The sequence below is a fragment of the Lactuca sativa genome, chromosome 8, assembly GCF_002870075.4.
Source record: "Lactuca sativa cultivar Salinas chromosome 8, Lsat_Salinas_v11, whole genome shotgun sequence".
Taxonomy (NCBI): domain Eukaryota; kingdom Viridiplantae; phylum Streptophyta; class Magnoliopsida; order Asterales; family Asteraceae; genus Lactuca; species Lactuca sativa.
The window spans coordinates 73,696,944-73,769,032 of record NC_056630.2 but is presented as its reverse complement, the minus strand read 5'-3'; the positions used below and the strand labels follow the sequence as shown (position 1 = coordinate 73,769,032).

At 37.6% G+C, this 72,089-nt stretch overlaps 1 protein-coding gene, 1 long non-coding RNA gene and 1 other non-coding gene across 3 annotated transcripts; 1 reads left to right on the top strand and 2 right to left on the bottom strand.

Moving 5' to 3' along the window:
• Window positions 1-18,357: 18,357 nt before the first annotated feature.
• LOC111900610 (small nucleolar RNA R71) lies at window positions 18,358-18,464 on the bottom strand. Its single transcript, XR_002853253.1, has one exon. It is a non-coding gene; the product is annotated as a small nucleolar RNA R71 (small nucleolar RNA).
• A 14,671-nt stretch (window positions 18,465-33,135) lies between these two features.
• Window positions 33,136-51,371, bottom strand: LOC111900595 (disease resistance protein Roq1). The gene is made up of 5 exons (XM_023896477.3): window positions 50,683-51,371; window positions 49,048-50,131; window positions 48,569-48,844; window positions 34,105-34,878; window positions 33,136-34,017 (listed from the first exon to the last, which is right to left on the bottom strand). The coding sequence occupies exons 1-5, from the start codon at window positions 51,180-51,182 to the stop codon at window positions 33,445-33,447; spliced, it is 3,207 nt and encodes a 1,068-aa protein (XP_023752245.1). The 5' UTR covers window positions 51,183-51,371; the 3' UTR covers window positions 33,136-33,444.
• On the top strand, window positions 35,809-37,355 carry LOC122195663 (uncharacterized). The gene is made up of 2 exons (XR_006186138.1): window positions 35,809-36,678; window positions 37,054-37,355. It is a non-coding gene; the product is annotated as an uncharacterized LOC122195663 (long non-coding RNA).
• Window positions 51,372-72,089: the final 20,718 nt, after the last annotated feature.

Below are 72,089 nucleotides of genomic sequence, written 5' to 3'. Positions count from 1 at the left end.
CTCGTGAAACAATTTGCGGATCTCCTCATCACTAACACCACTCCTCTCAGGTGTGTGGCGTTTCCCAACCATGATGTCTATGAAATTCAACACAAAAGGAATTAGAGACTCGCTCGAGTATAGTTGCACTCGATACTCAACCCTACATGCTCTTTGGTACCCTAGGGATTCTTACTTAGAGTGCGCACTGCTCCGGTGTCTTCAGTAGTATGGGCCCAATACTACCATCCACACTGCATCAGTATTCACCCTAAGTCCTCCTCCTTGGATCCTAGATCACAAGTACTCTATATCTCACCGGCATATGCTACCCTTCGGTAGACCCCTCCTCAGCTCCTCACTTCTACCTACTCGCTCTCAAGCATCACATAGTAGCAAAATACTTCCTAGGCTAAGGCATCACAAAATCAGGCCACTCTATTCCTAATATGAATACCTAGCCAACTCTAGCAAGCATATCATAACATATCTCATAACACATAATGTAAGGGTATTTTGGGAAATCACCATTCGGGCGCTGGGTGATCGTACACACTGCTCTGCTCTGCTCTTTCAAAACTTTTTACTCATTAATAAAACTTTGTCAATTTTATTTTGAAAATCTCTCAAATCCTCAGTTTGAGTTCAGTTACGCCCGAAGGTGCACCCGAATCCCTCAAACCAAGGCTCTGATACCAACTTGTAACGACGTAAATTTTCAAAATAATTTTTCATTTTCAAAACATATTTTCATTCACCATATATAAAAATCTCAATGTATCACATAACACTCCATAAAACATATCCCAAGATCATATATATATATATATATATATATATATATATATATATATATATATATATATATATATATATATATAAAGCTCCTCATGTGTGTACTGATCATGTCGGCGCCTTCCCGCAATCCTCGCTAGTACCTGAAACACATCACACAACAACTATAAGCATAAATGCTTAGTGAGTTTCCCAAAATACCACATACAACACATACGCCACTCGAGGCTATAATACGACCCTCCGGTCGATGTGTCTCAGCGGAACCCTCCAGTCCCGTAGCTCGTTGGATCCTCTTATCCGGTCATAGCTCGTTGGACCCTTCGGTCCGGTCTGTATCATTGGACACTTCGGTCCGGTCTATATCGTTGGACCCTCCGGTCCGGTCTATACAACACATATCATACATATATCACAATGCACATAATCTCATACATACACATAACAAACAAGAACCTCCGGTCTACACATAAATACCACTCTAGGTAATATATAGTGAGAAGACTCACCTCGGGTATTGATGTATGTAAAACCAACTAGTTTTAATCCTACTAACTTAAACACAAAGACAAACACACGAAAGGCAGTGTACCTATCGATTAGCAGTTTAGTTCAGGCAAGTAGGGTATCGAACACAGGGAACGGTAAACAATTAAAAGAAATGCTAATATTATCTAAATAAAACAAGTAATAGAAAGGGGGTTTCTCTAGTTTTGTAAGACTAGAAACTTAAACTAAGAAACTAAGAGCAAAGCAAATAAAAATCAACTAAATTCAATAATAAAGAGGACTTCTGTTTAGATTCGACTCATTTGTTCCCATGGATGATTTCAATGTATCGGATTAATTCTTCATTGGCTACCGACTAAGATGATTAGTTTCACGTTCGCTATTACTAATCCTTAGGAAACAAATTAACTCAAGCAGTGGCCAATTGTCTAAATTAACAGATTTCCTAGTTGTTGATTCGGGTTAAATAAGACTTGTAATGGTTAATTAAATTGGCCCTTCAATTAACCTCTTGCTGATGTTCTCAAACAAGCTCACACATTAACTTACCTATTCTCTAGTTAATTCTAGTTTCACATTCGCTATTCCTAGACATACAACTATGTGGTCACAATAAATCATATGAAATTAATAACTAAGAGATGTTCATACAACTTAATTACTGATTTATTAACAAAAGAATAGTTATTTTTAACACATAAGGTTCTTTAACAAGCTTAATAAGACATAATCACCAATTAAAATTAATCCTAATCAAATAATCAATCCATGTTCACAAATTCATCTACCTAAACAGAAGTTATGAGTTATAGCTCATGATTACAACAGAAACAAGCTCAAAAACGAAATCAATTGGTAAAAAAATAGTTCAAACAAGAGATTAGGTAAGAGTAAACTTGATTTTGACTTGATTCTCCTTAAAATTGAATGTAGGGTTGATTCCTTAGCTTCCCACGCTCCAACAGCACATTTAGTCGACAATTGGCCTCCAAGGGTTCATCTATATGCTAGGGTATCGATCTGAAAGTCCCTTTATATAGATTTTCACAAAACAGAGGTGACTCGTCGAGTCCAGTGACCTACTCGGCGAGTTCGTCACTTAAAACCCGTGTACGGCAAGTCAGCACGTCCATAATCGCGAAAGTTTGAAGTGACTCGTCGAGTTTATGGCCTACTCATCGAGTCCGTTTGGAATCAGCATTTTCTCAAAACATGAAAGTCGTCCGAAATTGTGTCTAATTTTCAGAACATTTTCAATCTCCTTAATCAGAGTTACAGTTCATGAGATATGGCCAAAACAATGACGACGGGTCAAGCTGTCCAGCAACATCCTTCTTTCTTCAAAATCCAAGATCCAAGCTTCCAATCGCTAGTTCCGCTTCCTTTTCCATCCGAGCATGTCATTGTTGCTGAAAAATGAAATTATAAACTAATTAAGCACTTTTTGTTCATTAAATGAGACAAAAACAACATAAAGTATTAAGATAATGCATGAATTTTATAACTAAATATGCCCATATCAGGTATCTCGGATGATCTCGCACACGAATCTACTGATCTAGCTGATGGGTTTTGAGCATTCTAACACTTCCTAAGTGTATATGCAACCCTAATAAACCTTGGATCTATGTTTGTCTAAGATACATGCAAATAATTATTTTTCCAAGGTTCATATCCTAACTAGCATGGCATGGGGAACATGAATCAAATAAAGCTAGTATAAATACTTACCTTGTAGTTGTAGTTGATTGCTTGGAGTTTTAGAGCCTAGCACCAATAGTGTGGATGCCTCAAATGGAAATCACAAATCACCACAAACTTGGAACTTTGAGAGAATAGTCACTACTATCTTGAAATCGGCCCTCTTACCTTACTCACCTCAACTAGTATGATTTCAAGAACTAAAGCCTCCTTTATATAGTGTGGTGGATTAGGGTTACATCCATGTAAACCCTAATACCCATGTCTCTTCATTTCCATGAGATCCATGGGTTAAAGCTCCATGGAGTATCCATGGACTTTCCATGCAAGCCTAGCCCATTCCAAATAAGCATTAGCCCACACTATAAAAATATAGAAGCCCATATTTAATTAGTAATACTTTTGATCTCTAAATTAATCCTAGATTAATTATAGATCAATACTAAATAAATAATATGATCTTATATTAATATATTAGAACTTATAATATATTAATACATCATAACTTTTACTATTCTCAAAAGATTATCCATAAATTGTTCAGGTGAAGTGCAACCCAAATGCACCATGTCGGGTCGGGTCAAGTACATACCAAATATAGTTATGGACTTAGACACTATATCCAACAGTCTCCCACTTGGATAAGTCTAATAACTATAGTTGCAAGTATGACTTCAGGAACCGATCTGCAATCGTAGCTCTTTAAACTCTGTTGAACTAGAACGCGCCATTTTAGATAAGTGATCATATAATCCTCTGTTCTAGATATCAGCCGGACAAATACATGGAACATGGTCTTACTTATTATCCAACATTTGTTTCCCGATTTCCGATTTGTTTGACATAGAACTTAACTGAACACATCAATTTAGTTCTAACCGGGCCCGATACATAGCTCAAAACAAAATCATCGAGGGGCGCAGATATCGCTTCTAATCCTAGAAGGAACAGATAAACTTCGACTCATATGTTTGTTCTACCACTCATTGAATTATACACAAAGGCACGCTTTATAACATCGAGTTACCAATGCATTTTCGTACAATCAATGCATAACCAACTCGTAAGTAACAAATCATATCTCTAGGTTTGAAGACTTATATGATATTACCATCTCACGATCACTCTAGATAAATTCCATGAAGTGATTCCAGTGAGTGTGGGTTGAGTCCACTGCTCAGAACTTATGAGCGCTCATGATTGTTGTAGCCATGTCCAACACCTTAGACCTCTGCAACCAATCATGACAGTCTTGATTCATACTTACTTCCAACATATGACCGACTATGGAGGTTTGAATAATATGATATACCAAACATAATTATTCTGGAAGTCAAAACATGCAAAAGAAATATAGTAAATGATCGACAAGAGATAGCAACACTTTGCTCATAAATAAAACGCCTTTTATTCATCATCTAATGTCAATTACACTTTACAAATTTCGAGATTATCTAACTACTAAAACTAATATCATCCTTCAGCCCTATTCTCCGAGCATGCGGGAGATGCTCAGCCCGAGTCAGTCCCTTCGTGAGGGGATCTGCTGGGTTCTCATCCGATGATACCCACTTTGTCACGAGGATTCCTTCTTCTATTCGATGTCTGATGAAGTGATATTTTCTGTCAATGTGTCTAGATCTTCCATGATCTCTTGGTTCCTTGGCTAAGGCAACCACACTATTGCTATCACAGAAAATTCCATTGGCTCCTTTATAGCTGGTACAACTCCAAGGTCTCTGATGAAGTTCTTTAGCCATTTAGCCTCCTTTGCAGCCTCGCTTGCTGCTATATACTCTGATTTACAAGTGGAATCAGCCACTGTCTCCTGCTTGGAACTTTTCCAAGTAATTGCCCCTACGTTTAGGGTAAAGACCCAGCCCGACTGAGAGCGGAAATTATCCCTGTTAGTATGAAATCTAGCATCACTGTACCCTACAACTCTCAAGTCATCACTCCCACCAAGGGTAAGGACCCAATCCTTAGTCCTTCGCAGGTACTTGAGGATATTCTTTACCGCAGTCCAGTGTGCCTTGCCAGGGTTCCCCTGATACCTGCTAACCATGCTCAAAGAAAAGGCTACATCAGGTCGAGTACACGCCATAGCATACATGATCAATCCTACAGCTAAAGCATAAGGTAGTCGACTTATTTCTGCTATCTCAGCCTCTGTACTAGGGCTTTGTGTCTTACTGAATCTGGCATTACTCTGAATGGGTAACTCACCTTTCTTGGAGTTATGCATGTTGAATCTTTTCAACACTTTGTCCACATAGGTGCTTTGACTAAGTCCAATTAGTCTTTTACTCCTGTTTCTCAAAATCCTTATCCCTAGGATATAGGCAGCTTCACCAAGGTCCTTCATAGAAAAACACTTCCCAAGCCAGGACTTTACTTCCTGCAGGGTTGGGATATCATTTCCTATGAGTAGTATGTCATCCACATATAGTACCAAAAATTTGACTATGCTCCCACTAGCCTTGATATAGACACAAGATTCATCTTCACTCCTTGAAAAGCCAAATTCCTTGACTTTCTCATCAAAGCAAAGATTCCATCTGTGAGGTGCCTGTTTCAATCCATATATGGATTTCTCGAGTTTACACACTCTATTGGGGTACTCTGTACTGACAAAACCCTCTGGCTGAACCATGTAAACATCTTCAGCCAACTTTCCATTAAGGAAAGCGGTTTTGACATCCATTTGCCATATTTCATAGTCATGAAATGCAGCAATGGCTAACAGAACCCTAATAGACTTAATCTTGGCCACTGGTGAAAAGGTCTCATCATAATCAACTCCCGGAGTTTGAGAATAACCCTTTGCAACCAGTCGTGCCTTATAAGTGTGTACATTACCATCCATGTCGGTCTTCTTCTTGAAGATCCATTTGCACCCAACTACCTTACGATCAGGTACATTGTCAACCAAGTTCCAAACTTGATTGTCATACATGGACTGTATCTCGCTATTCATAGCCTCTTTCCATTTAGCAGCCTCAGGGCCTGCCATGGCTTCCGTGTAGCTGTTAGGCTCATCCAGATTTACCAGTGTGTTATCACTGATAAGTGTCTCACATTCTGCAGTAATATGGAAACCATAATAATGCTCAGGTGCATTCCTAACTCTTGTGGAACGCCTCAGAGGTATAGATTCTTCAGTTGGCTCAACAGGAGTTTCCTCCTCAGGTTGAGGGCTAGGGTTTGAGGTTCCTTCATCACTTGTCTCTTGAAGTTCTTCAAGGTCACTTTGCCTCCCACTGTCTCCTTGACTCATGAATTCTCTCTCTCAAAAGAATCCTCTTCTTGCTACAAAGACCACATTGTCACTGGGTCTGTAGAAGATGTAGCCAAAGGATTTCTATGGATAGCCGATGAAAATAAACCTTTCGCTTCGGGGTTCGAGCTTATCGTGAGTCTCGCGTCTCACGAAAGCCTCACAACCCCAAATCTTGATGTGGTCTAGATTGGGAACTTTTCCAGTCCACATATCGTGAGGTGTTTTGGCAACCTTCTTTGTAGGGACTAGATTAAGGATATGGGCGGCAGTCTCTAAGGCATACCCCCAAAATGAGATTGGTAGCGAAGCTCGACTCATCATGGAACGAACCATGTCCAACAAGGTCCGATTACGCCTCTCAGCTACACCATTCAACTGTGGTGTCCTAGGAGGTGTCAATTGTGAGATAATCCCACATTCCTTAAGATAGTCAAGGAACTCAGTACTAAGATACTCACCACCACGATTGGATCGAAGCATCTTAATGTTCCTGCCCAACTGATTCTCCACTTCTTGCTTAAACTCTTTGAATTTCTCAAAGTTTCTGACTTATGCTTAATTAAGTAGACATATCCATATCTACTAAAATCATCAGTGAAAGCCACATAAAACCGATTAGCATCTCTTGTGGCGGTTCTGAAGGGTCCACCTACATTCGTGTGTATGAGGTCCAACAAACCTTCACCCCTAGCTCAAGTGCCAGTAAAAGGTGACTTTGTCATTTTACCAAGCAAACAAGATTCACAACTATCATCTGACTTTAGGTTAAATGACTCCAAGACTCCATCCTTTTGGACTTGGCCTATGCGTTTCTTGCTTACATATCCAAGACGACAATGCCATAAAGATGCTTTATCTAAGCTAGTGGAAGAGTCAATATACAATATATTATTTCCTAGATTATCTACAACAGATACAGTTTCATACACGCCATCACAAGGTAATGCTTTAAAATAATGAACATTATTAAAGAAAGCATCAATACTACCATTATTATTATCAAAAAAAAATGTAAAACCTTGTTTATACAATGCATGTAAGGAAATAACATTTCTTGCCATTTCTGGCAAATAATAACACTTATTCAAATCTAATGTAAACCCACTATTTAGCACTAAGGAATAAACTCCTATCTTGGTGACAGGTGAAGCTTTCCTGTTTCCCTTGATCAAGTTTATCTTTCCTTGCTCCACATTCTCACTTCTTCTTAGTCCCTGTAAATCACAACATATGTGAATACCACAACCGGTATCAAGGACCCAAGACTTAGAATGAGGTGAGTTATTAGACAATATAGTGTATATATCCGCATGGTTGGGTTTTACTTTCCCATCCTTGATATCTTGCTGGTATTTTGGGCAGTTTCCCTTCCAGTGCGACTTTTCATGTCAATAGAAGCATTCAGCCTCATTAGGGTTAGTAGAAGGAGTGACAAAACATTTCTTGGTTTTTCTTGAAGAGGAGCCTTCAAGGGTCTTACCCTTGGTACCCTCAGAAGGGTTCTTTCTCTTCCTCCCTTTGCCATGCCCGATTGCCAAGACATTGGACGCAGTAGGAGTAAGAGTAGGAGTAGTAACAACCAACTTACCCTTTAGACCACTTTCCGTGGTCTTCAAGAGTCCCTAAAGTTTACTGAGGGTGACTTCTTCCTTGTTCATGTGATATGTCATGCGGAAATGATCATAACACGATGGTAAGGAGTGCAAAATGATGTCTATTGCTAACTCCTCAGGGAAGTTCACATTCAGCTTCAGTAAACGGTCCACATACCTTTACATTTTCTACATGTGGCCCGTGATGGGTTCACCATCCTTCATTCGGGTTGTTATCATGGAGGAGATTATTTCATATCGCTCTTGACGAGCACTCTGATGGTAACGATCCATCAAGTCCTAGTGCATCTCAAAAGGATAATATTCCTCATAGGACTTTTGGAGCTTGGCTGTCATGGTGGCCATCATGATGCATGCTACTTTTGTAGCATCCCTTTCATGTACCTCATAATCAGCAAGCTCTTTAGGAGTAGCAATTAGCTCGGGTACCTTTAGCTCCTTCTCGAGAACATATTCTTTGTTCTCATACCCAGTGACCATCCTGATGTTCCTGATCCAATCAGTAAAGTTGGATCCACCGAAGATGACTCTCCCACAAAGATTCATGAGAGAGAAAGAGCTAATAGGGTTAGAGCCAGAAGCATTGTTATTGGAAGACATCTGAGAAGAAGAGGGAATAGATTAGATTAGATTTAGAGATAGTCCTTAATAAAACACCCAAATGTAGTATTAAGGCTAGGACCCAACACAATATGTTATAACTTAGAAGAAGGATGCCGTAATCTAAGCTATAAGATATTGGAAGGTAGGTGAATGACGATTCACCAATTTCCACCATGAAAAACGAAATTTAAATTAGGTTTTAATTGGTTTAGAAACTCCTAGATTCTTTGATATTCATTGAACTTTCTTCAATGGCATGTTTCAATCTCGAGTGTGCCCTTCAGGTTTTGTCACTGGGATGCCGAGGATCACAAAACAAGGTGTGAAGTAACCATGCAAATTACTTGGTACCCTTAATATACTACCCCTCAATCGATGTGATGGTTAACCACACACGCTCCATCAATACTATGATAAACATTAAGTCACCCTTCACCTACCTTGTTATGTTCATGTTAGTGTGCCGGTTAACCACACACGCTCCACTAATGACTTAAACAAAGTGTAAAGTGTAATTCCATGGATTAGCACCTTATTCACATTTTCCTAAAATAACTAAGATTGGGAATTCAATAAAGTTTAGTTACTTTAGTATTATCATTATACTTTTAATGAGAGTTTATAAGTCCTTGCCCTACCCGTTCGGCTAACGACTCTCCACTAGTCAAGCAAGCGGTAGGTGAGAGTGGACACCCATTAAGTAGCCATTTAATAGGCAACAACCTTATACCCACCTTATAGACTAGCTTCGTGAATGAGGCGTACTAGCGGTAAGACGACTTTGATCTTATACATATATATTATTATTAACTTATAATATTATAAGTATAAGGGTTGAAATTTAACTTTTAAAATTCTAAGAGTTGGAACTAAAGTTTTTAATATGACTTTACTTGTTCCAAAACTTGAGGGCAAGTTTTGTAAACTTTCAAAACTTTTCATTTCTTGTAACTTATGAGTTAAATAGAGTAATAAAAATGAAGACTCTTCATTTTTCTAACTCTTGTGTTCTTTTAATGGTTTTAATTCAAGTGTGACTCTTGGTTTTCCATAACTTGAGGACAAGTTATGGACTCCATTAAAACACATTATGATCAAGAATTAAACTACCAAGTAGGTTACAAGTAATTCCTATGATCATCTAAATTCATAAGATCAAGAACATGAATATCCATATCAAAGTTTCAAGACCATATTAACACATATAATCATGAAAAATTGATATTAGCCATTGTAAATGGATTAGAACAAACATTACACCATCTAAAACAAGTTATATAACACCAAAATAGTTTAGGGTAATGTTTCTAGTCCATTTCCAGCAGCAAAAGTCGAAAATCTGCATTTTGTGGCTCCTACTCGTCGAGTGCACGAACCTACTCGCCGAGTACGATGAAGACACACATGAACTCGGCGAGTCCCCCCATGGACTTGGCGAGTTCATCAAGCAGACAACAAGTTTTTTGACTTTTTTCAATATTTTGCATCAAGTATCAAACAAACAAGCCTAGGCTCTGATACCACTGATGGGTTTTGAGAATTCTAACACTTCCTAAGTGTACATGCAACCCTAATAAACCTTGGATCTATGTTTGTCTAAGATACATGAAAATAATTATTTTTCCAAGGTTCATATCCTAACTAGCATGGCATGGGGAACATGAATCAAATAAAGCTAGTAGAAATACTTACCTTGTATTTGTAGTTCATTGCTTGGAGTTTTAGAGCCTAGCACCAATAGTGTGGATGCCTCAAATGGAAATCACAAATCACCACAAACTTGGAACTTTGAGTGAATAGTCACTACTATCTTGAAATCGGCCCTCTTACTTTACTCACCTCAACTAGTATGATTGCAAGAACAAAGCCTCCTTTATATAGTGTGGTGGATTAGGGTTACATCCATGTAAACCCTAATACCCATGTCTCTTCATTTCCATGAGATCCATGGGTTAAAGCTCCATGGAGTATCCATGGACTTTCCATGCAAGCCTAGCCCATTCCAAATAAGCATTAGCCCACACTATATAAATATAGAAGCCCATATTTAATTAGTAATACTTTTGATCTCTAAATTAATCCTAGATTAATTATAGATCAATACTAATTAAATAATATGATCTTATATTAATATATTAGAACTTATAATATATTAATAAATAATAATTTGTACTATTCTCAAAAGATTATCCATAAATTCTTCGGGTGAAGTGCAACCCAAATGGACCATGTCGGGTTGGGTCAAGTACATACCAAATATAGTTATGGACTTAGACACTATATCCAACACTAGCCTCCGCCTAATCACATACACAATATCCTCAAATAAATAATGGCTCTCAAAGGCTAGATTAAATCCCCTTCTACGATCCCTCAGAAGGGTAAAAGACCATTTTACCCCCCCCCCCCCCCTTGACTCAAAAGTCCGACTGTTGACCGAAACCCTAAAAGTCAACAAAAGTCAACGGTCACACTTTGACCCGACTCACCGAGTGCACTAGAGTGACTCGGCGAGTACATGCTTGCCCTCTTTCGCGCCTGGTCCTCTCTTGACTCGTTGAGTCAACCCTAAACTCCATGGGTCGTCACAGATCGCGAGTCGCGGGGCAACCCGACTCAACTCGTCGAGTCCACATATGGACTTGGTGAGTTTCCGCCATGATCAGACTCAAGTGACCTTCTGAGGTCAGATCCGTTCCTCTAATCCATAGATCTGGCCTTCCCAACCACTATAATCCCGTAAAGGTACGACCTTTACACTCATGCAATGGCCATAAAGCTTCTTTGGGTGAAATAACCACTAAAATGGCAACCTAGGGCCATAACTCTAAAGGAATAGCAAAAAGCAAGATGCATAGGACTCTCTGGACCTCTTAAGGTCCAGATCTAAAAAGGACTCCAGCTTGGGACCTCGCAAACTTCAAATCAAATCCCAAGAAGGCATAAGAAAACCCTAGATTCAACTAGAACGCCAAGAACACGAGATTGAGCACAGATTAGTACCTCAAGTAGCCTCCTCTGATGAAAAGGGTGATAGATTTGAGCTCCTCAACCTTCCTTGTTTGTCCTCCTTCCTTCTTTCTTGCAAAATCAACCCACAAAGATCAAAAATCGCTTCTTCCTTCTCACAAACACTCAAACACTCTTAGGGTTTCTCTCAAGGGACTGGTAGCCGCAAATGGTGGCTATAAGGGTCCTTAAATAGGTCCCAAACCCGAGAAATTAGGGTTTCATTAAACAGCGTGGACTCGCCGAGTCCACATATGGACTCGCCGAGTCCTCCAATAAATCAGGCCAGAACATCGCGATCCTACTCGGCAAGTCTGGACACCTACTCGCCGAGTCCTTCTCTAAGATTCAATATAAAATACTTAAAATAAGATACCTGGGAATCCGGAGGTTACACCATCTCTATCCTAAAGAAACGAAAAGCTGATCCCACTAGCCAAATGCATGATCGGACCGATACCTCAGCCTCTCAACAGGCTCCAGTAGTCCTTGGGATGCCTGCACATCCAATTGACAACACCATCCTTTTCCTTTCAGACTCAGAAAGTGAGTCTGAATCACAATAGAGAGGACACTCCCCACTAGTACATTCCGAAAGGGATAATACTGGTTCTCGCCCTAAAGTCTCCAGGGCTTCCCGACTGCTTAGTTTTTCATCCAAGGAGTTGAACTCCATCCTGTTGAATGTCACCCATACACTTCAAACACAGTCCCATCCGCAAGGCACTTCTTCCGCCTTTTCCAGAACTGAGCCTAGGCCAAACTTGACACCGGGTCAAGGAGACCAAGGAAGCTTAGGAAATCCTACTCTGCTTACATTACAATCAGGTGGTTTAGGCACGGTGAGCACAAATGTGCAAGGATCCGTGAACCCAAGGGACACCTTGGTGCGATTTATAGGAATTGACGGAGAACACTCTAATGATTCTTGGAGCAGATATCAACCCTCTAACGAGACTGAAGCCAAGAAATATGCCGCTTTTCATAGGGCGTTTCAAGCTCGCAAGGATCAGCAAATCAAGCAACAACAGCTTAAGGAACAAGAGATTCAAGCCGTGGCAAAGTATTGGGCAGATGCCATCAACAATGCCAATACCATAGCCACTATCCTGAAGGTTCAAGAATGGATGTCCGCAATGGCAGACCAAGTTCAACAAGCTCAGCAAACCGCTATTGATCAACATGTCCATCAAGCTCCCCCCTCTCCCACTGCTGCAGGTTCACAAGATGAAGAACCTGAAATCGAAGTGAGCTCTGCTCCTATTTTTGGCTTCGATGATGATAAACCACAAGAGGTAAACAAACCCTCTCCTTCAGATGACGACTTAATGATGTTTGATGAAGATGAAGAATCAAGTGGTTCTCATTACTCCACTACTAAGCCTAAGGAAAATAAGAAGAAGAAGAAGAAGCACGCAGTCACAAGAAAAGAATTTCTAAGTCTTCAGGCTAAGGTTGATCAAATCTTAGCTGCGGTTAAGCCAAATCAACCGCAACCAGAAGACAGCCCAGGACCGCAGTCCCTGATGGAACGAATATAATGATTGGAAACAAGAGAGAGAATGGATGCGGAGCGTATCTCTCTAAAGGTTGAAATGGGAATCAGATCACTTGACAACAATCGTCAAGCTAATCATAAGGAGTTTATGGCGGATGCGGAACGCCTCATCTCTGAGGTTACCGCAATCAAAACTGACCTTCAAGCAGCAATTGCGGATCATGCCTCACATTCTGAGAAGTTGATTGCTGAAACTCATACTGCTTATGAGTCTGCAATCTCCGTTCTCCAAACTACTATCAACAGAATGCAACGATCTCTATTGACCAACTTCTATGGTCCACAAATTCTTTATCTCACCAAGGAGATTCATAACCTACTCTTCAATCCCTCCATTCCCAATAACCAACAGTTGGTAGAAGTGCTCAAAGCTCAATTTCAAACCGTATTTGACAAGGTTGATGGCCTTCGTCAATGGCTTGAAGAGGCTCCGGGTCTGAACTTCTCAAGAGGGGGAAGTGAAGAATTCCATCACTCCGACCAATCCCTTTCACATCATCAAACTCCCCCAGTCTCTACTGAAAAAATTCCCACACCGCAACCATCACCGCAACATGAAAAACAACTCTCACCGCAACCATCTCATCACAACTCCCCTCTCCATGTTGAAAATACTCCTGAAAAACTAGAAACTCCCCCGCACTTCAAGAATCTGGAGGAGTATATTTCGTCTTCAAGCTCAAACGACTCTCCTGCCACTGCTTAAAGAAAAAGAGACTGGAAGGCTGCCAAGCTGGCCGAAGAAGTATGGAGACTCTGTGGATTCGACACAATTATGGATGAACCCTTGATAAATTCTTGGATCAATCCACATAGAAGACTTCTTGATGATGACTATGTCCCTCATCTCACCTATGCGGAACCCCCCTCAGACGGCTACTGGGATGTCCCAATCTCACCGAATGCCAGATACTTCACTGTATTTGAGCAGTTCGACTGCAGCCTTCCTGACGACAAAAGACTTCCTATGGAGTTCGAGAGACTTAGTCAATTCTATGCTAAGTATGCCTCTCCAGTTGAACACATATGGTCTAACGATAGACCATCCGCAGTGAAGAATTACAAGATTTGGAAGTTCATGAAGGCTGAGTTCATCCAGTACACCCTGACCAAGAGGGAGCACAACTACATCCGCACCAGGCTGATTTTCCGTGTATGAACCCTGAAGAAGTGTTTCTCATCGCCAAGGTTTTTCAGCACAAGTCTGAGAAGCATCCAAAGATGAAGATCGCTCTTGAAAGCTCCAATACCTTTCTTAAGAAAACAGTTTGTGACTTTGCCAAAATAGATGCAGACATTCATCCTATTATCTCCAAGATTGCTGACTTGCCACCACTTGACCCCGCACCCATGCCTACCAAAGGCTATGAAGAAAGGTCCTTAGGTGCAACCAAGTATCCTGAGCTGGGAGTCATTTTCAAGAGGAAGACTGACAACGTCAAATATTTCATTCCTATGACTGCCATGCACCGTCTCACCAGAAAACAACTTGAGATCTGTCGCAACGCAGTTGAAAAATCAAAGCACACAACCGCAGAGGTCAAGTTTGAGATACTGAAAAGAATCAACTGGTTAGAGAACGTCAGGAAGTTTTGGTGGATCTTGATCAAGTTCCTTAAACTTGATAGCTAATCAAAGTTAAAGAGGTCACTTAGGGGGTAATTGTTGAATCAAAAAAGTGACCCTCTTAAAGATCAGCTACCACAGCCTACAAGTCACCGCAGTCAAGCAATCTCATCATCATCTAGTCATCCAAAGTCTTCAACACCGCAGTGTTTATCTTTACTTAGTTTATTTTGTCTTTTCTGTAAAACACTCTAATGTCATGTATGCCTTGCATGGCTACTCTTAGAGTTGTAAATTTGTCTCTATAAATAGAGTTCATTTCTCATGTAATCAGTACCGATGTGAATCTCTTATCAAATTCTAATACACATCTTCAAGTTCTCATTCTATCTTACTTATCAAAGCTTCTTACTCTCATAATCAATCACCGTCTCTCTTCGGAGAAAGTCACTTGTGACTTAATCACTAAGCTAGATCTCATATACTAACTTGGTTTGAATGCATTCCTTGTTATGAATCTGCTTATGTGTATACTTGATATAGCAATTGTTGTCATTTATATTTCTTTACTTTTCCGCATCTAACTCATTAACTCCTAACTCTTAATATTATTGTTGAGCTAACAGATCCTTCGAGATTAACTATTCCGCTATATACATGTTCTAAAAAATTTTCAAGTGTGTCTCAAAGTTTTTCTGTCAACAATCGAGAAGAAAACTCAAACCGTAAGTCATCGATTGAGTTTGCATCTAGAAGGTCTGAGAACAACACGCATATTTGTATCTCAAAATAGATCTGAAAATTCTTCACGTCGTTAAGCACAAAACCCATGTGTGATCCTTTTCTTTCTTCCTTTCCCGCAAAGGACACATACTCTCAAACAAAGTTCAGAGTGTTATATAGTTGAGAGATCGATGTCCCCTATCATGTTCCTGGAACAACCACTACCAATAAACCGAACTCTGATGATATGCCTCTACAGCTGCTCCAACATAGAGAGGGATCAGTTGGTCATTGGAACCTAGTCCATTTTGAAACTAGGTCGACCTTTGTCATCCTTGCAAGGTACTCTCTCCCATGACATATCCTGTTTATCATAAACATAAGATGAAGAAATACTAGACACATTAGATGATTTGGGAGATTGAACCGTTGGTACCCATCTGTAGTTGGGTTTAACCTATTTCTTGTTCAAGCAGATGGATGCCTCGACACGTAATTTTGATTTAGTTGATTATATGCATTAAATCACACATGGTGTTGATTGTTGTAAGTAGTGGGAGGTGGGTGGTGGTGGTGGGTTGGTTGGAGGTAATGGTGGATAATGGTGATAGATGGTGGTTATGGTGGTTGTGATAGGGGTGGGTGGTGGTGGTAGTGGTTGGTGGTTGGTGATGGGGGTTGATATGTGCATATTTAGTTCATATTAAGTATAGATTTTTATTCATTTATTAGCTAAATTATTGCATTTTATGGACAAAAGGTACTAAAAAGTGTTTGAATTATATTTTCAGTCCAAAAATGAAGCTCGGAAGCAGAAGGAAGTAGGAGAAGCGGTTGAGAATTCGAGAGTGGAACAAAGAAGAAAAACACTAAAAATAGCACCTACTCGGCGAGTAGGGTCGACTACTCGGCGAGTCCAAGCGAAGATTCGAGAAGATAAAGACTCGGGATCCCAGAGACTTATCACAATACGGGGACTGAGAGATGGACTCGACGAGTCGTCACCTGACTCGACGAGTCGATTCGTATATATAAGGATAATTCCACAGAACGATGGAGGGGAATTCTGGAACGATTCAGAAGAGTTTAGCTGCAATAAAGAAGTCAGAAAAACCCTAGAAGACGACGAGAGAAGCTAGAATTCAATCCCGAAGGAGAATTGAGGCAAAATTTCATCATCCCACTTAATCTTTTGTTTTGACATCATGGTTAAACAATTAGACTATGTTTGTTTGCTGTTATTTACTTCAATTATGAGCTAAAACCTTTAGACTTCTGTTTGGGGATACAAAATTGATACTATGGTTTGATTGATTGGTAGGATTAATTCTAAGTTGGTGATTTTTGTTATTTTAGCTTGCTAAAGAACCTTGTGTGTGAATAATAATTAATTTTCTGTTAATAGGAAGATAATTGATTAGCATGAACATCTATTGATTATCAATCTCATATGCTATGTGATCTCTTTGCCATATGTCTAGGATTAATGAACATGAAAATAGAGTTAATAAGAAAAATTGAGTAAATTCATGTGCAAGCTTGTGTGATGACCATCAACAAGAAGTTAATTAAAAGATTAAATTAGTTAACTATTGCAAGTCTAAATTAACCCGAATAATTAATCTAGTAAATCTAATTAAATTAGACAACTGGCCACTGTTTAAGTTAGTTTATTTGCTAAGGATTAGTGTAGTGAATGCGAATCTAATCACTTGAATCGGTAACCGACAAAAGAATTAATCCATTGCACCATTACCTTATAATCAACCATAGGATCAATTGAGTTGAACTAAACAGAAGTTCCTTCCCAATTATTGAATCTAGTTAGTTCTTAGTTTTCTAGTTTTTAAATTAGTAATAGTTAGCAAGTTTCTAGTCTTGTAAAACTAGAGAAAACCCCTATTTATTAATTAATTTAGATAGAATTAGCTTTTAGTTTTAATTTGCTGTTCCCTGTGTTCAATACCCTACTTATTCAACTATACCACAATTGATAGGTTCACTGCCTTTGTGTGTTATTTTATAATTAAAAGTAGGTTTAAAACTAAGTGAGTTTGCACACATCAAGTTTTTGGCGCCGTTGTCGGGGAACGGTTCTAAAAATTAACATTAAATTCTAATTTAATCGATCCTTTGTGTTGGATTTATAAAAAGGTAATCCAGTAAGTAGAATTAGTTTTAATAAAATTCCGTTTTTAGAGTAACTAGAAATTTTTTTTTTTCTGTTTTTGCCTTGAACTCGCCGAGTGCACTCGTGCCAACTCGGCGAGTACATCGTTGTTACAGTTTTAATTTTTTATTTTATTTTTGTTCTTTTTACGCGTTTTTTGTTTTGTTAAAAGTTGTTTCATGACTCGAGGATCTGATACACCTCTGGTCCCTCCTCTTGAAGACCCGGAATCCGCACTAAGAAGGAGCAAAGGCAAAACCGTTGGAGAATCCGCTTCTTCAAAGAACTCACCACTCAAAAACCTAAAGTCCGTTTTCAGCAAGAAGAGGAGCAGCAAATCAGGAGCATCCAGTGCCTCTTTGACAATCGGCGACCCAATTCAAGAAGATATTGAGTACGAGGCCAAGGAAGAAGAAGAGCCCACATACGAGCACGACTCCGAGTTTGAAGACGATTTAGCTATACTATGGCTAATATCGATGAAGTCCCCATGGGGGAATGGAAGAAGAGGATGCGCGATGACACCGGCCCGGGACTTGTGCAGCCTGCAATTCCCGCGACCGCTACTTTCGAACTAAAAGGCCATATTCTCGCTCAACTCAAGGAGATTCCTTTTTATGGAAAGGATCACGAGGACACCTATAAGCACTTGGACGAAGTGAATGATGTGGCTGACTACTTCAATGTACCGAATGTTCCTTGCGAGACCCAGCTTCTTCGCATGCTTCCAGTCACGTTCAAAGGAGCTGCAAAGGATTGGCTAAAGTCACATCCTCCTGGATCGATCACCACATGGGCCAAGATGAAAGAAGAGTTCATAGACCACTTTTTCCCGCCCTCCAAAATAGCCAAGCTAAAGAAAGCCATTGCCAACTTCGAGCAACAACCTGGAGAATCTCTTTATGAAGCTTAGGAAAGGTACAAGAGCTTGCTTAGAAATTGCCCACACCATGACCTTAATAGCCAACAAGAGGTCTCCATTTTCTATGATGGAGTCAATGTCACCACAAGGCAATTGCTCGATTCTCAAGGCCCGCTCACAAAGAAGGCGCCCCTGGTAATCAAGGAGTTAATTGAAGAATTCTCTAAGCACTCTAGAGAATACCACAATCCAAGAAATGAAGTAAGTCGGGGGTAGTGAACTCGGCAAATGATAGCATGGCGGCGGTGATAGCTAAGCTTGATAGTCTTGATAGAAGAATGACAAAAATGGACCAAACAATCCATGCTATTCGGGTTGGATGTGAAAATTGTAGAGGGCACCATCTCACAAAAGATTGTGATTTGGATTAAAATGGAAACAAAAAGGCTCAAGTATTCTATTCAAGTAGCGATCGATATGACGAAAATTGGCGGAAACCGAAGAAGGAATGGCTCCCATACGAAGAATATAAGAAGGCTAAGGAGGAGAAATACAAGCAAAAGGAGAGGGGATATTATCAAAAGGAAGAACCGGTGATAGAAAAGAAAGCCGATTTAGAAGAATTGTTCACTAGATTCATAGTTGCGTCCGAAAAGAGACACAACGATCACGACGCTGCAATACACGAGACCAAAAATATGTTAAGGAATCAGCAAGCATCCATTCTCAACATTGAGAAACAGCTGGGACAGCTTGCCCACCAAGTGAACGAAAGAAGACCGGGTCAACTTCCAAGTAATACCGAAGCCAATCCGAGAATAGAGAATGTGAGTGTAGTGACTTCCAGCAATGAAGAAATTTTCACACATGCACAGAGGATCTCCAAGAGGAAGACAGAAAAGGCAGAAGAGTCGACTCCAGCTAAACCCGATCAGACTCGCCGAGTCCCTCTAATGGACTCGACGAGTCCATGCGTAAATGACAAAACTGTCATTCCCTTAAATCCATATAATCCTCCTTTGCCATTCCCAATCAAATCCATGCCTGTGGAAAAAGTTGAAGCCTATAGAGCCTTTATGAAGCATGTTAAAGCCCTCCAAGTCAATGTGCCATTTGTAGAAACGATGCTCACAACACCCAAGTACTTCAACTTACTAAAAGGTCTCTTTGCTGCTAGGAAAGACTTGGCTGAAGTCACAGAGATAATATTGAGTGAGCTACCCGAAAAGAAGGGCGATCCGGGGAGTATCATAATTCCATACCAGTTTGGAAATGCATTTGTCACTCAAGCGTTGACCGACTCGGGTGCAAGCATCAATCTAATGCCTTTCTCTTTCTTTAAGAAGTTGAATTTATCGGAGCCAAGACCAGTGAACATGAAGATCCATTTGGCGGACAAGACAACAATTCATCCACGAGGCGTTTGTGAGGATCTTCTCATTAAAGTTGACAAGTTAATTTTTCCAGTAGACTTTGTGGTGGTTGACATGGAAGAAGACCCCAAAATTTCGATTATTTTGGGGAGATCATTTTTAAACACCGCATGTGCTTTAATTGATGTATGTGAGTCTACATTAACGTTGAGGGTAGGTGACGAGTCCGCAATGTTCAGAGCCGTACCAGAAGCCAATCAAGAAGAGGAAAGAAAAGAAGAGATCTCGTTTATCCATTTGGATGATGAGATACTACAAAAAGAACTTGCACTTTTGCAAGAAGAAGATCCAAGCAAGTTTTTGCTATATTCTGGAGAGGATGGAGATGTTAACAAGGACTTGGAGGAGATAGAAAAGCTACTGGAAGGAGCCTACTTGGAAAATACCCAGGAAATAATGAAATACGGTCCGACTCGTCGAGTCACTTTACTGGACTCGACGAGTCCAGTCGATATTGCCAACACCTTGGACGATTTAGATCTGTTTGTTGCTAGTTCTCTGCATATGCTGGAATTGGATATTTTTCATGATTCTTTAGAAGAACAAACAGCAAAAGGAGAAATGGATACAGAAGTTCAACATGCCCATATAGCATCTCTTGATGCAATTCCGCTTGAAGATGGGGTAAGCACAGAAAAAGAGGAGAAGGAAAAGGATAGGAGAGTGGAGGCTGATCAACCATTCATTACAAAACCTAGAGCACGAATTTTTACAAAATATGAAGTAATTGAGTTTGATAAAAAGGATGTGCAAGAGAAGGTGAAAAAGAATGGGGTGAAGAAGAAAAAGAGGAGAAGGGAAGCCCAAGCAGCTGAGGATGATGCCGTACAAAAGAAGAGAGAGGAATCAAAACGGGCTTACAAAAAGAAGATTCACGCTTACAAAATGAAGTACAAACCACAAAAGATTAGACGCGCATTCCTGATGCTGGAAGATGACGAGACGTAGATGGGAAGGAGTCCAGCTAACGACTCCTTAAAAAAGAAGCGCTTGGTGGGAGGCAACCCATTATTTAGAGTTTGCTTCCTTTTACCTTTTAGTTTTGTTTGAATTTTTTTTCGTTTCTTAGAATTTTAATCTTCCAAATCATCGGACATGTCTGCTTGAGAGTGCGTATGGACTAAGTGTGGGGTGGAATAAATTTTCTTTTCTAAATAAATGACAAAAACTTTATAATTTTTGAATTGTTTGCAAGAGACTCGCCGAGTCTGACCATGACTTGATGAGTCCATTTAGATTTCAGAAAAGAATAACATCGCGACCAGACTCGCCGAGTCTGCCCTGACTCGACGAGTCGGTATTATTTACAGAAAAAAATAATAATAATGAAATTACTTTTACAACCGGTAACTAGGGTTTTAACCCTAATGAAACCAGTTTCTTTTTCACAACACACTCGTCGTGCGCCTCCCTCCAACTTTTTCTCTCAAGCATTCATCTTCTTCTTCCATTGTTCTTCAAGTTTTTCAAGTTCTATCACGAAAGGTAACTAATTTCTTCCTATTTTCTGTTAGAAGCATGATTTTAAGATGATTTAGGGTAGTAATTTTATAGAAAACCCGATTTTGAAGAATAGTGAATTTCTAGGGTTTCGATTTTTCATGAATTATGTTGTTTTGCATGACTATTCTTGCCCTAATACCTTATAACCGTGTCCCTGGAAAAAACCCTTGAAGTAATTTTGAGATTTCATGGTTCAATTTAGACTGACTCGCCGACTGACTCGCGTAGTTCTTGCGACTCGCCGAGTCATTCATGGACTCGACGAGTCGAGTCGGGGACACAGGAGTGACTTATTCTAATGATTTCCTGTGTTTGCTTGGTGTTATGTTCTTTGTTTTTCAGGTCTAATGTTTCACAGGGAGAAAGGTTCAAGTGGACGCCAAGGAGATTTTCCTTGGTTAAATTTCCCTCAAATTGAATCCGCTTCTACTATGACGAGGTGGAAGAAGAAATTAGCTGACGTAAAGAAGAAAGAAATTTACGTGTCCAACAGAATTGATTGGGGTTGGTTGCAAGGTGTGTGCTATGAAGAGGAGTTGGCTCCTTATCTTTTAAAGGAGTTTACTTATGAGGGAGAGACGATGATATGCGATGGATGGAGTCGGGTCTTCCGTATTCAAGAGTTAGTGTACCGGGAGCTTTTCCTGGAGTTCTTCTCCACGGTATCTTTTCGTGGGGGGGGGGGGGGGGGGGATGACTGCTATCACCCGACGAGTGTCAGTTTCTGTCTTGGGGGCGAGTTTCATCAGTGCTTCGTTGTTGATTTGGCTTGTCGGATGGGTATTTATGATCGGTCATTGGTGTTGACTGCTATTTTCCATTCATTTATGGAACGCTCTCACAAGGTGTTCCCCGATGGAGTGATGATATGTGCATAATTAGTTCATATTAAGTATACATTTTTATTCATTTATTAGTCTAATTATCGCATATTAAGGACAAAAGGTACTTAAAAGTGTTAAATTATGTTTTTCAGTTCAAAGATGAAGCTCGGAAGCGAAAGGAAGCAGGAGAAACAGTTAGAAGATCAAGAACGGAGTAAAGAAGAAAAACACTGAAAATAGCATCTACTTGGCGAGTCATATCGGCTACTCGGCGAGTTTAATCGAAGAATCAAGAAGATAATGACTCGGGATCCCAGAGAGTTATCACAATACGGGGAATGTGAGAGGGACTCGACGAGTCACCACTTGACTCGACGAGTCGATTCGGATATTTAAAGATAATTCCACAGATCGATAGAGGAGAGTTCTGGGACGATTCAGAAGTGCTTTGCTATGATTGAGAAGCCTAAAAAACCCTAGAAGACAACAAAGGAAGCTAGAATTCAATTCAGGAGAGTAATTAAGGCAAAATTTCATCATTCCACTTATTCTTTTGTTTTGTCATCATGATTAAGCAACTTGACTTTGTTTGTTTGCTGTTATTTACTTTAATTATGAGCTAAAACCTTTAGACTTCTGTTTGGGGATACAAAGTTGACAATATGGTTTGATTGATTGGTAGGATTAATTCCAAGTTGGTGAATTTTTGTTATTTTAGCTTGCTAAAGAACCTTGTGTGTGAATAATAATTAATTTTCTGTTAATAGGAAGATAATTGATTAGAATGAACATCTATTGATTATTGTCCTCATATGCTATGTGATCACTATGCTATATGTCTAGGATTAATGAATATGAAACTAGAATTAATAAGAAAATTGAGTAAATTCATGTGCAAGCTTGTAAGATGACCATCAAACAAGGAGTTAATTAATAGAATAAATTAGTTAACTATTGCAAGTCTAACTTAACCCGAATAATTAATCTAGTAAATATAATTAAATTAGACAATTGGCCACTGTTTGAGTTAGTTTATTTGCTAAGGATTAGGGTAGTGAACACAAATCTAATCACTTGAATCGGTAACCAACGAAAGAATTAATCCATTGCACTATTACCTTGAAAATCAACCATAGAGTTAACCAAGTTGAACTAAACAGAAGTTCCATACCAGATATTGAATCTAGTTAAATCGTTATTTTCTAAGCTTTAAATTAGTAATAATTAGTAAGTTTCTAGTCTTGTAAAACTAGAGAACAACCCCTGCTTCTTAATTAACTTAGATTAAATTAGTTTTTAGTTTAATTTGTCGTTCCCTGTGTTCGATACCCTGCTTATTTAGCTATACCACAATTGATAGGTTCACTACCTTTTGTGTGTTATTTGATAATTAAAAGTAGGTTTAAAACTAGTTGGTTTTACACACATCAAGTGACGAGCACGGGTTGGTGGCATACGATTGCCAACAAAGTGTACATTCCGAAATCAGCCCAGGAAGGAAGCATTTGGTCGCCTACACACCGCCTTATCCACCGCCTTATTTCCACCACCATTAACCAAAGGAAGGATGATGACAAGGTTTCTAACCTTGATGTCTTCTACTTAGGGAGCATTATCACACCCGATACTTTCTACAATATTCCTTGGTGTTTAGCTTCATATTTGGCTGAGGGTGCGGTCAAAGACCGCAAGACATCGAAGATTAATGGTGGAATGTTTGTCACACGGCTCGCTAATTCATTTGGGTTGATGACCCGTGGCGCGTGGAACATGATGACTAAGATTCCTACCCCTCCATTCAATCCTATTCTTTTTAGGAGGGCTAGGATCATTGAGGACTATGGTGGTGGCCATTATGCTATTCCGCATGATGATCCTGTTGTTGGTCCCGAGGCGCCGGGAAGGAGGGTCTGATCGAGGCGAGAACGTGATGTAGAGGAGGAACCGCCGGTGATTCTGGTAGACAATGATGAGGTACCCATGGATTGGTACAATGTTGAGATGAGGCGGTTACAAGATCAAATGGCGCGGGGTATCAACTTTAGCAATCAATCACATATTCGACTTTTTGACCACTTCAACATTCCGCATATCGATGATGGTAACTTCCCGTATATTCCGTCGTGGGAAGAGGTGATCAATGCGAGAAGAAGTGGTGCGAGTGGAAGTGGAGCGGCGCTGGATCATGACGATGATGAGGAGGAGGATTAGTTTCTTTGTGTTTTTATTGAACAATTTTCAATTTTATTTTTGTTCTTATTTGGTGTGTTTGGAATTTGTTAAAACTTTTTACTGTTTGGCTTGATGTTTGATTGCCTTGATTATTTTTCAGAATTGAATTAGGAGTGCTTGCATAGAAGGTTTAGAGTTATAGAGTCAAGAGGGTTATAAAGAGTGAAAGAGAGTCAAGGAAGGGAAGCGTTAGACTCAAAGTGTCGAGTCCGGTCCTTAGGGACATGAGCGAGTGAGTCCAGAAGTGAGGAGAAATTTTGAAGATTTATTTGAGGCTGGAACAAATGCAGAATATCATTTTTTCATCCAGTGGTTTACTCGTCGAGTGCAATAAACTGACTCGGCGAGTCGCCTTGTAATCTCACATATTCGAAGATGTCCACGCTTATACTCGACGAGTCACATATATGACTCGACGAGTCATTCATTTTTATACTGTGAGGACTGCTGATTTGATGCTGCTGAGTGTACCACTTGACCACTTATTCCTCCATATCGATTCTTGAAGATCTTACACTGTTTCCCCTGCATATTTGGAGCTGCCACATGAGATTTTGACACCCAAGTCGTGGATGAGCTGTTCCCATGGCTAAAGTCAAGAGAAGAAGGAGCTGAAGAAGAGAGTATCAACCTATCGACTGCTACCCCAGGGGAGTTTGTTCCAATTCCCTCTATATATTTGCATTTTTATTTTTTTGTATAATATGCAATGAGGGCATTGCATAAAATAAGTGTGGGGTAGGGGGTTGTTCACATATTAGAAAGTTCAGAATCTTAATTTAGGCTAATTTTAAAAAATTGTTGCATACCAAAAATATTACTTAGGGACTTAATTTAGAAAATTTTGGTAAAAGCAAATTAGGATTCTATGTTAGAATTGTGTTGATAATTGCATGAAAATCCAAATGTTTAGTTGAGCCTATACACGTTCTAGTGCATTTGTGGCTTCCTTATTCCAGTGAAATCATGGGACAAAAACACGACACCGCTCAGCCTGAGGGATGCAATATGTTTAGCAGCCTAAAACTGAAATGTATCCAGGAAAATGATTATCGTTAGCTAATAAAGGTTGAAGTTGAGCGCCCCTGCTTAAGCATGTAGGTTTTTGAGTGAAAAAAGAGAGGTACATGTAAAAAAAGAGAGAGAGAATTGCAAGAAAAGTTGTAAGAATTTTGGAGCAATCAAAGTGAAGATCAAAAGATCAAAATTCCAAGAAATTCAAAAAGTTGAAGGTACCAAAAATCAAACAATAAAGGTGGTGAATTCAAAGAGATCAAAGATCAAATTATCAAGGAAGTGAAGAATTCAAAAGACCTCCATAGTGGTATCATAAATTGTAATTCTAGATTATGTATGCTTTGGTTTCTCAACTAAAAATACCTTGAGGGTAAGAGGTTTTCTGCGGATGGATTCGGAGGGTTGCATAAAATGAGCAAAGTTCGGGGTGAGTGGGCGAATGTTTATGAGGATTGTGAGTATTTGGAATATGGGGGTTCCTTAGGAAAAATTTAGACACAAATGTATGCGTTGCGGTCTTGGCATAATGGCTGGGATAGATTGGAGTTGTCATATGTGATTCTAATGTTTTAAAATTCAGTTTTGCCTGGGGGCAAGCAAAAGTCAAGTGTGGGGTATTTTGATATGTGCATATTTCGTTCATATTAAGTATAGATTTTTATTCATTTATTAGATAAATTATTGCATTTTATGGACAAAAGGTACTTAAAAGTGTTTGAATTATATTTTCAGTCCAAAAATGAAGCTCGGAAGCAGAAGGAAGCAGGAGAAGTGGTTGAGAATTCGAGAATGGAACAAAGAAGAAAAACACTAAAAATAGCACCTACTCAGCGAGTAGGGTCGACTACTCAGTGAGTCCAAGTGAAGATTCGAGAAGATAAAGACTCGAGATCCCAGAGACTTATCACAATACGGGGACTGGGAGATGGACTCGACGAGTCGCCACCTGACTCGACGAGTCAATTCGTATATATAAGGATAATTCCACAGAACGATGGAGGGGAATTCTGGAACGATTCAGAAGAGTTTAGCTGCGATAAAGAAGTCAGAAAAACCCTAGAAGATGAAGAGAGAAGCTAGAATTCAATCCCGAAGGAGAATTGAGGCAAAATTTCATCATCCCACTTAATCTTTTGTTTTTACATCATGGTTAAACAATTAGACTCTGTTTGTTTGCTGTTATTTACTTCAATTATGAGCTAAAACCTTTAGACTTCTGTTTAGGGATACAAAATTGATACTATGGTTTGATTGATTGGTAGGATTAATTCTAAGTTGGTGATTTTTGTTATTTTAGCTTGCTAAAGAACCTTGTGTGTGAATAATAATTAATTTTTTGTTAATAGGAAGATAATTGATTAGCATGAACATCTATTGATTATCAATCTCATATGCTATGTGATCACTTTGCCATATGTCTAGGATTAATGAACATGAAAATAGAGTTAATAAGAAAATTGAGTAAATTCATGTGCAAGCTTGTGTGATGACCATCAACAAGAAGTTAATTAAAAGATTAAATTAGTTAACTACTGCAAGTCTAAATTAACCCGAATAATTAATCTAGTAAATCTTATTAAATTAGACAACTGGCCACTGTTTCAGTTAGTTTATTTGCTAAGGATTAGTGTAGTGAATGCGAATCTAATCACTTGAATTGGTAACCGACAAAAGAATTAATCCATTGCACCATTACCTTAAAATCAACCATAGGATCAATTGAGTTTAACTAAACAGAAGTTCCTTCCCAATTATTGAATCTAGTTAGTTCTTAGTTTTCTAGTTTTTAAATTAGTAATAGTTAGCAAGTTTCTAGTCTTGTAAAACTAGAGAAAACCCCTATTTATTAATTAATTTAGATAGAATTAGCTTTTAGTTTTAATTTGTCGTTCCCTGTGTTCGATACCCTACTTATTCAACTATACCACAATTTATAGGTTCACTGCCTTTGTGTGTTTTATAATTAAAAGTAGGTTTAAAACTAAGTGAGTTTGCACACATCAGGGGTCATGGGTGATAAATGGTTGGGTGATGGTGGTTGGTGAACGATGATAGATGATACTGGTGGGGGTAGTGGGTGGTAGTTGGTGGGTGCTTGGTGTATGGTTGGTGGGTGGTGGATAGTGGTGTTGTTGATGGGTGTGTGGGTGGGTGGTGGTGGTGATGGGTAGTGGCGACGTGTAGTGATGTTTGGTTGTGGGTGGTGACGGGTGGTGGTTTTTTTAGATGGCGGAAGCGGGGTGGTGGTGATGGGTGGTGGTGGTGTTTGGTGATGAGTGGTGGTAGATGGATGGGTGGTGGTGATAATGGTGGATGATAGTTTTGGTGGATATTGGGTAGGTGTAGTAGGGTGGTGGCACTGATGGTAGTGGAGGTGGATGGTGGTGATGAGTGGTGGTGGTATGTAGTGATGGGTAATGGTAGTTAACAGTGGCAGGTGGTAGTGATGGTGATGGGTGGTGGTTCTGGTGGGTAATGGGGGGGGGGGGGGGTGGATAGTAGACGGTGGTGGTTGGTGGTAATGGCAGTGACAGTGAAAGGTGGTAGGTGTGGGTGGTTGTGATGGATGGTAGCGGTGGGTGGTTGGGTGGTGGTAGGTATGGGTGGTTATGATGGATGGTGGCGGCGAGTGGTTAGGTGGTGGTAGGTGTTGGGTGGTGAAGGTGGTAGTTTTGGTGGGTGGTGGGTGGAGGTGGTGGTGGTAAATGGTGGTGATGGGTGCTGGTGGTTAGTAGTAGTGGCTGGTAGTGGTGATGGGTAATAGAGGTGTGAGGGGGAGGTAGTGGCGGGTGGTATTGATAGATGGTCATGGTGGCTGGTGGTGATGGTGGTGGTGGGTGGTGGTGGTGAGTGGTGGAGGTGGGTGGTAGGTAGTGGTGGTGGATTGTGTTGATTAGTGGGTTTTTTAATTGTTTGTAATCATTTTTGATTTATATGAATATTATTTTATAATTTTAATTAAAAAAAATTGTGTGATCTAAATTTGTTCCCAAATGTTCCTGATTGAAAGCTCATATATATATATATATATATATATATATATATATATATATATATATATATATATATATATATATGTATATATATATATATATATATATATATATATATATATATATATATATATATATATATATATATATTATCAATTAGTAACCAATGCCAAATTATATAAAGGTTATTAAAGAAAAAACATACCTCAATTAAGCAAAAGCAAGTATGTTGACTTGATAAGAAAAGTATTGTACCAACTTGATCAAGAAAACAAAAGGATATGGCAAGTGTATACTATAAATCTCTATTCTAATAAATGAATAATTTCAATCTCCTTTTGTCAAGTTTCACTCTAATACAACATCTTATTAATATTTTCCATGTGTCATGTAGATATATTAGGCAACTCATTTCAAAATTCAAATTTATATTTTCTAATTATATGTTAAATTTGAAGTTATAATAACTTTAAAATTTTGATATATCTGCTAATTAATAATTAAATTCTTTTCAAAATACTAGGTTAAATTTTAACAAAGGAAAATAATCTTATCAGTATCCAAATTTAACCAAATCCTTTAATTATGATAAGGATATCATGTTACCTTTCAAAAAATTTATTTTTAGGCATTAAAAACGAGTTAAGGCAATTATCCTAATCAAACTAAGATATCAAAATCAAAAAATCGGGGATCTGGCGAGTCAACTCGTCGTGCCAGGCACTTAACTCGTCGAGTTGGACCCAACTCGTTGAGTTCCTATATGAACTTGTCGAGTTCTTACATCAGACAACAAAAATTGATTTGCTTCTTCTTTGGACGGTTCACTATTGCATCAATTCAATTGAAAAGCATCCTAGGCTCTGATACCACTGATGAGTTTTGAGCATAACAACAAACCTATGTGTTCATGCAACCCTAATTGCTTTGGATCTAAGTTTCTTCACTAATTGGACATTCAAATTGAATACCAAAACAATAACCCTAGATCTAGCATATATATAATTCGAAATTCATATATAAATTAGGGTTTTGATGTTACCTTGCTTGTTATGTAGTAATAACAAGAACACCTTTGTAGATCTTGACTCTTGAAAGCTTAGTGCCCCAAATGTTGCACCGCTAATGTCTCACCAACACCTATAGCAATAGGATGATATGAGAGAGGAGGAATACACTTAGAATTTCCGCTAGGGTTTTCCAGATCAAGGACTGGCCGAATTCCTTATGCCTTGGGGTCTTTAAATTGCTGAGGCTGCTAGGGTTTTAGGTGGAAACCCAAATTTCCTGCTTAGGCTTTAAGAAATCCATGGACGACTCGTCTTGAAGCCCTAGACGAAATCTATAGGACCTCCTTATAGTTTTCATCCACTCCATTCTAAGGAGTCCAACAGCCCAATTTTGCAACTATCAATGATTTGCAAAACAACCCCCGTTCTTTTAATCAGCTCCTTTAATCACAAAATTAATTCCAAATTAATTTCTGATTAAATAATAATTAAAAAAAATATGATTTCTAATTAATATATTTTTTTCATAATATATTAACAAATCATTTATTAACCTCTCTCTCTCTCCATATATCATCTTGTCAAGTTGCTAAAGTGAAGGCACCCCAAAAGGACCATGCTACTATCAAGTCAAGCACATACTAATTATAGTTATGGCCTTAGACACGTAATCCAAAATTAATCATATGTGATTATATGTATCTAATCACATAATATTTATTTGGACAAGTTTCATTTTGGCATTTTGGATTCTATAGTTATTGTATTTAATCACATTTGATTATATGTATCTAATCACATATGATTTATGTGGACAAGTTTCAATTTCCCGTTCTGGATTCATACTTGTTGTATTTAATCACATGTGATTATATGTATAATGTATCTAATCATATATGATTTATATGGGAAAGATACATTTTGTCTTTCTCGATTCAATATTTGTTCCCATGTATTTAATGAAATATGATTTATATACATAAGATTTGTTTTTGTATTATGGATTCAATAGTTTTTTGGTCCAAATTAATCGTACATGATTAAATACATATAGTCACATGTGACTAAATACATGAGAAAAATTATTTAGTTGAAAACATGAAAATGAATCATGTCTATATAAGTCGTATGTGAGTAGATACAGATAATCAACTATGATTATATGTATTTAATCACATGTGATTTATATGATTAAATACATATAATCACATATGATTTAGTTGATTATATGCATTTAATCACATATGGTGTTGATCGTTGTAAGTAGTGGGAGGTGGGTGGTTGTGGTGGGTTGGTTGGTGGTAGTAGTGGATAATGGTGATGGATGGTGGTTATGGTAGTTGTGATAGGGGTGGGTGGTGATGGTAGTGGTGGGTGGTAGGTGATGGAGGGTCATGGGTGATAAATGGTTAGGTGGTGGTGGTTGGTGAACGATGATGGGTGATACTTGTGGTGAAGGGTGGTGGGTTGTAGTTGGTGGGTGATGGTTGTATGGTTGTTGGGTGGTGGATAGTGGTGTTGTTGATGAGTGGGTAGGTGGTGGTGGTGATGGGTAGTGGCGGCATATAGTGATGTTTGGTGGTGACGGGTGGTGGTTTTTGTAGATGGTAGAAGCGGGGTGGTGGTGATGGGTGGTGATGGCTGGTGGTGGGTGGGTGGGCGGTGGTGAGTGGTGGTGATAATGGTGGGTGGTGGTTTTGGTGGATGTTAGGTAGGTGTAATAGGGGTGGTAGTAGTCATCGTGGTGGAGGTGGATGGTGGTGATGGGCGGTGGTGGTATGTAGTGATGGGTGACGGTAGTTAGCGATGACAAGTGGTAGTGATGTTGATGAGTGATGGTTTTGGTGGACAGTGGGTAGGGGTGGTGGATAGTAGGCAATGGTGGTTGGTGGCAATTGTGGTGACAGTGGAAGGTGGTGGGTGTAGGTGGTTGTGATGGGTGGTGGTGGCGGTTGGTTGGGGGTTGGTAGGTGTTGGGTGGTGATGGCGGTGGCAGATGGTGGTTTTTGTGGGTGGTGGGTGGAGGTGGTGGTGGTAAATGGTGGTGATGGGTGGTGGTGGTGTTGGTAGTGGTGATAGGTGATAGAGGTGGGTGGGGGAGGTGGTGGTGGGTGGTATTGGTGGGTAGTTGAGATGGGTGGTCATGGTGGCTGGTGGTGATGGTGATGGCGGGTGGTGGTTTTGGTGGGTGGTGGGTAGGTGTGGTGGTGGTGGTGGAGGCGGGTGGTGTTAATGAGTAGTGATGGGTGGTGGTAGTGGTAGGTGGTGGGTTGTGGGTGGTGGTGATGGGTGGTGGAGGTAGGTGGTAGGTAGTGGTGGTGGGTTGTGTTGGTTAGTGAGTTTTTTTAATTGTTTGTAACCATTTTTTGATTTATTTAAATATTATTTTATAATTTTAATTTAAAAAATTATTTGATCTAAATTTGTTCTCAAATGTTCTCATAAGAAATATTCTCGATTGAACGCTCATATATATATATATATATATATATATATATATATATATATATATATATATATATATATATATATATATATATATATATATATATATATATATATATATATATATAGGGAAAAGTGAATATACCCTTAAGGGTATATAAGCTTAGTTACTCAAACTCATCATTCTAATTGTCCAATGCTCTTATAATTTAACTTCTAACTTGATTTACTTCTAAGATTTTTATAAACTACATGATTATCTTCCTCTTACGTAATTTTCATTTTCAACTACAATATATATAGCCTAGTTGGTGTTCGGAAAAAAGATGTGATGTAAGAGAAAGTAATAGTGAAATTTCAAAAATCTTGAAAGTAAATCAAGTTAGTAGTTGAAGTTTAAGAACATTATGATGGATATATCAAACAAAACAACGTATTATGGTGTTTTAGGGTGCCTAAGCTTATATAACCTTAAAGGTATATTCACTTTTCCCATATATATATATATATATATATATATATATATATATATATATATATATATATATATATATATATATATATATATATATATATATATATATAGTATCAATTAGTAACCAATGCCAAACTCCGATAATTGATAAATTATGTAATTATATAGAGATTATAAAAGAAAAATAAAACACACCTCAATTAAGCAAAAGCAAGTATGTAGACTGATAAGAAAAATATTGTACCAACTTAATCAAGAAAACAAAAGGATATGGCAAGTGTATACTATAAATCCTATTCTAATAAATGAATATTTTTAATCTCCATCAAATGTTACTTTAATACAACATCTTATTGATAATATGTGATGTATAATTTAAATATATTAGGCAACTCATTTCAAAATTCAGATTTATATTTTCTAATTATATGTTAAATTTGATGTTATATAATAACTTTAAAATTTTGATATATCTCTTAATTAATAATTTATTTAAAATAATTGATTGATAATTATAAACTTTTATTATGAAAGTTTAATTAATTTTATAACCCGTGGTTTCCACGGGTTATAAACTGGTTCATATATAATAGGGTTGAAGTGATTATCAACAAGAATGTTAGTAAATACCGCTCAAGAATTTAACGATTGAATACGATTTGTTAGATATACACGACCTTTAGAAAAAAAAATAAAACTAAATGGAATAAAATACACCAAACACCATCACAAATACAACACACCAAATAGAATATCCTGACTTTGTTGCTATATTCTATATCTCAAATAAAACACGGTTCCTAATCTACCCGTATTCTATTTCACAATACACCATATAAAATACGGTTAACATGTGGGAGGCAGATGGAGGAAATAAAACATTATTCATCAACGGTTGATATATGTATAAGCTTTATAATATAGAACCTAATTTAATAGGTATATACATATGGGCCTAAAATGTACTCCATTATAGAACCTTGTTTATTGGTTAAATGTCTTATTGGTAGAACAAAGGAAAACAAACCTAAAGAACAAATCATAATGGTCGAATAAAAGTCAACAAAAATAGTGAAAGAGTTCATAATGATCGAATAGAGGAATATATAGATCACCACAAACCTATAACAAATCACTAACAAATTAGTGTAAGCTGTTTTCGAGTCGCCATATAATCTTGATAGAAGACTTAGAATCTTGTTGAACCGTAAATGGTGGTTGTATATAATCAAGTTCCTTATCCCAAAACTCTGAGGAATCTATTGCAACTTTTGTTGTTTGTGGTTGATATTTCCGAGGAAGGAGCTCAGCTACAATATAACTCCTACCTTCAAACGGATTCCCATACACACAGTCTAAGGAAACTGAAATCATAGTGTATGATGAATTTGAAAATGCGGTGTGCCTTAATGAACCAAATGAAACATATCCTACATATGTCCTTGTGCTATTATATTTAGGGATCATCGCTTCCTTAGACTCCTGCAAATGCTCAAATAGAGAATCTTCATCTACCACTTGGTTGATGACTATATTAATATACCTAGCTTTCTTTTCGGTAACAACACATATTAAGAACCCGCAAAAGTCGTTGTACCAATCATCTGGAAAATGCAGTATAAATGTACTCCCCATAAACAACCTGCGGACTAACCCCTTTGGAATAATGTGATTTTCAAGAGTGACACGGATAAAATGATCTTCAATAGCCTTTCCCTGTCATGGAAAAGATATTCAGTTATGATTCTTATGTTCGGGTTTAGATGATAAAGATTGAAATTTAAATGATACGTAGGGCCAAACCTTCAACATGGAGGTTAGTAATATGTCACCATCACCAAGTTTTTTCCCCCACCGGTTTGAGACGTTCCACAACCATTTACAGTTTGAAATATCACCAAAGCTTTCAAGTGATGTACACCAATCAGCCTTAACAACAGCTATACTTGATGGCAGCTCTGACAATTCAACAAGGCCTTGGCACAAAGTCAAGTTGAGCCATTTGAGTCGAGGAAGTTGCAAGAGACTAAAATTTAATCGGGAAAATATATTTTCACTTAGATCAAGTTCTTGCAAATTGGGCAACTCCCAAACAGCAGAGGTGATTTCTTCATCTCCCAAACTACACCGGCTAAGATTCAAATATTTTAAGTCCTTGAGAAAAAACCGCAACCCTACACAACATTCTACACCAAGAATATTGTTGCAACCACACCTCCAACAAGTAACAAAATATTTTGGACCTGATTCTATATAGGATGCAACTTCTTTCCCACTATTATCCAACTCAAGATGTGGTAAATTGTCCATGTTCTTAAAAAGTTCGATGCACCCAGAAAATGAAAGTGTCTCAAGTTTCTTTAGTTGGGTAATAGGTGGAAACATATCCAGAATGGGACAATCTTTTATAGATAAGGAAACAAGCTTTCTTATACGTCCAATCGATGGATGAGCCACTTCTAGACACCGAGATCTATTAAGCCTCAATCTTTCAAGATTTGGAATATTATCAAAATCTGGTGTCATGATTAGGTTATCCAAGCCCCAAAGTTCAATTGTTCTCAAATTTGGCAGCAACTGTTGTTTACAAGTGCAAACAAGTCAAAATTATGGCACACACACACACACACACACACACACATATATATATATATATATATATATATATATATATATATATATATATATATATATAAGCAAAGAATTCTAAAATGTGTACACTATTTTTCAATGGGATGAAGATTAGGCAATAACAAAAAAGAATTCCTTCTATCTGTAAATGGAAAGCATTTAAAATGTTTAATTGTTAAATTAACAATCTGTGTATCAATAAAAAAAAAGATATTTGAACGAAAATCAACGATATGAATGTTTTGTTATAGTAATCAATTAACAAAAAAATAAAGAAAAAAGGGTATTTATATGGAGGATGAGTTTTACATAAAAACTGAAAAAGGTGGTCGGTCTCGGTTGTGCTCATGGCTATGATCTAGTGAATGAGGTGAAGCACCCGTGATCTGGGAATAAAAGAACGACCACATTTTAACAACTCGGGGAGAAGCATCCACGACCTAGCGAATGAAGCGGAACTTTTAGCTTTTAGCCAGAGTAATTGGTACAGGTCGCGCAATGGCCCGTTAAGGGAATGTTTGAACTCGTCGTAATATTAGCCTCTCGCTAGTTGTTTCTAATAAAGTTTTCTTGGCATTAAAAAAGTTGTAGTTTACCAAGTTTATCATATAACACTTAAAAAAGTAAATTGCATCATCTGAGCGACCCACGTCAACACGCCCCAAAGCGTACATGAGAGATCAATAAAAGAACATTAGTGATATTTTGCATGTGTCTGGGTTTGAACCCTGAACTTCATGTTTGGAATTCCACACCTCATCCACTAGACTTCCATGGTAAGGAAAATTATAGGTTATGCTTTCAATACTATATATATATATATATATATATATATATATATATATATATATATATATATATATACACACACACACACGCGCGCGTGGGCGCGCACACACACAAAAGATCAATGTAAAACCAACTTAAACTCATGAAAACACATAACTACATTTATAACCTTAAGATTATTATATAAATTGATTAGATTAAAAAGGTACACACTAAAACTTTACACCCTTGTCCATTGTATCATTTATACAAAAGGTTATATGGGTTTGAGATTTCATTTTGAAGGTGAAAATGAATTTTGCCAAAAAGGACTTATTGATTTATGATGATGGGAAATGAGTTTTTAAAAAAGTGTTTGGATTAGTTTTTTAGTGATAAAAGTCAATTAGTTTGGCAGAAAATTATCTTTTGTTTGTTTTTTATCCTAAAAAGTTATAAGTCTTTTCAAAAAGTAACAATTTGTTTCTTCTTGAAAACTCCTTTTCAAATGTTAAATAAAAAGGAGTTTTAAAAGTCCTTATTAGATATCCAAACACTTTTTTTTCTCAAAAGTTTTTAGATAAACACCCAAACACGCTCTAAGAACTTTAAAAACTATCCATTTCATTGATTTTCTCCTATTTTCAGTCGTAGCTACTAAAATTAAGGAACTAAACAATGAAATCAAAAGGAAAGAAAACAATAAATTAAATGTTTGCTGCCCTACATCCAATATAATGATCGGAAGAGGCCAAAAGAAGGGGAAAGACGATGTGTGTTTGTGTGATGTGTTCCTGTAATCGGAAGGAAAAAGAGGCGCCGCCGTCGGCGATCAATGCCTAATTCCAATACAACCATACGATCAATGCCCCCCATGTATGGCTTTATCGATTGCATTTGGGTATTTTATTTTTCTTGATGTCGTACTCCACCAGATGCGAACAGTTTTACTTGATATCTCATTGGAAATGAAGAACAGTGAGTAATAAATCATATCCTACTATTGTTTTCATGATTCGTAAGCTAATTAATACATATTTAAATTATTGAGTGTACGTGTATCTGATCCAAAAGGCTGATTAACCCGTTAATCATGCGAGATCTTAATTTCCTATTCTGATGCTTTAGAGGTGACTTATTTTTCTTATATATATTTTATTTAAGTGCCAAATTATTTAGTCACTTTGATATGCGTAACAAAGTGATGTCCCCTGAAATGTTCTAATGTTTTAGAATTGAATTTTTTTCTATATATTGTATGCTTTCTTTATGCTAATCTGCTCATTTATTTTGTAAGGAATTAAAAAATGATTAATTATCACTACTAAATTTTATTATTGTACTTTGATTTAGATTTATTGCTTACAAGATGAGTGAGCCAGTAGCAGTTGTTGTGAATAATAAAGTAAGGATGCTTGTATTATGAGAAGAAGAGGAAGGATGAACTTGTTGCATGATGAATGTAATGTTACACTGTACTTCATTAATCTAGTAAGATTGATGAAAAATAGGTATTTTCAAGCTGGAACATAGAATTTACTGATTTGAAATGTTTAATTTTTAGTTTCAATGGTTTCTCATTTGCAATTGTAGCTTTTGCAATCTTATATGGATGAATGGTCATCTTATTTTATTTGGTAAAGTTAAGTTCTTTACTTTTGCTCGTTTATTTGTAGGTGTTTTTTCATAAATGTTCATAATTGAACGTATGTATGTTCATTAACGAGCATTATATATATATATATATATATATATATATATATATATATATATATATATATAGAGAGAGAGAGAGAGAGAGAGAGAGATAGGTTCAAATGTTTTCACTATCTATTGTGTGCCTGTATGATTGATTATGGACCAATCATTTTAGTTATTTTAAGAAAGTAATTAAAGTTTATTAAATGTTGAAGATGTAATTAATACCTATTATATTTTCAACATGTAATATGCATTAATTACTTTCTTAAAATAACTAAAATGATTGGTCCAGAATCAGTCATACATGCACACAATAGTAGTGAAAACAAAATAACCTAACCCTATATATATATATATATATATATATATATATATATATATATATATATATATATATATGATGTGGTTATATTCATACATGTTTAGTTATGAACATGACTAATTTCTATGTTTCTCTAAAATATGTTCATTTATGAACATTATCAATTTCTGGATATTTATTTATATATGATCAAGAATTTCATACATGTTCAACTATAAACATTTATTCATATATGATCATAACATTCATACATGTTTAGTGATGAACATTATCACTTTTTGGACATTTATTCATATCTTACTACACATGGGAAACATGACTACAAAATAAATTAAGCTTTCATAAAAATCTAATGATTACTAATAAATTATTAATTAAGGTATATTATATATATATATATATATATATATATATATATATATATATATATATATATATATATATATATATATACACACACACACACGAAAACCATGATTTTAGTATCCATAAATTTAGTGGTTATATATGTAAATTGGAGGAGTATAATGACACTTGACAAAATATTAATTAGGAGAAACAAAATATTGACAAGTGTCCTATTATTAATTAGTAGGTCTAAATGAGTGACACTTGGCAAAAAAACTAATTTTTTATTAGAATATAGAATATAGATTATAATTTACTAGGCAAATACTCGCGCGTTGTACAAAAACACATATATAGTTGAAATCTTTATAAATATATGTTTTCTTAAATATAAAAATAACGTTGTTGTTAAATTTAATATATATAATAATTCGTATACTAAGTTGATATAATGTATTGATTATTTTGAATTATATGATAATATGTACATCTATTAAAACCGCATAATGTTAATCGTTTGAATAACCTTTACCCGCGAGTTACTCATCAATGAAAATAAAAAATAATATTTGGTTTAATGTTATATAGTTGTTATTGTTAATTATTTTTTTTAAATTTATTAGCTTAACGTTTTAATTTTTGTTATTCTAATTATTTAAAACATCAAACATTGTTTTTGTTTGTAAAGGTAACAATATAATCATTTATATATAGTTATTTTTAACTATTGTTATTGTAATTTATGTTATGTTACTTATTTGAAAGCTTTTAATGATTATAAAAATATATTTAGCAAATATTTTAGTTAAATTGAGATTAAAATTTAGTTTTTGCATTTAGCACTATAATATATAACTTTTAAGTATTCACAAAATATTCTTTGGGTTTTTAAGTGGATCTGAAATTTATATTTAAGTTGACCATGTAATGTTATATTTAAATTAACAATTTAAGTATTTTATCCAAACTGTCCAAAGTTGTAGTTTTAAACTGATAATGGTTTACATACAACAACATATTAAATCTAATAAATGAAGTATAATACGTTAAAATATAAAGTCATAACTTTATAAGTAGACATAAAAATATTATTTTAATATTGAAATTTAGTTTATTTATGATTACAGTTTAGGTTTGATATTTATTTAACCGTATTAACCTACATATAATCATTAATAGAAAGACAATATAATTTATCACTTTTAACTATTTACAAAATATTATTTGGGTTCTTTAAGTTGAAATATAATTTATACCGTGTAATTATATATTTAAATTAACATTTTAAGTATTTTATCCAAATTGTTAAAAAATTATGACTTTAAAAAGATAATAATTTAAATACAACAACATTTTAAAACTAATAAATTAAATATAATATGTTAAAAGTTAAAGACATAACTTTAAAAATAAAAGTAATATAATATTTTAATATTGAAGTTTAGTTTATATATGATTACACTTTAGGTTATATGTTTTTAACCTTATTAACCAACTTATAATCATTATTAGAAAGAAATTGAAAAATCATGAGAGTTTCAAATGAACATTGTGAAAAGAAAAATATTTCTTTTATATATATATATATATATATATATATATATATATATATATATATATATATATATATATATATATATATATATATATATATATATATATGTATATATATATATATGCTAATTGTGAACATTTATAAATGTTCAGTTATGAATATTTATGAATTTTTATTTCTGGGTTTTTCTAAAATATGCTCATTTATGAAGATTATCGGGATATTTATTCATATCTATTCATATTTGATCAAAAATTTCATACATGTCCAATTATAAACATTTATTCATATATGATCATAACATTCATACATATATAACGATGAAAATTATAACTTTTGGACATTTATTCATATCTTATTATACTTTTCAAACATGTCAGTTATGAACATTTATTCACGTACATGTTTAATTACGAACACTTTTAAATTTTCATATATTTTTCAATGGTCATCTATGAACAATAAGCATCAATATAATGTGAATATTTGATGTTTGATGTTTGAATTTTTTATTGATTCGTGTGATTAGAATTTTTTTGTGCTTGATGTTTAAATTTTCCATTCCTATTTTACTGAGATTAATTTCAAATAAAAGTTATAATTTATAACATCATTAATAAGTTTTGTTTTATTTTTAAATAAAATAGTTATTTTACCATCATACCTTTTTATTCATAAATGATCCAATGGTAATAAGGTGGTTTTTATGGTTCTATCTTGAACCCACTTATATATATATATATATATATATATATATATATATATATATATATATATATATATATATATATATATATATATATATATATATATATATATATTGAACCGGCAAATCTAATCTACTCCTAAGCTAACAACATCTATTCCATCTATGTCCATGACGGGACTTGAACCCTCGACCTCAAAGAGGGAAGACACCACCTAATACCGCTGGGCTACAAGCCCTTTGGTTTCGAAACCTCATAGATGTTCCCTGTGGTTACCCAAAATCTGAAGTTTAGTCCTCATGGTTTAAAAACCTCATAGATGTTCCCTGTGGTTTCGAAACTTTTAACAAATGGTCCTTTTCGATAACTCCATTATCATTTAACCGTTAATTGAAGGACATTTCTGTCATTTCACAACCACAGGGACCGATTATGATGGAAGATCGCCTTCGGGCATTCAGGAGCGACATGGCATCTGGCCAGTCGAGATCTCGCACACTGTCCTTCAAGGACTTCAGGGGCAGTGGTGCGCCAGATTTCCACGGGGCGAAGGACCCCATAGCTGCCAGACGATGACTTGCCGACATTGAGTCTACACAGATGATTAGCTTCTGCCCTGAGGGGTCGAAGGTAAGGTTCGCAGCGGGATGTTTACGAGATCGAGCTAGGGATTGGTGGGAGTCCGTGGGGGACTCATTGGGAGCCTCGGTTGTCGAGGCTATGACTTGGTCGGACTTTGCGACCAGGTTCAGGGCGGAGTTTGCGCCAGCTGTCGAGCTTCAGCAGCTGGCCAGGGAGTTCTTGGATATGAGGCAGACGACGGAGACTGTGGCGGAGATCACTGCCAAGTTTCGGGAGAGGGATTTGCTGGTGCCCCAGTATGCGGGTGATGAGGATATGAGGAGGACCCGTTATCATGACATGCTACGGGCTGACATCCGAGAGCATGTTAGCTTTTCAGCTTGCCCTACCCTGGAGTCCATGATTTTCAGGTCAAGGGAAATGGAGATTGATTTAGAGCACATTCGGAAGAGGAAAGCAGAGGCGGGGCAGGTGGTTGGGGCTTCAGGGAAGAAGCCCAGGGGATCAGATGGGAGGCCGAAAGGCCAAGGGGGACCGGGCCGCTGCGGGAAATGCGGCAGGACACATGAGGGAGCATGTAGGATGGGATCAGCAGGCTGCTACAAGTGCGGCAAGGCAGGGCACTTTAGCAGGGATTGTACTACTCTTGTTTCGGCTATTCAGACATCGGAGTTGTTGTGTTTTCACTGCAATCAGAGGGGCCACAAGAAGGCCAATTGCCCCCAGTTGACAGCATCTGTTCCAGTGAAGGCGCCAGCTCCAGCAACCTTGCGGATCACTGATGGCCGGCAAGGCAAGGCAGAGGCTCCGGTGGTGAGGAGCCGGGCATTTCAGCTGACTACCAAGGAGGCACGCGCCGCACCCGACGTGGTGACGGGATCGTTCCATGTGAACGGCATCCCAGTTCAGGTGTTGTTCGACTCGGGTGCCTCCCGATCATTTGTTTCCCTTGCGCTTAGCAAGAAGTTTCCTGAGTCTTCAGGCATATTGCATTGCCCTTTATAGGTAGAGATTGCTGATGATCGGTCGGTGCGTTTATCGATGGTGTTTCGGGATTGTGTATTGAGTTTGTTTGAGGAGCGCTACTTGGTAGACTTGGTTCCCATTCCGTTGCGCGGGAACAAGGTGATTATAGGCATGGATTGGTTGAGCCCTAATGGGGCGGTGATAGACTGCGCACAGCAGCTAGTGCGAGTCAGGACCCCTGGTGGGGGAGAGTTAGTGATTCATGGCAAGAGGCCACATTGCGGACCCACTGTATGTTCAGCAGCGAGGGCTAGATGCAATCTTCAGCAGGGATGCGCAGGATATGTCACATATGTGATGGATACCCGGGAGGCGGGTAAGGCGACAGTGAGCGAGGTTCCGGTGGTTCGAGATTTCGCAGATGTTTTCCCATAGGAGCTTCCTGGGATACCTCCGGAGCGACAGGTGGAGTTCAGGATTGACCTCGTTCCTGGTGCGGCTCCGATAGCCAAGGCACCATATCGGTTGGCTCCTCCCGAGATGCAGGAGTTGTCTATACAGCTGCAGGAGCTGCTAGACAAGGGATTTATTCGTCCGAGCAGTTCACCCTGGGGAGCCCGATCTTGTTTGTGAAGAAGAAGGATGGGTCGCACCGGATGTGCATAGACTATCGGGAGTTGAATAAGGCAACGGTGAAGAACCGTTACCCACTCCTGAGGATTGATGATCTCTTTGACCAGCTTCAGGGAGCGTCTTGGTTTTCCAAGATCGATTTGCGTTCGGGATACCATCAGATGAGGGTCAGAGAGGAGGATGCGCAGAAGACCGTGTTTCGGACGCGCTATGGCCACTACGAGTTCGTGGTGATGCCGTTTGGGCTCACCAATGCTCCTGCCGCGTTCATGGACCTCATGAACCGCGTGTGCAGGCCGATGCTGGATCGGTCTGTGATAGTTTTCATTGACGACATCTTGGTTTATTCCAAGACACAGGAGGAGCATGAGAAGCATCTGAGAGAAGTTTTGGAGACCCTGAGGAGGGAGAGCTTATATGCCAAGTTCTCCAAGTGCGAGTTTTGGTTGTGCAAGGTGTAATTTCTCGGACACCTTGTCAACTAGAACGGGATTCTGGTCGATCCGGCCAAGGTCGAGGCCGTGATGAGATAGGAGGTTCCGAAGTCTCCATCTGAGATTCGGAGTTTCCTGGGATTGGCAGGCTATTATCGGAGATTCATTCAGGACTTCTCCAAGATAGCCCTACCCCTGACGCGACTGACGAAGAAAGCCGTAGTCTTTCGGTGGGGACCCGAGCAGCAGGCTGCGTTTGAGACGCTGAGACAGAAATTGTTCGAGGCACCAATCTTAGCCCTGCCAGAGGGAGTAGACGATTTTGTGGTTTACTGTGAGACGTCCATTTTAGGGTTGGGCGCGGTACTGATGCAGAGGGGACATGTCATTGCCTACGCTTCGAGGCAGCTCAAGCCTCACAAAGTGAACTACCCGACACATGATTAGGAGTTGGGGCGGTGGTTTTTGCCCTCAAGATTTGGCGGCATTACCTCTACGGGGTTCGATGTACCATCTACACGGACCACAAGAGTTTGAGGTACCTCATGGATCAGCCGAATCTGAACATGAGGCAGCGTCGGTGGTTGGACGTGGTGAAGGATTATGATTGTGAGATCCTTTACCACCCAGAGAAGACCAATGTGGTGGACGATGCGCTTAGCCGCAAGGCGGTGCCGATCAGGGATATTTGTATGAGGATGACTGTGGTGACTCCCCTATTAGAGCAGATCCGGGAGGCTCAACATGAGGCTATGAAGGAGGAGCATCGGAAGAGTGAGCGAATATTGGGTCAAGTCACCTCTTTCGATTATGATAGCCGGGGTTGTTGACACTACACCGTAGGGTGTAGGTGCCGTATCATGGAGGCGCGCGCCAGATCTTGATGGAGGAGGCGCACAAATCCCGATTCTCCATTCATCTAGGGGCGACGAAGATGTATCGGGATCTTCGCCTATACTATTGGTGGCCCTGCATGAAGCAGGATGTGGCGTGGTACGTCGAGCGGTGCTTGACCTGCAGGAAGGTCAAGGCCGAACATCAGAGGCCGCATGGTAAGATGCAGTTGTTGGATATTCCACTGTGGAAATGGGAAGATATCACGATGGATTTTATCACGAAGCTTCCCAGGACTGCGCGTGGAGTAGATTCGATTTGGGTCATCGTGGATCGATTGACCAAGAGCGCCCATTTTATTCCGATCCAGGAGAGCATCTCGGCCGAAAAGCTGGCCGATATCTACATTAGGGAGATAGTAGCGCGGCACGGGCTGCCAGTGTCAGTGATATCAGATCGAGATGTGCGGTTCACTTCCAGGTTTTGGAAGAGGTTTCATGAGGAGTTGGGCACTCGTCTACATTTTAGCACCGCCTTTCACCCGCAGACGGATGGTCAGAGCGAGCGGACCATCCAGACTTTGGAGGATATGTTGCGGGCATGCGTGCTAGATTTCGGTGGTAGCTGGGATACCTATCTTCCCTTGGCAGAGTTCTCATACAACAACAGCTACCACGCAAGTATTGACCGCCCTCCATTCGAGTTTTTGTACGGTCGGAGGTACAGGACCCCAATATGCTGGGGGGAGGTTGGCCAGAGGTTCATGGGGAGCACCGAGGTGGTGCTCAAGACGACCGAGAGGATCCAGCAGGTTCAGAGCAGGCTTCAAACTGCTCAGAGTCGACAGAAAAGGTACGCCGACAAGCGTCGATTCGACTTGGAGTTCCAAGTCGGGGATATGGTTCTCCTGAAGGTGTCGCCTTGGAAAGGCGTCATTCGATTCAGGAAGTGGGGCAAGTTGGGCCCGAGATTCATTGGACCGTTCAGGGTTGTAGCCCGAGTGGGAAGGTGGCGTATAGGCTAGATCTGCCAGTCGAGCTCAGCCAGATCCACAACACTTTCCATGTTTCTCAACTGCGGAAGTGCCTAGTGGACGATTCAGCAGTAGTGCCGATAGAGGATATACAGGTTGATGATAGCCTGAATTACATTGAGCGCCCAGTCGCAATCCTCGACAGGAAGTCGAAAGATTTGAGGAACAAGCGAGTGGAACTCGTGAAGGTGCAATGGCAGCACCGGAAGGGATCGAAGTGGACTTGGGAGCCGGTGGAAGAGATGATGGAGCATTACCCTGAGCTGTTTCAGGATCGAGCAGCAGACTTCGAGGACGAAGTCTAAAATAAGTGGGGGAGATTTGTAGCACCTGGTTCCTGGTATGTAAGATTTATCTGAGTATTTTGTATTATTGGCCTTAGACTCGGCGAGTTGGAGGCCCGACTCGCCGAGTAGAGACGGGACTTGGGACGCGGTTAAGTTGGCGACTCGGCGAGTCCATATTATGAACTCGGCGAGTCCGCGCTGTCTGATGAAACCCTAATTTTCAAGGGTTTGCACCCTATTTAAACCAACCATTTGCGCCCCAACTCCGCCCCCTTCGCCCTCAGAAGCTCTCCATACATTCTAGCCCTTGTTCTTGTGAGTTTGAGGCTTTTTAGTGTGTTTTCTTGAAGATTTTGGGAAGGAAGAGGAGTAGATCAAGAGGAAGGAAAGGAAGCCAAGCATCTTCGTGTTCTCTCAGTAATTTATTTGAGGTATGACTCGTTTTCCCTCTGTTTCTATGCTTAGTACTCCATTAAAGTCCTTCTTGAACCATGTCCCAAGCTTGGCTGTGCATTGTTGGTTGATTCAAGTTGTTAGCCTTTAGATCTAGACCCTATTCAGTCCCTGGAGCTTGGATCTACTGCCTTTATGGAGTCATATTGCACACAAGCCCTAGATCTACCCCTTTTGGTGCACTTTGAGCCTTAGAACCTTTATTGGTGATGATCTACACGTAAAGTTGGAAACTTTACATGTAAACCAGGCCCTAGGAGCCCAGATCTATGAATGGCATGGACTGGATTCAAGCAAAATCGCGTATTTGGCTTTTGCATGAAGCAGACTCGGCGAGTCGCTCATCTGACTCGGCAAGTCGGGTCGCGAGTCTCCGAGTTTGTCCCCTTTTCATTGTGTCGAGTTGAGTAGTGAGTCCTGGGTGGACTCGGTGAGTTGGTAGCCGAACTCACCCATGAAGGAACTCAGCGAGTTAGCGCCCTGACTCGGCGAGTTCAAGGAAATCTTCTTAGATCAAGAACAGACTCGGCGAGTTGTTCATACAACTCGGCGAGTCACATCATAAATTGTTCATCGGATGAAGATGAACTCGGCGACTTGTTCATACAACTCGGCGAGTAGGATGAAGGACTTAGATATCAGTTTAGAAGGAGAACTCGTCGAGTCAACGCCCAACTCGACGAGTAGAGACGGGTTGCAGGACAATTGATTGGATAAGGACTCGGCGAGTTGGGGAGTCAACTCGGCGATTCGGGTCAACTGAAAGTTGACTCTGGCTTTGACTTTTAACTTGATCAAGGGTAAAATGGTCAATTTATCCGAGGATCAGTTAGCGGTGTTTGATTGAGTGTTTTGTGGGAATTATAGCCGAAGGATTTCCGGAACAGCAGCAGTAGCAGACAGTCAATTCCCACACAAACCAGCATCTATTTCGAGGTGAGTTTCCTTCCAGTAGGAACGGGTCTATGGCACCAAGGCCGACCCGTGTAGACGATATGTTAGCACTAGAGTGTGGGCCGAACCCGTATCTCTTGGTTTAGTTAATTATGATATATGTGTCAGTATGATAGAGTTGTATATACTTGTTGTCTGTGTGATACTTGTATATTATGAGTTAGCGGTTGAGTGTGGCCAAGGCCCGTATCTCTCCGAGAGTGGAGTGTGGGCTAGGCCCGTCCCTCCCAGATAGTAGAGTGTGGGCGAGGCCCGTATCTCCCGGCTAGCGAAGTGTGGGCAGGGCTCGTATCTTCATGAGTGTGGGCGAGGCCCGTAACTCCTAGCTGAATGTTGTATGTTATATGCTTGCATGGTATGAGGTATTATGCGGGAACTCACTAAGCTTTGTGCTTACAGTTTACAGTTTTGGTTTCAGGTACCTCTTCATCGAAGGGGAAGGAGCTGGCGCGGTAGCGGCACATCATACACACACACTAGTTTCCGCACTTACGAGATTCCTCTGGGATTTATACTCTGATATTTCGATTGGCTGTATGATTTGGCTTTTAGACATGGTTTATGTTGTGATGTGATTGATCAAACAATGTTTTTAATTATTAATGTTTTCTAAAGTAATGTTTTAAAAACAAATTTTTTGGACGTGAAATTTGGGTCATTACACTCTCTACCCTCACTTTTCTCTTCCTTTCCCGTTTTTCTTCACTACCGGCCAAGAAGAGGCTGCCTCCATCCTGACGGTGTAGTATCCTACCTGATCCCCAGCTCTTCCTTTCGTGATTACGACCAACCCCGACCTCCCATACCACCCTTCGAGCTCACCAACGTCGCGTAGCGCCCTCCCTTGGTCATTGTTGTCTTCCCTTCGTTCCCACAGTCCCATTGTTGGGTTAAATACCAAGGAAGAAACGAACTCGTCAGAAAAACGGGATCGCCAGTCTCGGCAACAGATCTTTCACACCAAACCTTTTCTGCTTCTTGCATGTTTTTTCCCTTCTCGAATTGATGAAGACGATGGCCCCATCCCCTATTAGTTGTAACCTATGAATACAACCTTGTAAAGGTAATCATATCTTCAGATTTCTAATCAAGAAAAAGAAACGATTGATTGAATGATCGGTTGCTTCATCAAGTGTAGATTCACAGAGTGGAATGATCAATCAAAGTGGAAGGAATACAATAAGATATAGGGATCAAATTAACCAGATCTTCCAAATTAAGTGAATTACTCACGAATTCCACAACATGAAATCTCAATTTTCGAGACTAGGATTGAATTAATCGATGATGAGTAGTAGTAGTAGAAGATTGATAATGATAGTTGAAAATTTGATTGAAGACTCGCAAATTCCACATCATGAATCTAGATTAGGAGGCAGAATCGAGAAGTCGAGGAAGGAGGTGACACCGTCCGGAGGCGATGCGACAATGGGAAGAAGGAATGAGAGATCTCAGTCGCCATTATTTCTTGTGTGGAAGACGGGCGGCTAAGGAATTTTGGGTGGTGGTGCCTTTTAGGATCTGATCGAGGGTTTAGAGAGAGAGAGAGAGAGAGAGAGAGAGAGAGAGAGAGAGAGAGAGAGAGAGAGAGAAGAAGAATGAGAGAGAGAGGGTGGGGAAATTTAATATTAAATAATTATAATTTTTTTTTTAAATAAAGCAAAACATCATAAATGGTCCCTGTGGTTGTGAAATGACAGAAATGCCCTTCACTTAACGGTTAAATGCTAATGGAGTTAGCAAAAATGACCATTTGTTAAAAGTTTTGAAACCACAGAGACCATCTATGAGGTTTTTAAATCATGGGGACTAAACTTCAGATTTTGGGTAACCACAGGGACCATATATGATGTTTCTCTCTCTCTCTCTCTCTCTCTCTCTCTCTCTCTCTCTCTATATATATATATATATATATATATATATATATATATATATATATATATATATATATATATATATATATATATATATATATATAATGACACCAAAAATAATGCAGGCTGAACATTCACCATCCACTTTGTTTTCATCAATTAATTAGATAGACAATAACAATTACCTTATTACCCTCCCAGAGCTGTTTTTGCAAGCTGTTATGCAATACTAGATGACAAAGTGTCCTTTGTGGAAAGTTAGTAAGCAATGGACTTGCAAGATCACCTTCCCATTCAATCCACCTAAGGTTCTTCGCGTTTGCAACAATCGGATGAAGAAGACGTTTATACCTTTTCAACTGATTCTCACTGCCGTATCTAAAATTCCTCTGAAGTTTATTCCTTTTTAGCTGACCCTCACTACTATATTTGAAACTTATTGCTTGAATCATGTCAAGTTCCTGTTAATGGTGTCAAGGTTGAGTTAAAAGTATTTCTTCATATATATATATATATATATATATATATATATATATATATATATATATATATATATATATATATATATATATATATATATATATATATATATATATATATATATATATATATATATATATATATATATATATATATATATCATGAAAAGCTAGCTTAACATTACCGTGGTTGCATCCATAGAGCATATTTTCACAACATCTTCTACCTTCCAGACCCTACTATGTTTTTCAGGATTGTTAGGGTGTTCCCCTCTAACAATGTGGTGTCCCATTTCTTGCACCAGATCGTGCATATCAAACTTTCCATCTTCTGAAATAGTTATGAGAGCCTTTTGTATCAAAACCTTCACCCCTATAATAGGATGAAAACCACAAGCATCAAAGATCCTCATTGCATTATCTTTCTTATACCCCCTTAAAAAACATGCAATATCTAGGAACAACTCTTTCTCAACGGGTTTAAGCCCATCAAAGCTGATTTTTAGCTTTTCCACAATATCATTATCTGGTATCTCTTTTAGTCTCACTAATGCACTATTCCACTCATTAATTTCTGTGTCACACAGAAAAGAACCAAGAACTGTAAGGGCTAACGGAAGCCCACCAGCATAAGAGACCACCTCTTTAGAAAGATTTTCATAATCTTCTACATGTCTGTTATCCCGAGGTGCATGCTTGCGAAAGAGCTTAATAGCCTCATCATTGTCTAACAACCTAATACTATGTATCACATTTACTTTGTGTGCAACTAATAAATGCTTATTTCGAGTTGTTATAATTATTCTACTTCCTTCACCAAACCAATCACGTGATCCGGCTAACGCTTTTAGTTGGCCAAGGTGATCGACGTCATCTAGAACAATCAAGACTTTTCTATGATGAAACCTATTATTTATCAAGCATCTTCCTCCTCCAACTCTATTTACTCCCATTTTTGAAAGTATATCTTCTTCCAACTTCCCCAAACCATGCCTGCTTGATTCCTCTCGAATATTTGGAATAAAGCAGCAACCATCAAACTGCCGACAAATTTCATCATAAATTGAAGATGCAAGAGTAGTCTTACCAGCACCCCCAATCCCCCATATTCCAATCATAAGCACACCACCTGACTCAATTTGTAACTCTGATTTCAAACGTTGCATGCGAGCCACTATTCCAACTAGGTTATCATTTGCACTTGAAGCTACTTGTTGCACCTTCTGCGAAATTTCGACAACAATTTGTTTGATGCCTTGTGATTCATGCCTACGCAATGGATATACAAGGATAATTGACATATGCTCACATTGAAAAAAGAGGTCATTTGTCTCATGGTCCATAAAATAAGGAAAAAGAAACATAATACCGTCCATATTTCACAATCCGATAGAATGCAAAAAGGATATCAAGTAGTTTGTAACAATTTCTTGAGAAATATCAAATAGTTTCAAATAGCAAAAACTAAAACAAGATGAATTTCTGTTGTAGCTTGACGTGAGGTGTTAAGTACGGAACTAGAACTAGAACTCAATAGATTACATCATACCTATACATAATCCTAGGACTTGGGATGTCTTTTAAACTTGCGCACTAGCATAACAAACCACATCTACTGAAACCATCTCATAATTAATCTTCTAAATGTTTATATTTGGCTCTGATCAAGTGACGTAGTCAAAACCTCTCTATTTATAGAGGTCATCAACTTCATCAAAAATTATTAAAACATTTGTATAAAAAACTCTTAAAAGAAGTATATATGTGTCGTATAGCACACATATCTTAAGCATACAAAGTGCAAAAACGAAGAAAATTACCCGTTAGCAATGTTCCTGGTTTCCCATCCAGAAATGCTACTTGCATCCACAAGTGCTTTTCTCCAAGATTTAACCTTGGTCTTGTTCTCACGCTCATGTTTGGTAAATGCTTCTTTATACCTCCGTTTTTGTTTTCGGACTTCAGAGGGATCCACGTCATAAAATATGGGCATAACGATCTGCCCTCTTATATCCCTGCATGTCATAATATGTGCAAGCTCATCCAAGCACCACGATGAATCTGCATAGCTTTTAGAGAATATGATGACAACAATATATGATTCTTTGATTGCCTTCTTAAGGGATGGGCCGATCGATTCACCCCGAGGAAGTGCTACGTTGTCCTTGTAAGTGTTGATCCCTTGTTGTTCAAGAGCTGTGTAGAGATGATCAACAAAAGTGCGACGAGTATCTTCTCCTCTAAAACTAAGGAAAACATCATAATTCCAGGAATGAGATGAAAAGGCTGGAGCAGAGGGAGAAGATGATGAAGAGGCCATCGATGAGTTGATTTTTTTGAGATTGAAAGTGGTCTGTGCACCTCAGGGAAATGAAATTATATATATAAAGATGTGGGTTTCCCAGAAATTTCAGTTTCAGGAAAAGGCTCAAGAAATTTCTTATCCCTTGACATGTTCAATGAAGGGAGTTGGTTTCACATGCATTGATAATGTCGTTATGATAATAAACAATTATTTGTGAAAATATGGAGGAAATTTTCTGATGGGAACATTTTCATTAGAAACAGGGCAATGGAAATAAACGCAGCTTTTTGTTAGAATTCCAATTTCATATTTTGTGAAAATTGAATGAGGCATTATTTTCAAATAAAGTAGAAAGAAATATATAAATTAGAATATATCTACAGTAAAAATTCCAATTTCATACTTTTTTCTGTGAAAATTGAATGATGCATTATTTCGAACATTGTTGACTTCGAATATTAAAAGTAGATAACCACAAAATATGCTAAGACGATAGTTCAGTTGAATCAGATTTCACAGGTGGAATGATATATTTCTTTTGTCAAAAAGACAAATGGAAAAAACAAAAAGGAAATCTACAGTTCATATCATTTTATTGTCGAATTACTATAAATATTTTATGGTAATGAATTTTAACTATATTATTGGACATGATGTCAACATTTTGTTAATTAATTAATGATTATCTTTAACCATCACTATTTTTTTATCTCAAAATAAATTGTGAATGGAAATATGTTGTTCAGGAAATCACTATCCACTTGAACCGGCCTAAAAAAACAGATTTTGTTACCTTTTAATAAAAAAAAATTAAAAATATGTCAAAATTATTTTCAGTGCCATCATTTTGTCAAGAAACATAAATGAATATATTAAATTACAATTTTAATTCCATCTTTGTAATTACATCTTCAAGGTCAGGGTTCAATTCCATTTCTATCAAGAAAGTGTTATTTTTTGCTTCATTTGGAAGATTGCTGGCGATTACGGTTTCGAACTAATTGGATGTGATTGCCAAAAGATTGTGGAGCGCCAGCATAAACCCACTAAACCTGACTGCTTTGGATTTCACCAGACTACTTTTGTAAATATAATTGGACCTTCAAATTGAGTGATAATGACGACTGAATCCAAAATAAACCAAAAGTACAAGGATCCTCCGTGCCAAAAAAAATATTTTAGGGATCTAATCCATAATTTCCATCTCAGCACAGGAACAAAAAAAAAGGAATTTACTCAACATGTAATAGATTTGAAATTCATGTTAGCATTTGTCACTGTTGATTAAAATATGATTATCTTTCACTATCATAATTTTTTCGTCAAACCAAAATATGAAAGAATATATGGTGAGGAAACAAACCACTATCCAATAAAAAAGTAGAACTTATCTACCTTAATAAACTAAATATAACCAGCTGATAGCAGAGTTGTATTCCATGTTTTTTTAGATTCTTTCTATCTTTTCTATTTATTGGTTGGTTGACATTTTAAAGAAAATACAATATGAAACTCACACTTAAAATATGTGCCAAATAAATAAAAATATACAAATTATGATCTTCCGTCTTTTGTGATTTATAGGGCTCAAATAATTGCCTATGATTTACAAATTTTTTTGTGAAAATTTGCTTTGACCTGTTCAAGATCTAACTTTGCGAATCCTTTTATATTTATTTTTTGTAAACCAATTGTCGAATAAAATAAAGAAAGGCTGTAACCAAAATTACTATCCAAAGCTGGTTTTAAAATAAGATGGATTGTTTACCAAGCTAGTAAACTAAATACAACCAACTCTTAGCTGAGTTGTGTTCCATGTTTTTTAAGTTTCGACATTAGATTCTTTGTATTGGTTGGTTGACCTTTTAAAGAAAATAATGACACTCATTTTTAGGAGTTTCATATTTTGTCAACAAAAATAAACAAATATATATTATGATCTTCCATCTTTTGTAATTATATATGGCTCAAACAATTGTGTCTGCATTTTATGTGAAAAATTGTTTCGACCTGTTCAAAACCTAACTTGGTGACTTCATATATATTCACTTTGTGTGAACAAATGTTAGATTAAATAACGTAACCAAAATGACTATCAACTTTAACCCGTTTAAAACAAAAGATGAAGACTATTTACGGTATTTACCTACCTAATAAACTAAATATAAAGAGCTATCATCAGCTGAGTTGTGTTCCGTATTTTTGAAGTTCAGACATTCAATTTTACTGGTTTGTTGAATTTTTAAAGATAACACAACTATCAACCCAACTCTATTCTATATTCTTCAAGTCTAGACATTGTTTTTTGGTTCTTTTCTTTTTACTAATTGGTTGACTTTTTAAAGAATAAACAGCTGATCGTACTCCGTCGTAGAGTTGTATTTCATACCTTTGAAGTTTAGCCATAAGATATTGGGTGGTTCATTTTAAAAAAAATAAAATACAGCTATAGTTAAGTGGCATTCGATATTTTTGAAGTAGACACTGACTAATTTTTTATTTTTCTATTGGTTGGTTGACATTTTAAAGAAATTACAAATATATAAAACTTGCATGTTAATGTTGTTCCATTATTTTGTAAAAAAACATAAACGAATATATAAATTATGATCTTCCATATTTTGTAATTATAGGGCTCAAATACTTGTCTCTTGATTTACATTGTTTGTGAAAAGTTGTTTTGATGACCTCTTCAAGACCAAACTTAGTGGTTTTACATGTATTCATTTTTTAGTCAACAGTTGTTGAATTGAATTACAAGGAAACGTTGTAATCTAATTCCAAGACGTAGAGATGATTAGATTTGGCTTTGTCTTCTTTTATTTAGGCCCCGTTTGATAAGCATCTTTTCAGGTTCAAACAGATCTTTCTAGCTGAATGGACCGGAAAGACTGTTTGATTTGCACAAAAAAATGAGTATTTCCCAGTAATATAATATGTCTTTTCAAGAAAGCCCCAAACCCCGCCTCTTTCTTTCTTTCTCGGATTATTAATTTTTTTAAATTGATTTTTTATTGAATTATTACTTTTTTAATGTATTATTTTATATTAAGAAATATTATTTTAATATATAATATTTATGTATTAATAAATATTATTTTATTGGATTATTAATTTCTTTTCAATAATTCGTTTTTTATTTCCTTTTTATGGATTAATTCTTTTATTGGATTATTATCAATTCATAAATATTATTTATAATATATAATATTTATATAATAATAAATATTACTTTATTGGATTATTAATTCTTTTAGTTAATTTTTTTAATTCATTTTTTTGGACAATACCACCACCATTCTAATTTATTTAAAAAATCTCATCCATCCCACAACTATCGGACATAAATCGGATCATTTTTTATTATCAGCACAGTCAGTCAGATATACAATCAAACAACATGGTTTCTTTCCCAGTAAGAAAACTTTCCCAGATAATACTTTACCAGACAACACTTTTCCAAACAGAAACTATCAAACGGGACCTTAGTTTAAGAATCAGTAACTAACTCCTGTTATAAATATTATAAAAATAAAAGCAGTAACCAACCAAACTTACCTGAGCATAAACACAATATCTATTTTCTCCTCGTTATCACACACATGACTCTATAAAAACCTCCATATACACCCACCAATCACCGTATACACAAGGTACAATGGACCACCATTATGTGAGACTAAAGATTTTAACTTTGTATTCTGAAGTAGAATTGAATAAGATGCATATGTTGATAAAATTGTGGTTTAAACTTTAAAGATAAGATGGTATACATTTTATTTAATGTTACTCTCACAACTGGATGCCCAAGGATAACTTTATGGTGATGCACTACAAGAAATCAAAGCATTAGTGGCGACGCCTTTAGCGGCGACACGTACGCGTCATTTACGTGTCGCCGCTAAAGGCGTCGCCGCTAATGCTTTGATTTAGCGATCCGCGTCGTTTTCACCCCATCCGTCCGATTTTATTTTGATCTAACGGCTATAAAGGATAGCGGAAACGCGCGTTACCTTTTCCCTCCACATGTCGCCGCTAATGCCCTTTTGTCGCCGCTGTTGCCCTAACGTCGCCGCTAATACTAAACGCAGATTACCCCTTCACAGGTTCCCTTTCTGCCATTTTCTTCTCTACTTCCAATTCTCTCGTTTTCCTCTTCTTCTTTCTGCAATATCACGCTTTTTTGACAAGTTTGTGGAGTTGGAATTGCTTCTTGGACCGGTGCTTGCCCCTCCTTCTTCCAAGACAGCCATAAACCGGTGATATTTTTGCAAATTCCGAAATTGCCGCTCCTTCCCCAAGGTCGAATTTCTCATCTTTTTCTATGATTTTTCTGTTTTTGTGTTAATTAAGATGATAAAATGTGAGCATTTTTCAATTATATTGAGTGATTATGTTTGTATTTTGAGATATGAAGTGGTTAATTATGCATTTTATTGGATAATTTTGTTTGATTGTATATATTTTATTGGTTTGTGTGTGTTTTTTTTTTCAGATTTGTAGGAATTTAATTATGCATTTTGTGTATATTTTGATATTTATGTTTAGATTAGATTGATGTATAAAAAAATGACATGAATATATACATTTGTTGGATTGAAATTTATGTTTATACCACATTGCCTTAAAATGAAAGTTAGATGTTTATATTTGTATGAAATTGGATGAAATTGGAATATGCAAATTAGATGTATACATTTGACTTAAGTGTATGAAATTGGAATATGCAAATTGGATTAAATTGGAATATGCAAATTGTATGAAATTGGATATATACATTTGGCTTAATTGTATGAAATTGGATGAAATTGAAATATGCAAATTGGATGTATACATTTGGCTTAATTAGGTTATTAATAGCAACTTACTTCTAGTAATGTATTGTATATGGTTTCAACTGATATAAAAGATTGTTTTGAAAGAATATTGGGTGTTCGACGCGGACATATCAGAGGCATTGGACATAAACCACCTACCGTTGTGTCTATGTACGATCAGCAACAACCAATGACACAAGAACAACCACAATCACAGGTAATTGTTAGTAAATGCTATAATTGAATGGTATAATTAATTATAATGTTATTCTGATATATTGTTAATATATTTTGTTTTTTTTATAGTTGCAAATGCTCCAAACAATACTACAAGACCCGGCTTGTTCTGCAGTATTGGAAGAGTGGTTTCGCTCATTGCCGCCACCAAATAATGGAGATGATGATGAGGACGAGTAGTTATTTTAGGATTTTATGAAACGTTGTGTAATTTGAAACAATACTAAATGTGGTATATATATGGATTAATATTTTGGATTGATTTTATGTATTAATATTTCTATATAAAATTATCAGATTTTTCAAATGCTATATGGATTAATATTTGGATTGATTATAAATTTAATGTGAAATAAATAAACAAAAAAAAAAATCAAAAGAGCATTAGCAGCGACGGCTTTTGTGGCGACAGCGTCCTATTAGCGGCGACAAAATATTAGCGGCGACGGGCAGCATTAGCGACGACGGAAGTATTAGCGGCGACAACATGTATTTGCGGCGACATTGAGCGTATTAGCGACGAAACAATACCGGCGACGTATTTGCAGCGACATGTCGCCGCTAAAGGTATTAGCGGCGACACGCCTAGCCTTTAGCGGCGACGCGTGTCGCCGCTATTGTCCAATCTTTTTGTAGTGATGTAAGTTCACCCAATTTAGTATGAGATGATATACCACTACAAGTTAATACCGGTATTCTAAGAACCTAAAACAGAGTATAATATCACCAAACTAAAATCAAACTTTACAAACCAAACTAATATGTATCCTAGCAATGCATTGTTTGAAATAAAAAATAAAATAAAATATAAATAACTCTCTCCCAAAATTTTCTAACCACGATTAATTATATTTTGCTCCATAACTATCCAAACTGTATTACATAAATCCTTGAAACAGCATATACATATTTAGGATTACTAACTTATTCATTCATAGGTGTCACATTTTTACCAAAATCTGCAACAAGCCAGCAAAGTCGATTTCTTACCGATTTATGTAGTTATATTTCAATTTGTTCAAAAACATTTACCAAAGTTATGATTTATTTCACAATTTGGTAATAACATGAAACATCATGATTACATAAATAGATAAAAAAAAAAAAAGTGTAAGGTTGCTGCATAAGTAAGGTGCCGTTTGTTTTTTCGAAGCGAAAATATCTGAAGTCCGCGGACCGCCTTTGTAACCTTCTGTAGCAAAACAGGGAGACGAAATGCTGCAACATATAATAAAAAGTCTGTTTGTTTTTTTAACCTCTGCAGACTGCTGCAATAAGTTAAAGTAAGATGTGAAGATATTTGAAGTAGAGGGTCAACTATTGCGCCACGCAGCACATACGTAACAGTTTTTAAGTCAGAAGCCTTTTGGAAAATAAACAGCTGTGAATGCCAAGTGATGTACGTGTGCTGCACAGCGTAACAATAAGTGGTCATAAGTGGTTTTTTAGAGCTAAGGCTGGTATTTTTGGAGCTAAGGCTGGTATTTTTTTCTTCATTTGAACTAGTTAAGGGTCCCTAAAAGCATGTTGACCAAAGCCTCTATGACTAAGAGGAAGGCCTTAATGATTCGATGTATACCTATCGTTTCTTCCCAATCGAGCTGCTACATTTAACTCAAGTCAAGAGCTACCTTACTCTTCTCATATGAGTTAAGAGTTTTCTGCTTTGTCATATTTATATAGCAGAGGTACTTTCAGTTCTTTAAACCATCCTCATTCTATTCTCCATCAACTTTCGGTTCACCACTGTAACCCTTGAGACTATCGGTCCTTACCACTGAGGTTTATGGTTGTATAAAATTTGTGTTTGTGATCTTAGATACGTATACCACATGCTGAGTGAATCCCGAAATCCAACACCTACAATGCATTGACGGTGAATTATTATATTCAAGATCTTACTGTGTACCTATTGAAATCTCTTTTATTTTTGCGTGGTCTTTTATGAAATCGTTTAACACCAAGGCCTTTCTTCCCAAAAGGATCTAGTTTATTATTATTTTTTTCTTTTTGATTTCTATCACTTCTTTAGTCACTATGAATTATATCCAACCTAGTTGTTCAACATACCACATCGGTCTCACAAGTACTTCTACCAACGATCGATCTTATGTTAAGTATTGATGTTCGGTTGAAGATAAGCTACCCTTAGCCTACAAATTAAAAGAAGCCTTTCGATGTTTCTCTACAAACAGTTGATCGTATTTTCTCGGCAAACCACACAAGCACTTCAAGTCTCTCCTGACTTTGAAGGAAGTGATTCTTGCCCGGAATCATCTGCTTCATGTCTTCTAATAAGACATCACTCACATCCCATACACATTTTGCTTTATTTCTTTATCTTTTGTCACCCTATTGCACGAAAATTTTTATTTTCCTATATTCTGGTTGTTGTTGGTTCAGTTTTTGTTTATTTTTGGAGAGAAGCTGAATTTCAAACGACGATTGAGGATAAGATTTTAGGCGCGTGAATTTGAACGGTTAATTAAACCATGTGCTGACGTATACCTGGGAGAAACCAACCTGTCACATCGCGCTTTTTCAGGCGATCTTTCAGTGATCTCATCAATATGATGATGACTCTTTCTCTCTCTTGGCAGTGGTATATAAAGGAGTTCTAATTCCATTTGTCTCTTTCACCTGCAACAAAGTCTCTATATCTACACGGCGATTCACAACTATTCATCTTCTTCATTCAATCAACAATGGCGACTTCTTCATCGGTTCACGACCAAACTGCTTCATCCCCATTGCTCTCTACCAAGCCAAATCAGAACATGATTATTGAACTCAATCCGTTTTTGTATGATTCATATATGCTACAAGTGGTTGAGTGTTTGAAATATTCACCTTTGGTTATAGCCCTAACACAGGTGGAAGCCGTTCCTATGTCACTTCTATCACAAGATTATCCGAGGCTTGTTACATATGATGGTATTCATGAAGTGGCTAATTGGCATTATGAGGAGTCATTCAGTAGCTGAGGGTTGGGTTGGGGTTGGAGATTACCCTAGGGTAAGCCTAGGATGAGATTAGCATGGAAAGCAGCAGTAGTGAAAGGGACTTGGTGGAGTCAAGGAAAATGTTGAGGAAAGTAAAGATAGATGTGGAAGGTAGTACGGGCCCGTACTACTGAAAGCAGAGGATCCGTACTCGAGTCAAGGAGGGCTGAGATGAAACCGGAGAACTTGTAGTGCGTGTGTGATCCCTCGATATATGATGAGTATTCTGATGGTTGTTATGGTATATTTTCAGCATGGTGATGCTACGTACTAGACCAGTTGACAGTTCTGGCGCCGACGAGGGATCTGGATCGGGCAGCTTGATGATCAGTTGAGAGAGTTTATTTTAGCTAAGATTACGCGCAATATTATTGACCAGACTCGAGTGATCTTCGGTACGTTCAAGAAGGGTATATTGGAGATCCTTGATGAGAAGATGAGTGCCTTCTGTACTAAGATGGTGGTTATGATGGGGGTACGTACGTTGACATTCTGAGAGTTACAAGCTTGTGGAGCTCCAGACTATCATGGGGCTAGGGACCCCATTGCTAGTAGTCGGTGGCTGACTGATGTCGCCAACGCTTTTCATACCAGCCGTTGTCCCGAGGGGGACAAGTTCCAGACTAAAAGTGATCATTTTGCTAGTACCTTTAAAAATAAGGGTAAAAGAAAAAGAAAATAAGTTGCTACTAAGGGACCAATGTAAAAGAAACAACATTTAGGTAGTGATCAAAAGAAAAAGAAATCGGGACCTCATAAATGCTTCTTTCTTCAAAAACTTGGTCATTTGAAGTTGGATTGTCCTAAATACCACACTTGGCGGGTTAAGAAACATATAATACATGTTTTGGTCTATTTTAAGATTAATTTAGTTTATGTACCTATAAATACTTGTTGGATAGATTCTGGTGCTAGTACTTAAATAAGTGTTTCTATGTAGACTTACCTGAGTTACCGAATACCAAATGATGCTGAAAGATACATCTATGTATCACTACCCACCCGAACTGGTGGGTATTATTGTTCCTTCCGCGTCCTAACAACGCAATATTGCTATCTACCAACCTAGTGAATGTTACAGCTACACCCGCATACTTACAACACTCTATCACTATCTGGCTGCTAGTGAATGTTACGGCTACACCTGCAGACTTACAACACTCTAACACTATCTGGATGAATGCTACGGCTACACCCGCAGACCTACAACACTCTAACACTATCTGGCTACTAGTGAATGCTACGGCTACACCCGCAGACTTACAACACTCTAACACTATGTGGCTGCTAGTGAATGCTACAGCTACAACCGTAAACTTACAACACTCTAACACTATATGGCTGCTAGTGAATGTTACGGCTACCCCCGTAGTCTTACAACACTTTCCATATTGGGTCAAACACCCACTCGACCTAACACACAACTGAACTTGAATCCTAACTGGAGTTCTACCCGGGTTCCCGAAACCTGCTGTCTGAGAGTCTCGAGGGATGTATGTGATGGGTTTTGTATAAACAATCCTATGTGTGCATGCAACCCTAGAATTGGATCTATGTTTTCACTATTAGATACACAACATTATGAACATATGAAGAAACCCTAGCATGTCCTAGTATTTTCAAAATACACATAAAGGTTAGATCACATACCTCTTGTTGTTATATTGCAATAACAACTCAAATCTTCAAACCCTAAGTCTTGAAAGCAAGTACCACAAGTGTAGTACCTCTAATGGCCCACAAACACCAAAAGCAATTGGAGAGGCTATAGAGAGAGAGAGAGAGAGAAGAGGTATGAAATTCGTCCCTAGGAACCCTAGACGAGGCATGGCCGAATTCTTATGGCCTTAGAAGTCTTTATATAGGTGTAGAGATTAGGTTTCAATCCTTATCCTTATCTAGTTGCTTGCCCACCAAGTGACCATAAGACAAGCCTTGAAAACCCTTATCCTTATCCTTTGGACGATTTCAAGGATATCTTATCTCTTGAATTCGTCCAACCCATATCAAGGATAATCATTACCCTATTTTCTAACTATCACATAATTACAATTCAACCCCTCTGGTTTAATTAATTACACTTGATCACTAAATTAATTCTTAATTAATTATTGACTAATATTAATTAAACAAATATAATTTCTCCATTAATATATTATTCTTATAACATATTAATAAATCATAATAACCTCTTTCTCTATTATTTCTCCAATCAAGTTGCTCTGGTGAAGGCAACCCAAAAGGACCATGCACAATCGGGTCAAGTACTTGACAAATATGGTTATGGACTTAGGCACTAATCCAACAGTCTCCCACTTGGATAAGTTTAGTAACTATAATAGTAAGTACAACGGGATTAGCAATCGTAGCTCTCAAAGACACTGTCGAACTCTGATCTTATCAGTAACTTGTCCTTTAGATAAGGGATCATATATTCCTCCATTCTTGATATCGTATAGACATGAGACATGGATTGAAATCATTCTCTCAGTCTATGTGTTCTTTCCCGATTTCCAAATTACGGCGGCTGACTAATTGAACAAATCAAATTAGCCCTAGCCCGGCCGAGCATTTACGTTTGTCATCACTTAATCATCAAGGGCCCCACATATATCGCTTTTATCCTACTTTGGGTAAAAGGAACGGACAAACTTCGACTCAATGTTTGCTTGCACTCACTCACCGAATTACGCACAACAATAAGTTTTATAACACCAAGTTACTGGTGCGTTTACATATTATCAATGTGCAACCGATTAGCAAGATACAACTCACACATCTTGGTTTCAAGAATACTAGATATTATCGTCTCACCAATCGCTCGTGATAAAATCCATGAAACAATCTAGGTGAGCGTGGGTTTAATCCAATGCTCAAAATCATATTCATAAGCACTCATGAACGTTGCAGCAAACATTTGCTATGTCCAATACACTTTAGACAATCTACAAACCAATTCATGACAGTCTTCTTTTATACCTACTTCCAACGTATGACCGACTGTGGACCGTTTGAATAATTCAATTATTCTTAATAAACTCAATTATTCTGGAAGTCAAAACATGCAAAGAGAAACACAATGATAATACTTAATCTTAGATGACCCCAAACTTGTGAGTATAAATAAAATACATTTATTTAATCACCATATTGATTACTCATTATCCATTGTTTAACGTTTCAGATAATCAACTTTATAACTCGAATCATAACCACAATTGTCCCATGCTCCAAGCATGCACACTTTGGTTTCCTATGGTCCATGCTTTGTGAAATAGATCAATTAAAACTTTTCAAATGAAACTCATTTCACAATCCCCAATCTTTATAATTAGTGTAAGAATACCAAATTCTTGCCATCTTTTAGAATATGTCAAATTCTAATATTCTATGCAATGATTCTCTTGTGAAGTCACGGCACAAAAATCACAAAGACTCGGCCAACGAAATCACAAGGTACTCTATCAAAATTGTTACAGAACAATTCTATAGATGTGATGTCTCTCACTCAAAGTACATTCCTTTGAACGTCCTTTTGCATAAAATTTTCTAATCTAGACATAAATTCTTAATTTCCAACTCCCAATTATGGAAACATTTCCATGTTTACCATATGACAACTCATTCTTAATAGAATCTTATCTATAATGTCAATATGGTCCATTCAATACCATACTTCCAACTACTCACAAGCGACCAATCCTCAGCGAACTTTGGATCGTCCTTTGATAGTTGTTTAATTATCTTAGTCAAAACCGATTCTTGTCCTTTTTCCCTCTTAATGCGCTAGACCTTTGGAAAAATTTTAGAATGGTCAAATATTATAGTACTTGCAATCGATCCTTTACCCGAAGCGTATGGGACACGATGCATAATGTCTTACATAAAGATACGATACTCTATCAATCTTCTGCCATAATATTTTATGTGTCACGTTCTTACAATTCGAACTATGAAGAGGGATACCGTAATCATAATCGAAATTTAAGAACACACTATGTATCATTTGACTAAATTTATTAAAATCTCTAAATCTAAGCCTTAGATTTTTGAAACGAAGTACAATACTCTCTCCCTTAATTATAGCAAAACAACTTTTCAACTTTTACAACTTTGCAAAGTATAACTCTTGTTTTCTATAATTAATATTGCTAACTTGCAATACTTACCATAATAATCATGCTCCCACTTACATGATGATTATTTCTTTACCAGCATAACACTTATGCTCCCACTAGCTTCGACATGTATTCAGAAATCAGCTGAAGTTCTAGAAAAAAATTTCTTAAGTTCATATTTCTAATACTAGATGCTTCGATAAGACTTTATCTAAGCTTCTCAAACTCATACACTTTTCCTTGGACAGCTCATATGTATATGTCTAAATGATTCTAGGACTCATATCAACAAGTCTAAAATGTTCGAACCCATTTTCCATTTCCCACAATTCGAACTATGAATGCGTAATCATAGTTGAATTTGTGAAACCCAAATCACATAATGCTATCTTCAAAATCTCTCTTAGTGAAGGTGTTTCATCACAACCATTCTCATGAATGAAAGAAACCTTATGACACTTAGATTTTGTGGTGTATACGTTCCCATCCATGTGAATTCGCCATAAACATAATCACAAGATAATGTCATTGACAAATCCAAACTCTTATGGATAGAACTTGTTCTTCTTAATTTCTTGCCATCAAGGGTCCCACCATTACTTCCAAGTTATTGAGCAGCCCACGCCTTCATTTCAATGTACTTTCCATTGAACAAGGTGTCTTGCCCCTATACAATCCATTGAGAACTCATAGAACTCACATATACAGAAAACTCAATTGGAATGGCACAGAAAACAAAATAGTGTCAACACGATAGGTTGTAAACCTCAAGTTGTGTGCTAGTGATGATTGATAAGGTTTATTCTTGATTTGTTCTTGAAACCATTCAAGACCATTAAGACTCCCACTGACTCCTTGACATATAAGCTTCTCTTGTCAAGAAACATTTCTTGACAAACAAATATTCAAGAGTTAGTGTAGCTTTATCAATACAAAACATTTCACATGATTGGTCCTAGTTGGTCTTTGTCTTATCCAAGACATCACAACTTTTCAAATGTGCAAGAATAAGAAAACCTTTTCCCAAATTCCACATTTGATGAATGTTATAAACCTTCTTAAGACTTGTCACTCAATTCACAATCTTGGAGTATTACTCTAAGACTTGATATTGGAACGAAGTATGATTGACTTCTTGATTTAACCATTTCCACAATTCTCGATTCCTCTTTTTAGACATACAAATTGTACTAAGACTCACTTAGAGGATCAATTGAGATAAGGTTCTTAATCATTAAGACTTATCATAAAACATAATAAAATGTACTCTCCCTTCTTCTTAGAGTAGAGAAACTTTTAGCTTTCTGCCTGCTTGATTCTTCTTATTCGTTCTGTTATTGATTGAACTCTTTTAATCAACCCATAATTATACTCAATCTTATAAGTATAACCATATTCACTAAACTTTAGTAAATCATGATGAATATCTTTGTCACTCTTGTGGTAGATTTGATCAACGTACGACCTAGTGTATTCAATCTCTTAGTCCTTAAATTGACACTTTGTCATAAATCAGTTTAAATTTCCCAAATGTGAAAGTTTTCATTCATCATGCAATACTTGTTGCACGTTTCCAAGTTCCTATCCACTTGAAACTTGGGCAACGAGAAACTCTCCTTATTTGGTAAACTCTTGACACTTCCACAAATAACCTAATTAAGAATCAAATCCATTTTGCTAAGTACACAAACATCAATTTTTCATATATGCCATTGTAAGGATAAACAAATAAGATAAAACCAAAATTTATTTTATTTATAAAAGCAACGGAAAACATGTCCTTTCAATGCAAAATTTGAATGAAAAACTATGTAAACAAATACTCCTAACAAATCTATCATAACTTCCTAAGATCAAAATCTGATCTTCGAATCATGCGACCGTAATCCATTTCTTCGTGATCAGACTCATCTTGCTCTTCCATCAAACTTCCTCTCTTTTCTCTAATCCTGCAAAACATGCAAATGTAATCTTATCACATTATGTATAAAGAATAGGAATTTAAAGGAGTTAGATAGTGGATTTTATACCTAAAGTAGATTCATACTTCTTGACTCTCTCATCTCTTAGACTCTTCAGTTCCTTTGGGCAGCTTTGTAATCATTGCCCCTTCTCTCGGCAACAAAAATAGGTGGGTTCTTCTAGAGTGTCCACGAAAGCATGGTTGGTTGAATTAACAGACAAATATGCTCCATTACTTTGCCAAATCATTTCTGATTCAGTAGCAATAAGCATGTAAGTTAAGTCAATGAGGTTCGTGTCAAGATCCATCATCTAATACTCTCTTATGAACTTATCATATGATTTAGGGAATGACTGAAGTACCCAGTCCACAGCCAACTTATTGGGAAAAGACGCACCTAACATAATCAACCTATCAATGTGTGATTTCATCCGTAGGACGTGAGCACACACGGGTTTACCATCTTCATGTTCCATTGCCAATAGGGTTTCGGTGATCTTGAACCTTTCAAATCTTCGATCTTGTGGGTCGGGGAGAACAACGGGAGGAGGAGGAGGGAGTGAAATCAAGCTAGTCCACATTGACCCTTCACTTTGAAACAAGATTTTACTTTCAACAGGAACAATTTTTCCTTGGGATTTGGGAAGACCACGGTTAGAGTCAGACATCTACAAAATGGGAGAAATTTCAAGTTAGTTGATTGAATCCTTAATGAAACACCCAAATGAGACAGTAAGACTAGGATCCAACAACATTATTTACACATTAGAAGAGAGATACCGTAATCCAATATGCAAATAATTTGTAGGTAAGTGAATGACGATTCACTAATTCTTCACCATGAAAGGATTAAGTTTTAAACGTATTAAGAATTCCTAGATTTCTTTTGAGATTCATTGAACTTTTTCAATGGCATGTTTAAATCTCGATATGCCCCTCTCGTTTGTGACTGGATGCCGATGATCACAAAGTGGGTTTTATTAACTCTCTTTTAATTATACACTTAATTAATTTAATAAACCATAAGGGTGTAATTTGAACTTTTCAAAATTAGGGTTTTAGAATTTAGACTTTCAAAATTAAACTTTTAATCAAACAATTTAAATTCCAAAACTTGAGGGCAGTTTTGAAACTTTTCAAAATAATTAGGTTTTAATCTCACATTAAAATTTTTGAATTTAAGACTATTTAAATTAAAATTTTAAATATTAAAACTCTTGATTTAATAATTATCTTGAATTAAACTATTTATTTAAATTATTAAATCATAAGTGATTATCTAAATCATAAAGGATAATTACAAATTAAACAATTAATTTATCCTAATCATTTTAATCCCTCTAAATTTCAAAAATCATGGGATAGGATAATTAAAAATCTTTAATTACCATATATAACCATTAAAGGATAATTACAAGATATGGGATAATCCAAATCCCTAAAATTTAGGATCTTATCTTGGGGAGGAGGCTAATTTCGAAAATCATGGGGGTTTTTCAAACCCTAGATTTTGAAATCTTGAGACTTAAGGAAAGGATTTGAAAACCCTTTCAAATTTTCGCAAATTAGGGTATAGAAACCCTAAACTCGAAATTTCTAGCCTCCCAGGGTTTATTGGCTATAAACCCTAATATGTCAAGTTCATACAATTGAATAATACTAATTGAAAACAAGTTAACCAAATACTCTGATACCACTGATGGGTTTTGTACAAACAATCCTATGTGTGCATGCAACCCTAGAATTGGATCTATGTTTTCACTATTAGATACACAACATTATGAACACATGAAGAAACCCTAGCATGTCCTAGTATTTTCGAAATACACATAAAGGTTAGATCATATACCTCTTGTTGTTATATTGCAATAACAACTCAAATCTTCAAACCCTAAGTCTTGATAGCAAGTACCACAAGTGTAGTACCTCTAATGGCTCACAAACACCAAAAGCAATTGGAGAGGCTATAGAGAGAGAGAGAGAGAGAGAGAGAGAAGAGGTATGAAATTCATCCCTAGGAACCCTAGATAAGGCATGGCCAAATTCTTATGGCCTTATGAGTCTTTATATAGGTGTAGAGATTAGGGTTTCAATCCTTATCCTTATCTAGTTGCTTGCCTACCAAGTAACCATAAGATAAGCCTTGAAAACCCTTATCCTTATCCTTTGGACGATTTCAAGGACATCTTATCTCTTGAATTCGTCCAACCCATATCAAAGATAATCATTACCCTATTTTGTAACTATCACATAATTACAATTCAGCCCCTCTAGTTTAATTAATTACACTTAATCACTAAATTAATTCTTAATTAATTATTGACCAATATTAATTAAACAAATATAATTTCTCCATTAATATATTATTCTTATAACATATTAATAAATCATAATAACCTCTTTCTCTATTATTTCTCCAGTCAAGTTGCTCTGGTGAAGGCAACCCAAAAGGACCATGCACAATCGGGTCAAGTACTTGACAAATATGGTTACGAGCTTAGACACTAATCCAACAGTCTGCCGCTCAGGCCCCCAGCGAAAGGCCACCGACTTCTTGGTCAGTCGGGTCAAAAGAAATGCAATCTCGAAGAAGTCCTGTATATATCTCCAATAATAACCCGCTAGACCCAGGAAACTCCGAATCTCAGATGGAGACCTCGGAATCTCCCACTGCATCACGACCTCTATCTTGGCTGGATCGCCTAGAATACCCCTTCTGGTTGACAAGGTGACCAAGAGATTGCACCTCGCGCAACCATAACTCACATTTGGGGAACTTTACAAAAAGTCTCTCCTCCACTTAGATTCGACTAAGTCTTCACTACACGTGAGAGCTGAAGGATTCTCAATCCTTCTTACTTCCTAATAGTCCATTGCCGACAATCTGAGCTTACCAATGCTAATGATCAATTACCAGTCAAATCTTGAGATCGCCCATCCTCGGAAATATTGATGAGTACTCTTGAAATCTGGTCCAGCCTGACACCTCGATCCACCTCCCTTGCTGACAACTAGAGGCCTTAATCTTCACTCTGGCTGACGAGTCCTCGTTCCTACTTCCAATCTTGCAGTACCACTAAACTCTAACCGAACATATCCAATGCGAAAATACAATTCTCTTGAACATCCAATGACCAACCACTTATGCATCTAACACCGGCAACTGACATCACTGTCTTCATGCTACCGATCCTTTCCTAGCAACAGTAGTTCGTTGAACTCCAAAGTTCATCCATAGACCATTGTCGACCACACCTGGACCATGATAGAACAATTGAACGCTGACTTCACTGAAGAACTATCGCTCTAACCCTGACCGGGTATCCTCTAAATAATACTCCCACATAGATCCCGGCAAAGATCTGGAATGATAACGGTCCACGCGGAACCCACTCCGCAAAATGCGTCGCTCTGTGGGTTCATCAAGGACTTTTCGGCATGCAGGATGACATATGTGATCCTTGATAACCCAAATACTGGCAGAAAATTGACCCGAGATTTGACCTATCCAAACTTACTCACAATTCCAAAGTGATACATATTCCCATCATCCATCTATTATCACTAGAAGATGACATACTCGTAACATGTGGAGGAATACTGATCACCTTCCGTTGACATGATCAACCCTGCCACACCTATAGCAGCCTAAACCCTTGGGGGTGACAAACTCCCTTGTCCACTTTCTCGTACGTGCTGCACTGAATCCGTCCCTGCTGGCCTTTCACCCGATGATCGGAGGTGACGGGCCTCTTCCCAGGACCCTCTAGTATACGCACCTGGCACGAACCTCTCTTCTCAAAGTGCTCTAATTCGATCTCGCATTTGCAACCTTTTGGAAATCATATCCTTCAGGGTCTGACACCCTGCCACGCTCACTAGCTCACAGCCAATGGCTAAGCTGCAACAACTGGAACATCCTCTGTCCCCAAACTGGGTCACAAACTCTTCCCTGAAGCTTCTTAGATTCTCCAAGACTCTCACCAATTCGAGTATGGATCCCGTGCTTTCAGTAGTATGGGCCCAATACTACCTTCCACACCTATCCTTACTTTCCTCAGCGATCCTCCTGAATCCTCTAAGTCACTTCCTCAAATTGGTACACCCAAGTCTCACTGAGCCTCACTACTCACCCACTGAAACATATCCTAGGTTTTCCCAGGTTCCTGTATCCACCCAGTCCTCAGCTACTAAAGATTCCCAATAATGTCAACGGGCTACCTCATGAATATAGCCACATGTAACAGAGATCAGATAATCCTTCGAGTAATACACCCATCCCTAGAACGGTTGGACTCAGACAAAAGTTACGCAATAGGGTCAAATCTATCACTCTGAGATTATCCAGCCTGTGCCACATGTGACTTAGCATATTCACTTAATAGCTAGCTCACATTACTAAGAGTCCCACAAAGCACAAAAAAAGCAACATGTAGACAATGGAAAATCTAACCATAATATTCCAATCAAACCATCATATCCTTTAATCAGGAATATGTTCATGCAATTCAAAGGCTCATACAATCAGACATAACCTAAACAGGCTATCCTATCACCGACTGATCAGTACTAGCATGCAAGTCTACAAGAACATATAATAGGCATATAAGGCATCCTCTTAGATCCTTAGCCTTAATCTAGCATGCAGTTCTCATAATCACACCATAACATAACATGTCATAACATCTATGGGTATCTTGGAGAAAACTTACATGAGCTCGGTTGATTGAACGCATCACACACCTTGTTCTTTTCAAAGTTCTTTTCTCTTTTCAAATTTCTTTTTATAAAAAGGGTTTTACTTTTGACAATGTTCATTCCAAGTCGTTAGTTTAAGTTCAGACACACCTGGGAGTGTGCCCGAATCACTCAAACCAAGGCTCTGATACCAACTTGTAACATCACAAAAATACAGGCCAAAATTTTCATTTTAATTAAGTTATTACATAAAACTATCAGTATAAAAACATTCATAATAATATATAATGTCAAAACCAAAGTGTCAATAATCAAAACATAGTATCATAAAACCATATCAGAGTGTAATCCCAAAGATCTCGTCTACGGAAAACGTGAGGTGATGCGCTGTGATCAAGCCGACTCCTTTCCTTTTAAAATGAAGTACCTGAAGCCAAAATTGAAAACCGTAAGCACAAAGATTAGTGAGTTCCCCCATCATACCACATACCATACAATACACATACTGCCAAGCATATCTGGGTGTTGGCCTACCCCTTCGGTATCTTTCAACCGGTATCTGGGGACGGTTTCATTACCACATAATAACATAGCATAACATACATAAATATACAGTCAGGCATATCTGGGTACCCGACCTACCCCTTCGCTATCTTTCAACCGGTAACCGGGAGCTAACCTCCCCTTCGGTATCTTTCAACCGGTAACCGGGGGACTATTTCACCCCTACCACTACCACATAATAACAAAACATAACTTACTGCTAGGCATGCATGGGTTCTGACGACCCCTTCGGTATCTTTCAACCGGTATCTGGGGGCTATTTCACCCCTAAAAACTACTAACACATATAACAGAGCATCCTAGCACATAGAGCATATCAAATAGTTGCAAACCAGACAATTATGACAAAGACAATCATCTCATACATAGTCACCTATTAATGGGCCGACATTGGTGCCTTAGACCCACCTCTACTGGAAGGTAACTCCCCTCACACTGCTGAAGTCTCGTAGACATAATCCCCAACTGCTGGATGACAGATTCCCGAACTGTCAATATCAAAACATCACCCAATTAATAATTGGGCTCCAACACATAACCATAAATACATACTTTGGGGTAAATACTACTTTACCCTAACTTAGCTTAATCCAAGCCCAAGGCCCAATCCAAAGGCCCAAAAGTCAACTATGAGTCAAAGCCCAACATATGGCCCAATTTTCCAAATTGGTCCCAAACCTTTACACGGTCTTATTCAAAGGCCCAACCATTTAGTCCAGTCCATACACTTGGCATTTCAATGGCCCAATGTCTCATAATCATCTAGGCCCAAACTATGGCCCATCTATGGCCCAATTTTCCAAATTAGGCCCAACCTCATATGGGCCCTACCCTAAAGCCCATCTAATTATTATTGTCCATTGATTGTCCTTGGATGGCCCATTATTGGCCCAAACCCCAAAAACCAATAGAAAGGCTCAACACAAAGCCCAAGTGAAACTAGGGTTTCACTTGGTTCTCTAAACCATGTATCATACTTATCGTAGTCAGACTCAATTCAATATGACCACTAGGGTCGTATTATCAACAATCTTTTTAGTCATTACCAAAACAATGGTAACGACATACTTTAATAAAACGATATCAATTACTAGCTTCTTATAAAATGATAATTAGGGTTAGGTGTTTCTCACTTAACCCATTAAGGACTTAATCTATTAAGTCCATTACTCTACTAGGTATATCATATGGTGAAGTCGGGCTTATTACATAATTCCATTCAAATGGCCCAAATGTGGGTCCCGATAGGTCCAAGCCCATAAACTAGTATTAGGGTTTTCTAAACCCTAATTAGGGTTTCCAACCCCATCTTAGCCCAATTGGCCAAATAGTTAGGTCTTTTGATCAATTAAGGTTCATTAGGCCCATTAGGGTTTCACTAGGCCCATTAGTCACATGTTTGGGCTTTTAGGCCCATTAAGCTTCATTGGGCCCATTAGGGTTTTAGTCCCTTATCCAAACATCCCAAACGACATCCAAACACCAACAAGCACACCGCCACCCAACACGGTGGGTGGTGGCGG

Excerpts from the sequence above, each read along its gene's own strand:
- LOC111900595 (XM_023896477.3), bottom strand. The coding sequence starts at position 51,182 with ATGGCCTCTTCATCATCTTCTCCCTCTGCTCCAGCCTTTTCATCTCAT. Across the intron at positions 34,879-48,568 it reads AGCTCTGGGAGGGTAATAAG|TTGCTGCCAAATTTGAGAAC; the intron begins GTAATTGTTATT and ends TGTAAACAACAG. Across the intron at positions 34,018-34,104 it reads TACTAACCTCCATGTTGAAG|GGAAAGGCTATTGAAGATCA; the intron begins GTTTGGCCCTAC and ends TTTCCATGACAG.